The sequence below is a fragment of the Astatotilapia calliptera genome, chromosome 19, assembly GCF_964374335.1.
Source record: "Astatotilapia calliptera chromosome 19, fAstCal68.1, whole genome shotgun sequence".
Taxonomy (NCBI): Eukaryota; Metazoa; Chordata; class Actinopteri; order Cichliformes; family Cichlidae; genus Astatotilapia; species Astatotilapia calliptera.
This window is the reverse complement of record NC_137440.1, coordinates 25,313,458-25,371,591: the sequence shown is the minus strand read 5'-3', so window position 1 is coordinate 25,371,591 and position 58,134 is coordinate 25,313,458. Positions and strand designations below refer to the sequence as shown.

At 38.6% G+C, this 58,134-nt stretch overlaps 2 protein-coding genes and 3 pseudogenes across 4 annotated transcripts; all 5 read left to right on the top strand.

The window, feature by feature from the left end:
- Positions 1-20,842: 20,842 nt before the first annotated feature.
- Positions 20,843-25,609, top strand: LOC113012056 (B2 bradykinin receptor-like). The gene is made up of 2 exons (XM_026152000.2): positions 20,843-21,404; positions 22,720-25,609. Exons 1-2 carry the CDS (start codon positions 21,385-21,387, stop codon positions 23,753-23,755), a joined length of 1,056 nt encoding a protein of 351 aa, XP_026007785.2. The 5' UTR covers positions 20,843-21,384; the 3' UTR covers positions 23,756-25,609.
- A 2,625-nt stretch (positions 25,610-28,234) lies between these two features.
- LOC113012057 (B2 bradykinin receptor pseudogene) lies at positions 28,235-29,803 on the top strand (annotated as a pseudogene).
- A 3,138-nt stretch (positions 29,804-32,941) lies between these two features.
- Positions 32,942-36,582, top strand: bdkrb1 (bradykinin receptor B1). The gene is made up of 2 exons (XM_080293501.1): positions 32,942-33,078; positions 33,522-36,582. Exon 2 carries the CDS (start codon positions 33,530-33,532, stop codon positions 34,598-34,600), a length of 1,071 nt encoding a protein of 356 aa, XP_080149627.1. The 5' UTR covers positions 32,942-33,078; positions 33,522-33,529; the 3' UTR covers positions 34,601-36,582.
- Positions 36,583-37,490: 908 nt separating this feature from the next.
- On the top strand, positions 37,491-41,855 carry LOC113012348 (B2 bradykinin receptor pseudogene; annotated as a pseudogene). Its single transcript, XR_013903601.1, has 2 exons — positions 37,491-37,607; positions 38,708-41,855. The product of XR_013903601.1 is annotated as a B2 bradykinin receptor pseudogene (transcript).
- A 1,314-nt stretch (positions 41,856-43,169) lies between these two features.
- LOC113012244 (B2 bradykinin receptor pseudogene) lies at positions 43,170-47,184 on the top strand (annotated as a pseudogene). Its single transcript, XR_013903602.1, has 3 exons — positions 43,170-43,692; positions 44,210-44,271; positions 44,691-47,184. The product of XR_013903602.1 is annotated as a B2 bradykinin receptor pseudogene (transcript).
- The last annotated feature ends 10,950 nt before the right edge of the window (positions 47,185-58,134 follow it).

Below are 58,134 nucleotides of genomic sequence, written 5' to 3'. Positions count from 1 at the left end.
CTAACTGACCTGTGAATTCACAGCGAGTGAGTGGGCATGATTTATCTGCTTTTTGCATGCTCTATCCTGATAACTCTCCTTACCCAAAATAAACTGGGTATTTCCATTTGTGAGAATGCATCTGAACTTGACCATCTCATATTATCCTTTATGTGTGAGAAAGGCATCTGGTTAGTGCGCTGACCAGATTCTCATAATAGTGAGTTAGGAGTAATGACTTGTTGTCGTCATGCCCTTAATGTCAAATTCCTTCAGTAAAAGTGGCTATTACAAAATCTAATCATATTGTCATAGTCTGCTTCGATAGGACTAGATAGATGTGAACAAAATGTAATTAGAAGCACAAATCAAATTAAACACACACAGCTTTTTTCCCCTGCTCAACCTTTTCCATAGTTGCTTTTTCACCTGTAAGCGATGTATTTCATCACCCAGCAGCAGAAGGTGGAAGTTTCTGATATTATAGTTGTACTGTAAAAACAGTAAATGTATGTATCCCGAAATGATGTAACACTAAGCAGAACTGTGGTAAACCTTGTTATAAATATGTTCAGCTATGTATGAAATCTCATATATAGTTGTCCTTTAAAATTTTCACTACTGGAGGTCATTTGTTCTGTGTTAGTGTGGATGGTAGTGCCAGCTTTTCAGTGGCAAGTAGTTCTTGTCCTAAAGGGGTTACAGTAACTTTACCTTAAGACCCAAAGATACAAATTGGTTTTCACATGAAACATACCATACGATGCACTGCACTTACACTGAAAATGTAGCTAGTAGGCTTTGATCTGCTAATTGATGTTTGTGCTTTGGTTAAATGTCCCTTACAAGCTGCAATGGAAAATTATACAAATATGGGCCTACTAAAGTCGGCAAGTTGTTTTATCTGTCAACTGTTCTATTTTTTTAGTATGATAAACTGACTGTTTTCCATAAGCCTTGATTATACTCCTTTGTGGATATGAACACAGACAGCTGGAGACAGTACAGCCGAATAGTCATTCTTGTTATACTTATCTGAAGTTTGCCGCCTGGGGCGCGTGCGTAGTTGGTGTATTGTAATGTAAAGTCTCCAAATTAGTCTGTGTGGGTCACAAAACATGGCAGGCATGTGGATAGCCACATGAATCCTCAACCTCACTGTCTGCTGAAAAATTTGACATCATTTGGACCCAAGTGGACCCACGTTGAAAGTATAATCAAGGCCTTAGAGGGTTGATAGCTCTTTGCTCAGACAAGTAAGTCATGTTTTCCTGGGATTTAGACATTACCAGTATATAATCCAGTCTTGTAAACACCATAACTGTTCAAATGTTCATACACTAGAAAGAAAAAACTGGCTTACTGTATGTATTGTACTATGTAAAGTAAAATTTAGACACTCAATTACTATAAGAGGACTTTTCAAGCCTGTTATTTTTAATAAAGTGTTGATGTAGAAATATTTAGAAATGTTGTAAACCACATACACAATGCTCCTTTTGTAAAGACATATGCTACTATTAAAATTTATGTACTAATGCAAAATTGGCTTTCTGTATTGACTTAAGAAGCACACACTTATATTTACTGAAATGTCACAAAGATGGATTAAAATGCAAAATATGTGGCTTTGTACGCCGATTGCAGAAACAAGAATTTGTTTCAGTTTCATCTTCAGCTGAATCACCTGGTTTTGTTCTCAGTGAAGCCAGTTCTCTGGCAGACATCAGTGCTGTTTGCTGCTTAGCCATCAGGTGAGATTGATTCTAAGCTCAAATCACGCCATCTGTCATTTTGACACAAGCACCACTTGTTTAAAAATTACCTGGATTTTGTTCTCTGCAGCACTTAGCTACTCTGACTCTCTGATCTCATACTTGTTTTGCTGAACAAACAGGAAGGCTGCAAAAAGCAAGCACTTTAAAAAACATGAATGGGTGTAGAAAGTGCATCTGTATCCTGCTAAATAAGTAACAGAGATATCAGTGTATTTTCAGCAAATCAATGCAACAACAGATAGATGAGAAACCTTTGACCTAGATGTATTTTGAGATGTACAGACATGGTTGCTATCATGAATAGTCATCAAACAAATAGACAAAACTAAAACAATGTGATTTTTTTGTTTGGTTTTTTTTATAGAGAAGAGTCACTTTAGCTCGATTAATAGTTAAGTGACTTAACTAATGTACAGTCATGTGGAAAAAGTACCTTTTTAGTTTAAAGGTTTTATGTATCAGGAATAAGATAAAAAATAAAAACATCTGGTCATCTCACCCTTCTGAAATTAGTAAAATTTAACCTCAGATGAGTGAAACATTAGCAAACTAAGCCTAAACGCAGCAGCGTGAGGGGAAAAGTAAGCACATCCCATGACCCAGCTTGTAGAATCACCTTTAGCAGCAATAACTTGAAGTAATTGTTTTCTGATTTTATCAGTGTCTCTATTTGATGTGGAGGAATTGTGGCCCACTCTTCTTTGTAACGTTGCTTCACTTCAGTCAGGTTAACGGCTGGTTGTTGACTGGGCCATTCCAACGCTTTGATTCTTTTCTTTCTCAGCCATTCTGTTGTAGATCTGCTCCTTTGCTTTTTACCAAAGTCCTGTAGCATGATGGCTGATGGATTTAGCTGATACGTATCCTCGTCTCATAAGGAAGCAATAAGGTTGTTGGTTCAGTTTTTGTTAAATACTTAATAACATTGTGTAATAAGTTGAGGTTGTATTTTCCTTATTTTAAAGTAGAAGCAAGAACTTCTACAATTATGTTTGATATATAAAACTTTAGAACCGAAAGGTGTTTTTTAGAACATTTTTTAATCCCAGAATAATTTATTTGCAGAGGTTTGAGATTAAACAAACAAACAGCCATCCTGATGTCAAAAGCACTGAGGGATCACATTCATAATTTCATTTAAATGCAGTGATCTTTACCTCATCCTAAGAACTGAGTAAGTCCTTTCCCAGTTGAAATGCCAGCCAGACTTGGTAATATGTGGATCAGCTCCTTTCAGATTTGCCTTGAGCATTTCTGATCCCCCACCAGCAGATGAGATACAGATGGAAGCAAAACTGAATGCACATGATCTTCGAACAACCTTCACATTGCTTCCGCAGCGTTGCGCCTTCTATCCTCCAAATCCGATCAAACGACTCAGTTGGGGGAAAAAAATCCCTAGGGTCTCACAACAGCCGCTGACTCCTAGAGGGAAGTAAGGCCAGTTTTATTTATAAAGCCCCAAATCACAAATCACAAACATGCCTCAGAAGGCTTTTCACAGCAGCCGGCATCCTCTATTCTTAACTCCATCAAAGAAAATAAATAACTATTGACCTTGCCTGGGATAATTTATGCTAATGTGGGGTAATCATTACACTTTTAGGTGATGGCTTTGTGAAATGCACATTAGTTGAGACTTCAGCTCTCATACGGAGAAAGTGAAATGACACTGACTTTGCCTGTGAATAATAAATGTTTATTTCAACCTAGCTGGAAAAAAAAATGTTGTGAAGTAGTATGTGGGGAGAGGCTGTCTCACTCCTCCACTGTTGGCCCAGAGTCTCACAGGATGTAACGCTTCAGCTTGAATCGCATCCAGTTGAGAGTGAAAGGTTGGTGATGAGTTGCTGGATATGCTAATGTGTGCCAAGCTGCTTAGACACATCTTATCAAACTGTCACTTTAGAGACACATGGGGACACACAGTACACTGTAATAGTAATTAAATACCAAATATAAACAAAGACAATGTCTGCAGCTTTCTGCCACTATAGTACTTTTTTTCTTCTTAAATAAAAGTTACTGGGCATTTCCATAAATCACATTTAATGCATAGTTAGAGAAATGTAAAAACATCTGCAAATTTGGAAATTTTCCTTCATTTTAAAATGATACATTGTATCAGAACATTTTACCTGTCTCAACAAAAAGGAAACGTTATCATCTGTGGTCTTATAAAAACCTCATAACAGCAAATTGTTATGTGTGAGAAAGCATTGCAACTCCAAGAGCAGAGGCAAGGCAAGATACCTGGCAGAGCTTGCTAGTGTTTGTATGTATGTGGGCGTTTGAAGGAGATCAGGTTTGTTACAGGCAATCAAATACATCTGTGTTTTAAGAAGATGCACAATTGCATGACAGTTATAAGGATCCTATGCAACCAGATTAAGGTCTGACCATATTCATATTCATCTAGGTGAGATTGTGCCAGAACAACTAAATAATTATAGTCTACAGGGTGGGCCATTTATATGGATACACCGTAATAACATGGGAAAGTTACGTTGAAACCAAGGACACCATTGTTTTTCTTGTGACATTACCAATAAGTTTGATGTGTCACATGGCCCTCTTCCTATTGAAAAAACAAAAGTTGTATCCAAGATGGCCGACTTCTAAATGGCCACCATGGTCACCACCCATCTTGAGGAGTTTGCCCCCTCACATATACTAATGTGCCACAAACAGGACTTTAATATCACCAACCATTCCCATGTTATTACGGTGTATCCATATAAATGGCCCACCCTGTATTTATATACTGTGTAAAAAAACAACAAAAAACCCCAAAACGCTTTAATTATTTTATTGATCCACTGTTTTGATTTATTCCAGGTCTGCACTTGGGCGATCGTAGCTCAAGAGTTGGGAGTTCGCCTTGTAATCGGAAGGTTGCCGGTTCGAGCCCCGGCTTGGACAGTCTCGGTCATTGTGTCCTTGGGCAAGACACTTCACCCGTTGCCTACTGGTGGTGGTCAGAGGGCCCGGTGGCGCCAGCCGGCAGCCTCGCCTCTGTCAGTGTGCCCCAGGGTTGCTGTGGCTACAATGTAGCTTGCCATAACCAGTGTGTGAATGTGTGTGTGGATGACTGGATATGTAAAGCGCTTTGGGGTCCTTAGGGACTAGAAAAGTGCTATACAAATACAGGCCATTTGCACTGGTATATGCTGCCACTCGCTTTACTTCATTGTAAAAAAGTTGGCAGTGCCACTGACTGACTGAATCTTGTTTTTCCTTCAGGGCTTATGTAGTCCTGTGAGCAACATTTAGCACTACAAACCTGAATACTCCACTCACTGCCCCCAGTGTTCTCATACATGCATAACTGTAGCTCATACACCGAAGAATCCTGAAAAACACGGGAGCCCTAAGGCTCGAAACATTCATTCATTTACATTCTCAAATAGTAAGTAGACCATGCTTGTTAGTTGGTTAGCATCATGTGTCCTAATACTTTCCACTGTTGCTCATGTTTGGCAAGAAAACTGTTTGTGCATTACGTATTTTGTTTTGATTAGATTTGATTTATTTTCAGGGTATTATTTTATGATATAGCATACAATAGTATTTCTGTTCCACTCCATCACCTGACCACAGGCTTAATCATTTGGAAACATAATGATGTTTTACTCCCCAAGTTGAAAAAAAAAGTGTGTGTTGGTTACAGTTATATTGTCAGCACCATGTCTTGAGTCATGGGCTTGGCTGTGCAGTAGGGAGTTCAAATGAATGAATTTGTTGCGGCACACCACAATAGAAGGAGCCTAATGGAGATGCATTGGTTTGCCGGAGGTTCATGTTAATGGGTTTTCTGAATGGAGATTAGGTTGTTACTGGAATCGATACTGGGATTTTGCTCACACGTTTCAACTTGCAGTCACTTTCAAAACAGGAAAAAAAAGTGCCTCTTTCTATCAGATCACCAGCCTGCTTTCGCTCCATATCACACTGTATTTGTTTAGCTCTGATGAAAAGAGACACTAATATGGTGCAAGTATCAGAGCATGACATGAGTTATGCTGTTTTTGCATCATCTGTAATTGACTCTAGCATGAGAATGATTTATGTCTTGAATAGGATATTTAGGATAATATTTTATGCCCTATCCAATGACTATGCAAGTAAATGAATGACAGCCGTCATCGTTTTGAGATGTTACAGAGATCTAATGTACTGGCCTTGTGTGATTTCATGTTTCATATATTTCATAGCTTCCAAATAGCAAGCTCGGTTCCATATGTGATCTACTCTGTGGAAGTATGGTTCAACTTATGCAACACCAACACTACTCCACTGTATATGCTACACACTAAAGCTCTAAGAATTATAAATGGAATGGATTATTATAAACCAACAAAGTGAATATTCAATAAACTACACATCTTAAAATGTTACAATTTAGTTGAGCATGTTTGTTTTGATGACATCTAGTCAGAAAAATCTTTGCTATTTAAAATATGCAGTGTCTTAAGGTTCAGCCTACAGTTTTTCAGTCAATAATTTACGTTCTTCCCATTGAATTTAATTCTTTATTGTCAACATTTATTTATTTAACTTCTTTTTGTTATTTTGAGAAAGAAAATGTAAATATTGCCCAAAGTAAAATATCATTTCAAATTTGATTGGTAACACACAGACTGAATGGGCTATGGGCTTGTGCAGACAGATACTTCCTTATTGGTCCTTGTCAAGTTTCAGACAGAAAAGTCAAGTGTAAGGCATAGCAACAAAAAAGCCCAGAGTAGTAACACATTGACAGAATAAGGTAAATGTTTTGAGTAGGACTAATGACTGACTTTGGGTTTATGAAGTTATTATGTTCCAGTTTTTTGTATTCACTCTGCTGTTTGTATCCCCAGGTCTTAGTTTGATATCTAGCCTTCAGGTTTCTGTTATCATTCCTTGTCTGTGTTCCTCATCCTCTTGTGTCTAGTTTCCTGTGTTAGTTATATGTGTCCCCCTGTGAAGTCAGTCATGTCTCCATGTTTATTTTCCCCCATGTCTTTGTATGTCTACCTGGTGTCTCCCTCTCTCTGTGTGTTTAGTCAGTGTTACAGTGTGTTTCATGTACTTTCTGTTTTAATCTGATAGTCACTTGTTCTGTGTGCATCATGTTCAGTTTTGGTTCCCTTGTCTCGTCAGTTAGATTATGTCCATCTGTGTTCCCAAGGTGTTTCCTCTCTGCCCTGATTCCCTCTTGTGTATATTGTCTGAGCCTCTTTCTGGCAGTAGAGGACAGTAGTGATCTCCCTCATCCCTTGTGTGCCTGTGTCGTATTTCCCCAGTTTAGATTCCTAGTGCCTTACTAGCTTAGTTATGTAAATCTTTAAATTCTGCAATAAAGCTGTCTTTGGGTTTAGTCCTGCTTGAGAGTCGTGTATTTTGGGCCCTAAACCTGTCTGCCTCACACAGCCACATGACAACTATGGAAACACTAATTACAGAACAGGACACAGGTGAGGGCAGAGCACAGCAGGAAACAATTAAGAGCAAGTGAAAACAATCAGAGGAAAATAAAGTAAAAGCACAAGAGGCACATTAAGATAGGTATTTACCAAGATAAAGCAGGGAGATGAAAGCAAAAACATTTAGATAACAAATCATACAAATGAAACAAAAGAAAAAACTGGGACAACAAAAATATTAAAATCAAAATGAGAACCAAAACTAAAAAACAACCAATCAACAAATCGCCAAGTTTTAAACTATTTCTGTTGTAAAATTTGGTCTTAAACATGGAAACTGTGGGATTTGCCTTTGGACCCATCGTTAAGTGGCTTTTTGAGGAACTGCAGTTTTTAGTACTTGGCTTCATTTTTTCAGTTCTGAAGGTTGCCACTTGTTTCTCACACACAAACACCCCACAAACATGCACTCTAATGATGCTGTTCATTACAGATGGTTATCAATCCAGCTAATATCCTCTGATGAGGAGCGCACAGTGCAGCTTGATTAAACAAGATGATAAGCCCTGTAAGCAGAATCGCTCTTAATGGAATAGTGTTAACAACCCTGCAAAAATTGACACATTGTAGATAACTGATGATGTGCACCGTCAATAAAATTCCTTTTGGTAATTTAACATCAAGTCATAGTCATAATTGAAAGCTCTCTCACTGAGTCATTTAGTGTTCCTGCTGTTTGTTAAGACACAGAAGTAGAAAAAAATAATAATCCACTTCTGCATTAAGCTTTCCTTTTCCACCTCCAGTCACTTGGGATGGTAAATAGTGTTCCAAGTGTGACAGGGAACAGAGAGTCTTAATGCAATCCTGGGGGCTCCACCACCCCCTGATGCTGCCACAGCCTCAGTGAAAATGCTTCATTACTGCTACTCCATGATGGGAGCTCGGCATCACCAGTCACCCAAAAGGCAGAAGCCCTTTTCTTTTGATTTAACATTGCTATTGAGTGGATAGCTGGGTCTCTGCCTCTCTCACCCACTGTTCTATGACACAGGAGGACAGATAGAAAGAGAAATATCCGTCTCTGCCTGCCATTGGTCTCACAGAAAACATCATTCGAAAGAGATGAGGATTTATGAGGGAGTTGCCCTTTGAACAAGATTAATGCGGGCCTGCCCACCTGTGCCCTGAGTCAAATCTCTTTGACATATTAAGCTTATTACTGTTATTATGCTTTAGCACCACTTTCATTTTTATGAGGAAAGTTGGCAGAGAACAGACACATGCAGTATTAACACAGCCTACAATACCCCTTGTAGTTCTTGGTGGTAGAAAATGTAGTGAGGCTGTACTAAAACACAGTGTGTTGGCTAGTGTTATAAAATAAAGTTGCTTGCTTACAGTAAACCTCCTACCAGACATATCTGGAACTATCATAGTGTCTATATTAAATGTGTGTGTGTGTGTGTGTGATGTATTTGGTTCATTGTTGGTTCATTGTTTAACCACACCGGTCCCAAGTTCATATTTTGCATTTACGTGTCGCAGAAAGGTGCGAAAGCTCCTGCTTCATTATACCTTCCCAACTGTGGTAAATAATGGAAACACAGATGCAGACTATTTCCTTTTGTGTCTCACAAAAACTCAAGATGTCTGCCACTTAAATGCTTCGAGCTCTAATCTGAGGTACAATCGATTGCCAATGTCTGAGGCCAGGAACTCTAATGAACTTATCCATAACTCTAATGAAACTATCCTCTACAGCAGAGCTAATCCTTGGTCTTTTCTCCTCCCCATGAGGGCCAGTTTAATCACAGTTTTTGATAGTTTTAGCAGGTGCACTTGAAGACGCTTTGAATTTATCGACATTTTCAAAACCAGCTGACCTTTCATGTCTTAAAGTGATGATCGGCATGCATTTCAAGGCAAGCTTTTTACACATTATAGATTAGCACATTTGTAAGTCTGTTTTCTGTGTATCAGAATTACCTTAGTACATTGCAACTGATTCTCTCACTTTTCAATACATTTTAAATCATTCTAGGTGAGTAAAACGTCCAAGGTACATAAAAATAGACCCAATGCATGCCAGTGAAACCAAAAAACTGGATCCCCTTAGTGTATGAATGTATGAATTCAGGCTTCATGTGTCAACCACAGTAGTATATGCAATGAGATTTGCATTCACTCACATCTTTTACACATAGTCATGTTTATAGAAAGGGGGGTTGGACGCCCTTTTTGCTTTGTTGGTCCATATTGCCATTATAGCATCACAAAGTTGCAGCAAATGTGTTGTCCCATTACACCATTTCCCAAAGGTCCTCTATTGGACTGGGATCTTGTGACTGTGTACGCCATTTAAGTACAGTGAAATATTTTTGACACAAATCATCATTGTGCTGGAAGCAGCCATCATAAAATGGGTGCACTGGGGTCATAAAGAGATGGACAGGGTCAGCAACATTACTCAAGTAGATATGTCTGTGTAGGTTCTCAGTCATTCAGGTCATGGTACTCCGAGGAGCTTGGAATCGAAAGCAACTGGATTTCTTTGAGTTTCACGAAAAACTTCATAAAACTCAAAGTCCAGCTTTCTTTCCAAGCTGGTCAAAATGGTTTGCTCAGTTGATAAGAGATTCAAAGTCTGCCAAGAAAATATCCCCCACACCATCACAACATCACCTCTACCAGCCTTTACTGTTGATACAAGGCAGGATCGATGATGCGTTCGTGTTGCTCTACCTAAATTATGACTCTACCATCTAAATGTTGTAGCAGAAACTGAGACTCATGGGACCAGGCAATGTTTTTTGCAATTTTCTATTGTCAGAGGTGCAAACTGTATCCTCACTTTAACTGTATCATTGGTGTAGTCGCCAGCTGTTGCTTCAAGGTTTGATGTGTTTAGAGATACTCTTCTGCATACCTTGGTTGCAAGAAGTGGTTACTCAAGAAACTGTTGCTTTCCTTTCAGATCAAAGCAATATGTCCATTCCTTCTGACCTCTGACCTCAACAACAAACCATTTTCACCCAGAGAGCTGCCGCTTGCTCGATATTTTTTCGTTTGTAAACCCCAGAGATGACTGTGCATGAAAATCCCAGTATATCAGCAGTTTCTGAAATACTCAGACCAGTCTGTCTGGCATCAAAATGCCACATTCAAAGTTACTTAGATCGTGGCTCACGAGTAATCAGAAGGTTGCCGGTTCGAGCCCCGGCTTGGACAGTCTCGGTTGTTGTGTCCTTGGGCAAGACACTTCACACGTTGCCTACTGGTGGTGGTCAGAGGGCCCGGTGGCGCCAGTGTCCGGCAGCCTCGCCTCTGTCAGTGCGCCCCAGGGTGGCTGTGGCTACAATGTAGCTTGCCATCACCAGTGTGTGAATGTGCGTGTGAATGAGTGGATGACTGGATGTGTAAAGCGCTTTGGGGTCCTTAGGGACTAGAAAAGTGGTATACAAATACAGGCCATTTACCATTTATTTATATCACCTTTCTCAGTTTGAACTTCAGCAGTTTTTGTCCAAATCTACATGTCTAAATGCGTTAGATATTTGGCATAACAGGCATTTGAACAGGTATACATATAACAAAATCACTGCGGTGTGTGTGTGTGTGTGTGTGTGTGTGAGAGAGAGAGAGATTGCAAAACAAGACACAGGTGGTGGTGGATACAGTCAAACATAGGTGAGATTTATGATATACCTAAATTAATGGAAGGAAAGAGACACCGAAATGAATCCTGAAAACTAACAGCAAACAAAACAAGCCCAAGTGGAAGCAGAAAGCAAATGGATAAACTGGAAGCAAAGTGACACAATAAAACCAACAAAATACAGAATATAACTTAATTGAGATTAAATGTAAGTGTCAGATTTCTGTGCTCTGTCACTACACCAAACGTGAGCAGATATCAGCATGCAGACCATAAGGCCTGTCACCATGGAGACTGACATGTTTTACTCCCGTCGCCTGATGCATCCATTGGCAGACACAGTTGAGTCTCACTGACATGGTTGCTGGCCAAAATAAAAGTGGAAACCACTCCAGGGCTAATGCACGATCCATTAAAAGGAGAGTGAGACACATAGAGAGACAGATGGGCAGGCTGACCGAAAATGACAAGATGACTGAGATGAGAAAAAAAAAAAGGGCCAAAGTAAAGGAAGGAAAAGGATTAACACTGGATGTCCATTTCTCTGAGTTGTGATGAATTTCTGACGTGTGTTTGGAAATTGATCGATGCTGATATCTGTCATCTCAAGCTCACGCTGAAACTGACAAGTGACCCCGGGACACTGTTTTCTCTGTGTAGCAATTCCTACATGTGTCATCACAGTTATGATTCATGACACCTGTAAGGTCGTTTCAGTGACAGTGGTTTAATGACAAGATTTCTTAGAGTAAACTTCCAATCAGTGGAAAGTGCCATTACAAATAAAGCTTGTGTATTTGCAACAAATACTCAGTAATGCAATCATTAATTATTTATAATTGGTATCTAATATACAGTATTATGAAATAGCTTAGATATCATAGTGACCACTTTTATCTTCAACACTAAGTGTAAAAAAAAAAAAAACTAGTCTTTTTTTGTGTAAAATGTTTCATGCACAGCCTTTACTTACACAGTACTTTTATTTTGTTACTTTTTTCTTTTACATAATTATATTTTTAAAAAGCACCTCTTCTTTCTGTAACGGGTCAAGGAAGAGTTAATGTCACATCTGACAACAAGCACGCCGATATCATGTGAATTATTTTCATGCATGTGCTGTGCACCAAATTTGTTTAGTTTTAGGAATTCATTTGTTCATTCTGTCAAGGCACTGAACACTACATACTTTTCCCAGTAGATGGCTCCCTATTTATTTTTTTCAAACGCTGGTATCCAGGAAAATGAAGATTTGAAGTAGACACATTACATCCTGTATACAAAAGAGTCAGAGTAACAAGTGTTTCCAATAAATTCCCTTTGGTTTTCTGCAGTTCAAATATGAATATGACAAAGTGTAACAAACACAAGAATGATGTTTAAACTTTCAAAGAGGTAAGATAAGATAAGATAAGATAAGATAAGATAAGATAAGATAAGATAAGATAAGATAAGATAACCTTTATTAGTCCCACACGTGGGAAATTTGTTTTGTCACAGCAGGAGTGGACAGTGCAAAAGTTATGACGCAAAAATTAGAATACAATAAGAATAAATACAGTACACAGCTGTACAGAATAGAATAAAATAATATACTATATACAGTAAAATAAAATAGAATAAAAATATACAATAAGATAAAAATAGAATACGAATGCTATATACAACTGAGTAAAAATACAACGATGCCAGAAAAGATTATTGCACTTAGTCTTATTGCACATGTGTGGATGTGTGTGTTTGTTCAGTTAAAGTCTTTGTTGTGGAGTCTGACAGCAGTGGGGAGGAAAGACCTGCGAAATCTCTCCGTCCCACACCGTGGGTGCCGCAGTAGAATAGTAGAATATTATTATAATTATATTATTATTATTATTATTATTATTATTATTATTATTAGTAGTAGTAGTAGTAGTAGTAGTAGTAGTAGTAGTAATAGTAGTAGTAGTAGTAGTATACCCATATACTGAGACTTAAGTTTGACACTAAATTAAACATTTTTACATGAAAAGATCCAGGCTTCTCCTCAAAGTGCAGTCTGCAGTTAATGTTTGTGATTCTAAAATCTTTCTTTAGATTAATTATACATTAAGATTACTGTGTAAGTACAGCATAGCTATATAAAGTATATCTTATTTTCATCCCTGTTGCCTAAAGTGAGATTCCCCCTCTTCATTTCTCAAGAACCAGGCTTCTCCTCAAAGTGCAGTGTGTACTTTATGTTGTGAGGCCCACCCCTGCAGAAGCCAGGGCCACACCCTTCAAATCAAAGCAGCTTGGGGAGCAGCCAAGGAAGGATCATGTCACAAAGTCTTCTGATACTTGAAGAATCTTATCCTTTGGAATTATAATCACAAACAGACTGCCTTTTTCTCAAAACAATGTAGCTTTCCTAGTTTTATCACAGAACTTGCTTTCCAGTACTAAACTCTCGACAAACAAAGTAAACATAAACAAAAGGTGCTTTTCGCATTTTATAAATGCTCTCTGAAAGCTTTTTTTTTTTTTTTAAATGGAGGAACATTTTGACTAGTAAGAACACACAATAGCAATACCTAGTTGTGATTTATTTTCTAAGTATCACCACTATTTAGTTTTTCTAAAGCTAATATTGACCTTTAAGTCTTTCAGACTGTCAGCAAATAAGGAACACTCCCATATCCTGTGTTATGAGCACCTTATGATGACTCATGTTGCACCCGATGCGCCAAAAAAAACATGTTTATGTTTAAGTGACAGAGTCCTCTTGCAGATGTGCAAAGGAGAACGCCAGGTGACATTCAAGAGCCACAAAGCAAGTAAGTGTGGAGAGCCTGTAAGGAGCAGAATTCTAAAAAGTGACACCAGTGTTTGTTTGTTTTTATTTCAAAACAAGGCCAGATGATAGGCATGTCTGTTTTGAGGCTTGAACTATCAAAATAAGACGAGCATGTTTGAGTTATTGCATTTTAGTCTTCAGACATTCTTTTAAAGGAAATTGAAAAACATGAAAAAAAAATGAAACAGTGTGTTTGTATGCTGCAGAAGGCTGAGTATCAGAATAGAAAGCTAGCTTTTTCTCATAATTTGCACTGTGGTCTGTTCAAAGAAAGCTGTTAAAAATAACTGTTCAAAACTCAAACGTAAGTCTAAATAACTGGCTAAGGTGGTCTGGCAGCAACATAGCTAGTGTCGAGAATAGCACAGATGGGAACTTCAAAAGTCTGTTTGCTCAGAGTCTCTGTTGATAAAAGACTGCCCTTTTGAAATTATTTATGTCAAGTAAATCGTAACCATGAGTTATAGCTACGATTACGTACTTTGCAAGTCACTGGAAGATTAAATATTTTTCCCTAATAAGGTGATCTTCTACCACAGTTTACTTCTCATTCTCTTTTTCTGTAAACTATGAACATACACAACTTTCGCCATAGTCAGTTGACGCAAACACGTTTGAAGTACCATAAATGGTAGATTTCCTGGATCTTAAAATTTTAAATCTTCTTAAAATGTTTTTTTTTTCAAACAATCAAACCATGAGCTGAAAACAGAAGTAAATTTCAGACGACAGACATTCAGACTGTGGCTGCCCACTTACTGCTGACTCAATGTCTTGCAAAATAATTGTGATGGTTGGTTTGTGATTGTCTTTTTTTAAATTGATTTCAACATTTTTCAATGCCTTTATTAAATCAAAATATTAAATGTAACAGGGGCATCTGTGACCAACTTATTTCACAAGTTGTGGATTTCCAGCAGTATAAACAGCATTGTTCTGTGGTTTGTATATTATCTGCCAGGAACATTTGAGCAGCACTGGTTGAATTTTTGATGTTTGAAGAAATGGGTTTGTGTTCCAAGGTTTAGTGCTCATCAAAGTTGCATTAGTGGTTTCAGACAGGCCTGTGGCCACTCCTTCCACTTTTTGTAAGCGCTTACTCACTCTCCTTGCAAAAGCCCAGAGTGTACGAGGCAGCTGTGAAAACAATAAATACCCAGAGCTGCTCCCTGTTGTCTCAAATCTGTGTGGAGTTATGGAAGAGGAGATGGGGGTGGGACACTGAGTAATGGAGCTCACGGCCTGGAAAAAAATCTTTTGAGACAGGCAGAAGGAGACAGGAAATGAGCTGAGTATTTTCGAGGAGTAGCGTGAGCGTCGCCGCCCCCTCGTCCAGACATTCGTTATGTACTTCACTGCACACACTGAGACATAACTAACAACAGCAGACAGATATGTAGCCTGTTACTCAAGGACCTTTAAGTTTGCAAGTCTATAAAACTTCAGTTAATAAACTGGGGGAGACAATTCATTGGATTTATTTCTATACAGGTTTTTTTTTTTCTTAAAGGCTGTTAAAGTTAATAGACTTTATTTTATGTTGTGCTATTTAAAAGCATGGGATTTCTTAGGTCCTTAGGAGATTTCACGTTACTGGGAATAGTGGGTGCGTTAGTGGAAGATGCTTTGCATGAGGTACAAGGCCCCCGCTGTCTTGCTCAGTAGAGAAAGCTGATTCACCACAGCACTCCAAGGTCTATATGTGCAGTAAATGGTAAATGGCCTGTATTTATATAGCGCTTTACTAGTCCCTAAGGACCCCGAAGCGCTTTACATATCCAGTCATCCACCCATTCACACACTGGCAAGCTACATTGTAGCCACAGCCACCCTGGGGCGCACTGACAGAGGCAAGGCTGCCGGACACTGGCGCCACCGGGCCCTCTGACCACCACCAGTAGGCAACGGGTGAAGTGTCTTGCCCAAGGACACAACGACCGAGACTGTCCAAGCCGGGGCTCGAACCGGAAACCTTCAGATTACAAGGCGAACTCCCAACTCTTGAGCCACGATCGCCCCCATAAATGTACCATTTATGAGCTATAGTCCGAGGTTTTGTCACTTCCTGAGTGCTTTTACACTTGCTGTAGTCGGCGCAGGTGTTTTGTAGCAAAGCTAAACAGAAGTGTCTCTTCCATGCTCGATGAGTTACCATTGTTGATTAACTGATAACTTGGGGCTGGATGTTTCCACAGAAGTGCACCACGAAATTTAGCCGGCTGATTTATTGTTTAATTTTTCTTGTACAGGGAAAACTTTTTCAGGAATCATAAACCTGTAGCTGCCTGATCAGTGTTGACTAGAATATCTGAACTTAATAAGCACATATCATATGCATGTGTATAAGACAAAGCTCCTTTTTAATACTTGTTATATTTATACTATGTGCGACTGTAATTATTTTTATTTTATTTTTCTAATTACATTCAAGCACTGATCATTATCCACTAGTGTTTTACCTCCTTTGTACTTAATTATATGGCTTCCTGGTGGCAGCCAGTGTGCCCACTTGGGAGTATAGTATATGGTGGCACCTTTCTATGTAATAGAATTTTGTGTATTTGTAGAGAGCTGGACAAGTGGATGTTTTTATTTTTATTAACTGATTTGCATTGCCCTCATATTTATATAATTATTAAAATTGCTTGTAACAACACTTGTACAGGATGTGTTTGACTGCAGTGCTTATTTATTTCACAATATAGTAACCCCTTTTTTAACTAGTGGTAGAGAAATGGCTTAGAATCTCAAGAATCTTAGAGATATCAGAGCCAAACTTCACAGTGTTCCTTTAAGTTTATCCTTCCACCATCCCATAATATACTGTGGAAAGAAACCACAACAACATTCTCTACTTAAGATTTCGAGCATCAAAAGTCACAGTTACATCAGTGTTTTCATTGGCAGCGCTTTACTATTGTTACAGAGTCATTGAGATAACCATCGAAAGCATGGCATGAGCTATTTCTAGATGAAAATAGAAGCGGTGCAATTCATCTTCTAAAATACAACTCTATAAACAAAGTCTGTTTTGGAGATTTTTCAGGAAGCAAGACACAACTTTGCAATGTGTGCAATTACTTTCACCTCCACTAACAACAATGGGAAGTCTCTGTAACTTTAAATCTCACAAACAAAGTTGTGGCAATATTTCCATCACTAAATTTCCCTCTCTCTACAGCAGGAAACCTCACTTGCTTTTTTTTTTTTTAACTGCTCCTTTTATATTAAGCCCATACTTTAGAGGCAACAGAGCAGAATTTAGATTTACATCAAATGCTATTTACATTGCAGGGCTGTGAGTTTAAGACTTTAAAAAACCCCACTTTTATTCAAACATGGAAACTCTGTTCATAAGGGCCCAGATTCTATTCTTAAGTAAATATTACAACCCAAATTCGGCTAATTGGGGTATGCATTAATTGCAACAAATGTGTGAACTAAGCCCTTTTGTTCTTTTGTGTCAGTGGAGCCTTTGCCCTCTTTAGTAGACACAGAAATGTATCATGCAAGTGCATAAAAAGGCATCAAATAAGATATCTGAAATTTAATATTTTTTAGAAATGAGGAAATGGTGATTGAGGAAAGAAGGAAGCAACCTATTTACTGCAACACTGACACATCTTGGAGGAAAACCAAAGACAGCAGCTGGGAATCTGCCTACAAATGAATGTTAACTGTGTTACTCTGCCTGCAGGGATCCCACCTGCCAGGGATCAAACTGAGGTCACTCTTCACCAATCTAATTACATGCTTATATAACAATAACAGTTCTCTCAAAACAAAACAGAATAGTCCAACAGTTTGCCTGTATCAGCCCTATGACTGACATGATGTGGGGAAGTGAAACGTGATTATAAAATACCAGTCTATTCACTAACTTCCTTGTGATCATGCATCCGTTGCACATTAAGAGCATGACCAAGACACACGAGCTTTGTTTCCACACAGCTTTTAAGCCCTTTGTCTCTTCGAATCAGTGATAACTTGAAGATGGCCTTCAGTCTAGTATTCTGTGTTTAGCTAAAATCTTATTACATATCTCTAATTACCATGATGTGCACCCATATGTTATCTGCAGGTCATATGAAAATCTCAGTCCACAGATAAGTGCTTGCTTAATGGGAGAGCTGTTTATTCCATTTTGGTGCTTTTTAGTAATATGTCACATAGACACGAGCCTTTTTCGTTTACAGAAAATCTTATTAGTATGAAATATAAGAGAGACTGTTTTGAGATTAGACGATTAGTATGGACATCACCCTGAGGAAAAGCATCTGGTATCTGGTGGTAACACATCACGATGACCGCGTTGTTTAATTTGTTTATTTGGATTGTACAACAATTTAGGGCTTTACTGCCATTTGTTTAAAACACAACAAAGAGAAGATCAAAGAACCCTGCATAGTGCTTTTCGGTTGATAAAGAGACCAGTCCAGTGGTTTTGTGTCGGCAAATTTTAGGAATATGCTGAAACAGTGGACATTTAACATGCAGAAGGCTCTTCAGTAGGTAGGACAGAACTGAATATACAGTCCCGATCAGAAGTTTAAGACAACTTGAAAAATGGCAAAAAGTCATATTTTGCATGATTGGATCTTAACAAGGTTCCAAGTAGAGCTTCAACATGCAAAAAGAAGGAATCGGAGTGAGACAAAACTTTTTTTTGAGCATGCATTTTATGCAAACAATGCTTAAGGCCCAACAGCGGCTGCACTTCCTGAGGGTCCTCAGGAAGTACAAACTGAACTCCAACCTGCTGCTGATCTTCTACCACTCATCCATTGAGAGCCTGCTAACTTACTGCATCATGGTATGGTACGGCAGCTGCATTAAGGCGGATAGAGCGAGGCTTCAGAGTGTAGTCAAGACAGCACAAAAGATCATCGGCTGCCCTCTCCCCTCCCTGATGGATATTTATTTCTCCCGCTGTTTCAGCAGAGCAGCAAACATCATCAAGGACAGTTCCCACCCTGGTTTCAACATGTTCAGCCTGCTTCCCTCAGGGAAGCGCTACAGCAGAAAAACCCACAGACTCAAAAACAGTTTCTTCCCAAAGAATATAACCACCCTGAACTCACACATGCACCGGTAACCCCCTACCCCCCATTTTTCCCCCATTTCCTCTATGAACCACCACTGTGCAATACCAAATTCTATGTGCACTAACCCAATTGAATATACATAACACTATTTGTTACATATTATTTTTTAACACTGGCATGTATATTTGTACATTTTAAGTATTTTTTCTCTGTTAATAGTGCCAATATGTATATGGTGCTGCAGAACATCATCAGAGATTTAAGGCTTATTTTGTACCAAAATACCGTGAGTTGGGATAGAACAAATCTGCATTTTACAATACTCTCTGACTTGTTGGATTTTACCTGTTTTACCTGACTATTAAGTAACATAACATTTAATCTGACATCTTTGTGTAAAATTGCTTTTATCCACCAAATGGAAACCTACTATGCAAAGATAACCATCTGTTCAGGCGATGTTGATTACCCTAATGATATATTGCCATAATGCCCAGTGAAAATGCACTTCTAAAGAAATTGGCAGCTTTATTCACTGCAATAATTATCTTACGGGAAATATTACAAAGTGCCGTAAATGGATTCTTTTGTCTCTGCACTTCAGTGGTGTAAGGAACTCTCTTCCCAACAATACTAATGGGACGTGTATCCATATTATATTCCTCAGAGCTATTGCTCCATATTGACATGATAGCATCACACAGTTGTTGCAGATTTGTTGGCTGTAGTGCATCTATGATGCAAATCTCCTGTTCCACCACATCACAAAGATGCTTTATTGCAGGGGTGTCCAACTCCAGTCATCGAGAGCTACTGCCCTGCAGCTTTTAGATGCATCCATACTCCAACGCAGCTGAATCAAATGGTTGAATTACCTCTTCAGCATGCCATGAAGTTGGGCAAAGGGCTGGTAACAAGCCATTCATTTGATTTAGGTGTGTCGGAACAAGGACGCATCTAAAAGCTGTAGGACAGTAGCTCTCGAGGACTGGAGTTGGACACTCCTGCTCTGTTGGATTGACATCTGGTGACTATAGAGCTCATTTGAGCACACTGAACTCATTTTCATGTTCAAGAAACTAATTTGAGATGATTTTAATTTTATGACATGACAAGTTATTGTACTGGAAGCAGCAATCTTAAGCTGGGAAAATTGCAGTCATAAAGGCGTGGACATGGTCAACAATGAAATTCCGGTAGGCTGTGATGGATCGCAGCAGATGGCCGCCCCTCCCTGAGCCTGGTTTTGCCTTCCTATTGTCGCCAAAGTGTTTGCTCATAGGGGGTCATTTGATTGTTGGGTTTTTCTCTGTATGTATTATTGTAGGGTCTACCTTACAATATAAAGCGCCTTGAGGCGACTGTTGTTGTGATTTGGAGCTATATAAATAAAATTGAATTGAATTGAGTTGAACCGTGTAACTTTTTTCCAGTCTTCTGTGGTATAGTTTACAAAATGTAACTTCAGTTTGCCTGTTCGGAGAAGTCGCAGTCGGTGTGGTCTAGCCCATCTGCTTCAAGTTTTGATGCATTGTGCCTTCAGAGATGCTCTTCTGCATACACTATTTTGTATAAGAAGTGTTGACTTGAGTTAACTTTGCTTTTCTAACAGCTCAAAGCAGTCAATATGTTCTTATCCTTTCACATCTGGCATCAAAAAAGCATTTTTGCCTGGAAAACTGCAGTTCACTGGATATGTTTTTTCTTTTTCAGAGCATTCTCTGTAAACCCTAGACATGGTTGTGTGGGAAAATCCCAGCAGATCAGCAGTTTCTGAAATATATATGAACAGCGCATCTGGCACCAACAACCATGCCACATTTAAAGTTACTTGAAAGACCCTTTTTCCTCATTCTGATGCTTACTTTGAACTTCAGCAGATTGACTTGACCATTAAATTGCCGAGATGTCACTGGCTGCGTTAAGAACCAGAATTAGCTATCTAGTGAGTATATACATCAGGTCAGAAAATATTTAACATGTAAACATGAACTATGTCAAGCCACAACTGTTTAGTTTTGTAAGAACTTACTAAGAGGCGTACATGGGACAAAAAGTGCCTGGTTTTATTCAAATCCATATCACGGAAAACTGTGTAACAGATGCACCCGTCTGCCATGTCCATTTCACGGTTTGCCTCTCGAAAGCGTGAAATGGAAACACATGCAGAAGTTACAGTACATGCAGAAGCTGCAGTACCAGCATGAGGAGATAACATATTTAAAGCCTTTTGCGTCCTTTTTGTTTGTCCCCTGCAGCCCATTTTTTCTCTCTTTCTTTTGGTCCCTTTTCTTTTTCTGTTTCTCCACCACCTTCTCCTGTTTTTCACCAAAAACAGGCCTTCAACCCTGTGTACGCTCTGGTATAATACCCACTCTGACAATAATGTGAATAATGTAATAAACAAAAGAAACATGATTAACAAGATGAGCCTAGAGTCTACAGTCTACTTTGGATATTAGTATGGCTTGTTGCATGTTACTAGTGCATCTTTGAATAAGGTGCAACCCAGACCGACAGACAGGGAGCATTCAGACTGAATGTGAAATGAGAGAAGTGAGGGTTTTTTGCCATGCCTTCTTTTTTTTTTGGTGACATCACTTTAATTACAGTTTCCTTTAGGAGCGTGAGGCAGAGACAGGCAGACTAGAGTGGGGGAGTTAACTGTTAACAGTGCAGCAGGACATCTGAACATAGGAAAATGACTCTTAGACCTACAAGGTATGTATGAATCAAATATACTCTATATATTTTTAAATCTTTCATGTGAGATATAACCAAAAAAAATCCCCTAAGAATGGAGAACAATTTTCCAATTGTTTTATTTTTTAGAATCATTTTGTCAGTAACCATGTGCTCAAGCAGGTTAAATATACTCCAATGTGTGTAAAGCAGGTAATACAACTACTGATAGCTGACAGCTGCTGTTAAAATGAACTTCTTGCCTTTGTTGTTACAGCAAGTGAGACTTTAAAAAAAAAACATGTCTTTTTGGGTGTAATGTAGAGTATAGAAGTATAGAGTTACATATCGACGATGACCAGAAGAAGCATCTTTTTCTCTTTATTTTGTTTTTCATTTATTCTTTTTTGTTGTACATTAAAACATCAGTTGTACTACATGATATGAGAGCTCAGGTTTTGCCTAAGCATGTTCTTCTAAAGACGAGTTTAATCCATGTCAAACATTTGGTTATTTTAACCAACAGAAGCTTCTGCCCTCCATTGTGCCGTCTGCCACATTGCTGCCAAGTGCTCCTTACGCCAACAGAAACAAACTTTGGAGCAACTTTCAGTAATTTTAATTGCTCTTAAACATTCACACACGTGGATGTAAGCATAGGGTACATACAGTATGGTTTGAAAGAACAGATTGCCAATTAGGTAACATGATAGGGGAATTAAGCAGAAGCATAAACAACATTATGCTATGCCTGATGCTCACCGTACATTAGTGGAACAAGGTGGTTCAGTCTCAGACAAGCTTATATAATTTTTGAGTGCTGCAGATGTGCAAACACCCTTATTGTTCAACAATTTCTTTATGTTTTAAGCTTATCCTTTGGTTCAATACAAAGGTCATAGCTGCAAAGTAGCTTGCTCCACAACCAGAAATGTATTCATCACGTTTATTACAGGCTTTCATGTTCAGCTCTGTTCTTGTTGAAACAAGAGGCTAAGTCAGTGGGTGGAGATTTCTTCAGCAATCAACTAGTTGGAAAACTGAACCTGGTCGACAGAGAAAGAATGACAAACAGCACACAATGGATGTACAGTTAGGACATCTGTTCATTAACATGCTTATTTACTTCTTTTCTTAGAATAAGATAAGAAGAATGACATCAGTTTCATATCTGTATGGTAAATATTGTATGTAGCAGGGCAACTGTTGGGTTTGCAGAGACGATAGCCAGCTAAGTGCTGGCTAAAGCTCCATATTTATCGCATTGGTATTTTACATAAACTCAAGGTAAGAACCTAATGTACTGTTGATGTTTAACTGCCTATTTACTTCATGTCTCATTTTGTCTTTACAGCATCCCAGACTACAGCACCACTATATCATATGGAAACAATAACAACACCAATGAGACTCATTGTCCAGATCACGAACTATGGGAGTGGCTCACTGCACACCAACCAGTGTACATTCTGCTCATCACCGTGCTGGGAATTATGCTTAACATGTTCGTTCTGACTGTCTTCTGCTTCCACAAGAAGGCGTGCACCATAGCTGAAATCTATTTGAGCAACCTGGCTGCTGCTGACCTAGTCCTGGTGTCCTGTTTGCCCTTCTGGGCCGTTAACATGCTCAATGATTTTAAATGGCCTTTTGGTCATTTCATGTGCAAAGTTATCAATGTGGGAATTAAGATGAATGCCTACTGCAGCATATACTTTCTTGTTCTGGTTAGCATCGATCGCTATGTGGCGCTGGTACATGCGATGTCACATGGAAGAATGCGTAGTCCAAAATATGCTAAACTAGGGTGTCTGCTGACATGGGGTTTTGGCTTGCTTCTGAGTATACCCGTGTTCATCTTCAGGGAAGTGAGATATTTCCCTGAATATGGTACTGTGTGCTATCTAAACTATCCAAACCACAACGTACAAGTTATCTGTGATGGGATATTGATCATTTTTAGCTTTGTTATTCCCATTTCAATTATCTCCTTTTGCACTTTTAATATTATTCAGGCTTTGAAATTGCAAGCAATTGAGAGGTTCAATGCTGAAAACACAGAACGAAAGGCCACCATTTTGGTCCTGGCAGTCCTTGTAGCCTTCCTAATTTGCTGGGTGCCATTCCATGTAATCACCATAGTAGATGTGCTTTTACGAGGTGGGATACTGGAAGGCTGTCACCTTGAAAATGCTGTGGACATCAGCATCCAGATCTTCACCTACTTAGCCTTCTTGAACAGCATTCTTAACCCGATCCTATACGTTATTGTAGGAAAGAACTTCCGGAAAAAAGTCAGAGAACTCTTCCAGCAGTGGGGCCACCAGAGGAAAACCTTATCTGACTCCACACGTTCAAACCTGTCCTCCACATTGAAAACTTCTGTATAAAATGCTGTATGCAAATTGCTTTTTGCAAACAAAAGCACAGAAGGATAGTGGGCAGTCATTTAATGATATTGTCTTAAACTAAATGGTTCAAATGAAATCTAAAATCAAATGAAGTTCGTGAAATCGCAGTGGATGTAGCTTTGTAATAATCAGACTTAATCATACATTGTTAAGAAACCTTTTAACGAACTCTTTCTTTAGTATGTTAGCTGATGCACAACGTCTCACTGTTACGTTTAGAAAAGGTGGTTGTATTACAGATTACTACCAAATGCAAAACACTGTTGTTTAGCTTGAACTGGAAAAAAATGAAGACATATTTTATATATTGCAACAACTCACCAGTGTGTGATATTGTTGGATTCATATATTACAAACTGTAGTAGTCATCAGTATCTTGGCTGTACTGGTTCTGTGATGTAAATATGTGTACTGTAAAATAATTTATGTAAATACAACTTTTTTGTTATAAAGTTTATTGCTGAAGATGCAAATGATGCCACTATTTGTTTCACTCAGAGCATAACGATGAATAAAATCAACATGCGGTCTTTCGCTTTATGAATCTTTATGATGCATTTGAATGTTAAGTTGAACATCCAAAGGTTCATGTTGAAACAGCGTCTTGCTAAGTGTTTCTGGTGTTTCTGACTCAGAGTTTCCAGACTTAAACATGTGACTCTTTCAACAAGTTTCCAGTTGTGACGCACAAACATGCTTCTTTTTGTTGGCTGTATAGACATAACTTTTTCTTTTTTTTTTATTGTATATCTGTCCCCCAAACCACCTTTTAATTGCCAAGTGTTTACTCAAAATGGGTTGTGGGCAAGGGTACACCCATAGGTGTCCTCAAAATGAAGGCAAATCTTGCCAAGCAGGATATCAGGCTTCACCACAATTGCTAGTGCTGAAAATTGTTGTGGAACAAAAGGCATGCAGAAAAAGTTACCGCAAATTGTAGAATGTCTGCCAGAAAACACACAGTTCAACCTCGTTTTATGTGTTTTTGTCTGCTTTTTAAAATGGTTTTAATTTTGTGATTTTTAGCCTTGTCCTTCAAATCTGAAATGTATGTCACTCCCACATTCATGTTCAAAGTTCATGTTATTCTGGTTTATGTTGTGCTACTAAATGGGAATATTAATTAAAATTTTGACTATTCTGTAAACACCACAGTGGGGGATGACAGTCACTGAAGAGGTTTTAGTGCAGATGCCTCATTCATGTTTCCATAAGACTTCACAGACTGTTTAATAAACATGGACACAGTCAATATGACTTCACCCTGTTAGTGAAGTTCTGTTATGACACCTGAAAGTGAACACTTTCGACACCGTTTTCTTGGTGATTTGAAACCATGCGTCATAAACACTGGTTAAAGACTTGTGTCTGTCATGGTGCTAGGTCGTTGACCCAGCATTTTGTATTTTATGATTATTTTTCTATGTTCTAGTTATTCTGATTTTGGTATTTTGTGTCCTCCCCTTGTGCCCTGTTCTTGTTCTGGATTTCCTGTTTTATTTTGAAGGTCTGTGTGTGTTGTCATTGTGTTCAGCTTTTATCCTCCAGTCGTCTTTGTGTATTAGGATCAGCTGTTCTTCCCTCCTGTGTGTGATTACCTGATTACCTTGTGTGTGTATATATAGTGGGTGTCGGTCTGTGCTTGTTGTTGGTTCGTCTGCGTTCCATGGTGTTCTGTTCCTTAGTCTGCAGCGCTCTGCCCCTCACCCTGTTTTGTATGATCTCAGGTTTGCTATTTAGTTTTCCCAGTTTAGGTTTCTTCAGTTATTTGTCATCCCTCATTGCCTGTTTTGCCACTCCGCCACTTGTAAATAAACGTCACTCGTATCATCAGTCACTGCCTGCATTTTGGGTCCTTTTTCCTTCAACGCCACACGGCTTGCCTCGGCAGCCGTGTCAGTATCAGTGAGCAACTCTACTGACTCTACTAAGGACTCCCTTTTTTTTAATTCACTTTGACAGAAAACTGAGGGGAAAACATTTATTGAGGTCACACAGCAATGGTACTAACTGGAATTACAATGCAGCTAAGGGTGTTGCCCCCTGCTGTCCGATAAAAAGAATGCAATCATATTTGGCTCAACTTTCAAATCACAAAGCTCATTTTGGCTTTTAAGTGACAGTGTGTAAAATCTCATCAGTAGATGCCAGTAGATTGCAGATTGTAGTCAAATGAATTCAATTTCCTTAACCCTTCCAAGTAACATACATAATCCTAGAAGTGGTGGTCATTGTAGGACAAACATGTTTTAGTCAGGCAAGAGAAACATTAAATTTAGACTGTGCACCTGAGCAACCATGGCTGCTTGAAGTGTTTCTAACACTGTTTATGTAAAAAGCCTTGTTGTACCCACTATATTTTACCATATTTGAATAATATCAGCACGTAGCAATGAATCAGGAATAATACTGCATGACTCAATTAAATATTTTGTGGTATTTTGCATTTTTACCACAGAGTGATCACAGAGACTAGCTGCTGTTCATTCGTGGTAAGTGTAGTAAGATAGCAACATGACTCCCGCTTCTGCCCCAGTCTTTCGCTGTTTTGGTAGGCTGTCAGTCTACTCTTAACTTAGCTATCAATATGTAGCTTTAAGAAATGTAAAACTTTGAGACTGATATGAGTCACCGACTCAGAGAAATTAACCTCTCCCTCTGATGAGCGAATATTGAGGTGGGTTGTTTAGGACATTACTGTTACGGCTGGCTGCCGGCGAAGCTCATGGGCGCGTCACTGCAACTCCCCCTGGCTTCTGCTCCGCGGCTGCTGAGTGAGCCCTCATCTGGGACTCTCCTCAGCTCTTTCTGGGACAGTGGCGCGGCTGCCCCTCTGTTGGTCTTCCTTGGTCTCTTGTGTTCTGGGGGCCTCTGGATGTCTGGAGTTTTGATCTCCTCCATACCTGCTTCATGCCCTGGAGGATGGGGCTGTGGCCCCCCCACACCCTCTAGCAGATTATTACATGAAGGAACCTTTTAAAAAAAACAAAAAAAAAACAAGCGCGTCCATGCTCACAGGTGTACACACGGGTGATCACACCCACAAACTACACCCTTTTTGGCTCCTACCTCAAAGCACACTGTGTTCTGTTGATCTTATGTGCTGCACAATAATGTTTAATATTTAGTATTTACTGTCATATTCCCATATATCATTGTGATGTTGTTTATTCTATTACTCTTGTTCTCTTCTGCTTTTTTTCTTTTTTCTTTCTCAGCAGGTGATCCAGGTGATTGATATATGCATTTTTTTTCTCTGCCCGTTCTGTTGGTTTTTGTCTTTTGCCCTTCTCCCCCGTCCCTCTTCTCAGCTGTTTCTCTTTCCCTCTTTCTTTCTCCCCTTCTTTCCCCCAGTCAAGTCTGTCCCGTATTCAGTAAGTGAAAATAAAATAAACAATAAAAGGTGAATCAAATGGACCATTACGGCAAGGCTGGGATGGTCAATTTGGTAAAGTAAATCCGTTGGGCATCTTTGTTTGCCTTTAGACAACAATTCTGATGGCAAAAGAGCCAAACGGGACAGGCCAAAAAAAAAAAAAAAAAAAAAGGACATTACTGTTGGCTGCTGTTAGCCTCTGTTAGCCATGGCTAACTGCTTTTAGATGGCATAAGTGAAACTTTCATTAAACTGGATATAACATTGTTGGACTTTGATACTTAGTTAATAAACTCTCATATGATGTAAAATATAGTCAAGCTATTTAGCAGAAGTAAAGTATGATTTTTAGGACGCTCAAGCCTAACATTAACTGACATAATGTTAGCTTATAACCAGTGACTGCGCTGGTCAGCACGTTGTCACCTATATGGAGACATCTAATCTGCTGACAATAATTAACTGTGAAAATATTGGGAATAAATAAATATTATGTGTTTTTTTTAAGTGTTGTAGCTCTAACTTCAGTTCAGGAGATAAGGCTCAAGGTGAAGTGGATGACATTTCATTAAGATGCAAGTGGCTTTGGCTTTTATTCTTAATTGATGAATACTTAGTACAAGAGAATGTTTCAGTTTGGTGTTGGATGTAATTACACACTAATCATTGTATATTTATACAATATTCTTTTTATTTTACTAAATAATCCCACAAAAATGACTGACTGTACTTTTAACATGCAACATATTTTTGTGGCCTTCCTTTTGCAACACTAGAAATGCTCATTACTGAATTGGTTGCTAAGACGGTCTACTTTGAAGATGGCATGTGTGTAGTGTGTGTTTTGGCTGATAAAGCATCCATTAGCCACACTCCATTAAATCAATTATCCCCTCTCCCTAAGAACTGAAATCATGGGACAAAGGTAATGATACATGCATCAAACCGCCGCTGATACACTAAAAGGTTAGACTAGAGTATATATTTGTTGTGAACATGCTTTTTTTGTTTTCTACTTTTTGAATCACTGTCACCATCCAACAGCTTTACCAGTTGGCTCAGACCCTCCAGCTGAGTTACTTATGGAGAACAACACAACAGCTGAGTTTGTCTGCAACCACACGGATGCATGGGAGTGGGTTTACACCATGCAGCCTGCCTATATGTCGATCATCTGTCTTCTGGGACTAATCGGCAACTCCTTCGTGCTTTGCGTCCTCTGTCTTCAGAAGCGCAGAAGTTCTGTTGCTGACATTTACCTGAGCAATCTGGCAGCAGCTGATCTCCTCATGGTTTCCTGTCTGCCGTTCTGGGTATCAACTATAATCAACAAGTTCCACTGGAGATTTGGGGAGTTCATGTGCCAGCTTGTCAATATTGTCATTGGGATGAATTATTATTGTAGTGTGTTGTTCCTTACTGTTGTGAGTATGGACAGATATATGGCTCTCACTAAACCATTGTCCCAAGGAAGGCAGAGGCAGGCTTTCTGGGCACATGGAATTTGTGTAACCATTTGGATTGTTGGTATCTTCCTCAGTTTTCCTGCTGTTCTTTTCCGCTCTGTGCAGTTCTTCCCCCATCTGGGCATTGATGCATGCTACCTAGACTACCCCCATGAAGGGTGGCGATTGCGGTACAACATAACTGTGAACATAGTCTGCTTTCTCATTCCTGTCCCAATTGCATTGTTCTGTAGTTACCACATTATTAAAGTCATTCTAAAGAGACAGAAGATGAGAAGAAGCAACAGCAGGAGTGCGGAGAGGAAGGCAGCATACCTTGTGCTTATTGTTTTGGCTGTGTTCATTCTCTGCTGGCTGCCTTACCAGATTCTGATCTTCTTTGACACCTTGGATCACTATGAGGTCATCTCTGGATGCACGTGGGCATACGTGCTGGACATTGGCAACCAGCTAGCTACGTACCTTGGCTACAGCAACAGTGCATTGAATCCTTTCTTGTATGTGATTGTTGGGAAGAACTTTAGGGAGCGGGCAAGGGAAGTGTTTAAACCCCTTCAATGCAGGAGGAAAGACCAGTGTGAGGCATCTGGTCATGGTAATGCCAATCTCATCTCAAGTAAAAAAACAGAGAGCACAAAAATCTAAATGAATTTACATATAAAGAGTAAACTCTTTTTAAAAATATTTGTGTCTGAATTGAATTTCATGTATTAATATATTTTATGTTGTTGGATTAGGGTCTAATAAGAGGGCCTGCCCTGGCCTTTGAAGCTTAGCTTTACTTTTTAATTTTTGTTTTTAAATTAGTGTTTCATTTTCCAATCAATTAAAGCTTCTCTTGTGTGTCTTACACCCACACAAATGACGGTAAACTCAAAAGGTTAAAAGTTACTTGTGTTACGGTAATCCTTTGCATGCTAAAAGCAAAAAATAAATCTCTATGACAACATCTGTAAAACAAATTCAAGCATGTCGAAAACGGATCTTTTCACATTCTTGGCATGTTTGTCCACAACCACTTGTTTCTAGACAGTAGGAATTTCTCTTAGCAGCAAGCTAAAACAAGTCCTTCTGGCATGTACCCCTACTACAAGCTTAGTTTGGTTCTTATTCTTGGGAGGACCGATGTGCAACCTGTAATTTAGGAACCTTTTTTGAACTGTAACCAGCTTAGTAAAACTTTAATAAAGTTGTTCTTGAACTGCACTGAATCAGTCATCTTTACGTTTTTATTGGTCAAACCCTTGATTAAAGCAGAAGATAACTTTTGAGGTTATAAAGAGTGCTGACACCTTGTAAGAGAATGTGATATGGGGGCAACTGGCTGAACTTTTTCTCTCAGGAACTAAACAAACCAAAAGTTACCCCAGTGAGAAGCATGAATTACAGGAAAGGCTGTGACATGGTAATGGTTGCATCTATATTATTTCCAAAGTATACACCCTCCCTGTGACAACTCCAAACTACAATATTTTATATATGTTTTAACATTCTAAACTGAACAAGCAAGTAAAAACAACTTTAACAGAGGATGTTAGAGATGATGAGAAGTTTAATAATTGTTGTGCAGAGACAGACGAAATCTTTCCCACTATTTCTAAATAGTGGGAAACCAAATATCACTAATTTCTAAAATGTTGAAACTGAGGGAAACAGTTGACTAATGTTTGCCATAATTCTGTATTGTTTAAAGAGAGGCAGGGTGGCTAGATTAAAAAAAAAAAAAAATTCTGGAAGCAAACTGGTGTTTATCCATGTTGTCTATAAAAACACTGGGCTTTGCTTTTTTGAATGGTCCCATGTGTTAAATTTGGCATTTACAAGTAATCAAAGTCACAAATGTAGGACAGATATATAAAACTGACTAAGCAAGGAATGTTTGGCAAAGAGCTGATCTTCATCTTCATTTTGGTATGCTGCTGTCATTTTTACCATAAAAGGGATTACACAATCTCGGACATACTGATTATTAGATAACCCTTCATCTAAGTCTTCCAAGTACTGATTATAGTTTACATTAACTCCAGTGTGATTTGAAGTTGGTTTAATATTTGTTATTGTTGTCATTACCATAACTTTAAATTTAGAACATATCAGAACTGGATGATGTACAAGCTGAGGATAAAACTGATAAATCTGTTTTTATAGCATTTGGAAATCATTACCGGTCTAAAGATTTCACTGTTTATACAGTTAATACAATCACAAATGAAAAAAGATGAAAAAAACTAAAGGTTTTATTAATGATATCTCAACATCATAGCAAACAGAGAGGTCCAGACAGGGAGTAATGCTGTAATTTCCTGAATCAGTCATATCTTTACAGGACTGTTCATAAGCTTTGAGATACTCTGTCATTTCTTTATATTTTGCTTCCAAGGAGCAAGACTTTCTTGGAATTAAAAAAAAAAAATCTCTGACCTCCCCTGTATCATTTATGAAGAGATATGACACCTCAATATTTATCAATAAATATGTGGATTGGCACCTGTTTAGCTTAGTGGGTGAGCAGACGGCCATATGCCGTATGGCCGGCCCTTGGCTGCATGTCTTGCCCCCTCTCTTTCCTGTCTCTCCTATTTCTTGTTGAATAGTTTTCTTTATCCAATAGCAGCCTTGGGAAGCCATATAGACAGATAACCCTCACTAACTTCTGATGTACACCTGGTCATTTTGCTTTGAAATATGACAGGAACCACATAGTGCAGGGAATAGAGTAGACTAGGGTACCCAGTGAGGTACAGCTGATTACACAATAACTGAACTGAAGCAGTGTGGGATCATGCTGACAAACAACAGAAAAAATTAACATCCCAAGAAGAGCGTTGAGTGTCTTTCAACAAGACTAGAGAACTATTCCTGCAGACTAGTTAAAGAAATTACAAGTAAGCTCGTCTGAAAGATTTCAGGCTGTGTTAAAGATTATAAGTGGTCATACCAAATAAAAGACATTCAAGTTCATTACAATTGTACAACAAAGCTTTTTATTTAAATACTGTTATTTGATTAATGCTTGCACAGTGAATCAGTGCACTTCCAATTTTCCTAGAAGATGGAAAATTACAAGGAGTGGCTCGACCCTTTTCCACAAGTACATTTTTCCATAGACCATGACGAAAGATGTTAGGTAAACGTTGTGTATCTACTGAGTTTTTTGTGCTTTTTTGGGTTAGTCTGTTAGTGTTTATTACCTTCAGCCTGTTTTTGTTTTTTGTTTTTTTAGTTATAGTTTAGATTTTCACATTTGTATCTTTCTGCTTAGTTTGTTCTTAATTCTGGCCATTTTGAGCTTTATATGCTAGCTTATTTCTCTTCATGATTTTATTCTCAGTCCGTCTCCTTTTTGTCATTTACAACCAAAGCTAATTCCCTGAGTTTGTTTTTGCTGCCCTCCTGTGTTCTCTGTGTCAAATCTGCATTCCTGTTTCCTGTTTATAGCATAACTAAAGTTGGTTCGGTTGACTAAACAATTAAGTGTAAAAGTTGGTTGTGCTGTTACTGGTGAGAGCTGCTCTACATGATTTTAAAAGTGTCTCATTTTCCTTGATATCAAATGCAAAATGTGTCTCTATGTCTACTGTTGCCTTCCTCCCCAGTGTTGATAATTTGTAGTGTTTTCATGAGAAATAGAGAGCATGGGAGCTAACTAAACCCCACCTACCATAGTTCCAGGTGGCAGATCAAGCGTGTGCATCTAACCTTATTGCCCAAGGAGATTACTTCTGATTGGATCACTCACCATCTTGCCCCCCCTTTCCCCACTACTTAATTAGTTCTGATTGGATCTCGTCTCTCCAGAACATATTTATGACAGTTTTAATCCCCATGAATTATTTTTATTTAGTTATTGTCTTGTTTTCATCAGACAAAAAATGTTCTTTGGTAAAAACTGTGATGAAAATTATTGATAAATAACATTAAGACTGGTCCTGCACTGTTTCTCTAGGTGTGGGCCTCCTTTGTTTTGTATTATAGTGTGAGTGCAGGATTAAAGCAGTTTTTTCTTATTTATTTCTGTCTTTTGTGTTCAGCATTTTGGTCCAAATCCAACAGTATCATGACATAAATAATTGTTAAAGTTTAAATAAAACCCTGCTTTCTTTGGTTTATGTCATTAGTTTCTAACTATCTGTGATAATAATAGTAGTATTTTCACACACTATGAACTGGAATGTCCAAAGTCTGCATTTTCTCTCCAAGACATGCTACATTACGCCACCGTACTCCACTGCAGTTTTAGCTGCTGCTCATAAATGAGCACCGTCCAAATTTTGACTCTTTGATAAACAACTTGATATATTCAACTAGTGGTGTGGAAGAATGCAACTATATACAAAACGCCCATAGCAGCCTCGTTGTGTACTTTACCAGGAGCCCGTGAGCACAGTTAAGCCCATCTCAGACGTGTTATCTGTTATTACAACTTTGACCATCGGAGTAACATTTTGGTGAAACATACGGTAAGAACTTTTTAAATTCCTTTTCAGTATTTGATGCTTAAAAGAAAAACAAAATAAAATGTGGCAATCAGTCTTTTCAAAGTAGTCATCCACTGATTAAATTAGAAGAAAAGATGCAATACACAACACAGAAGATCTACCTGTGATTTTTTTTTCTTGGCTCTTGAGTGTTTTTTAACACAGAAAAATAATCATCTTCCTTTTCTGGGGCTGTTTGCTTCCTCCCCAGAGCTGAACTTTCTTAACTGGATAAAAGAAAGTCATAACATTAGCCACCCATTGATTGTTTATATAAGCTGTTTTATGTTCAGTTCCTTGTTTAGCTTCAAATTTGAATTCCTACGTAGCACATTTCTTTAATGATGGATTTTAAATGGTTAGCTTTAATCTTTAATGATAACATTGTACTGAAGGTTTATGAATATTTATTTTTTCCTACTCAGTGGAGCCAATGGAACTCACAACTGTGCCGACAGTGTTGGCTGAAAATAGCAGCTTGTCTCCAGTCACTGCAGAATGGGAGCTTATCCACACCATCATCCCCCCATACATCTTCACCATATCCCTGGCAGGTCTACTCTTTAACAGCTTTGTGCTGGTGGTGTTTTTTGCCCACAAAGATCGACTGACTGTAGCAGAGATCTATCTGAGCAACATGGCGCTGGCTGACTTTATTCTACTGTGTAGCCTTCCTTTCTGGGCAATGAATATCCTCAATGAGTTCAACTGGCCATATGGAGAGGCCTTGTGCAAAATCGTCAACGCCCTAATCATCATCAATTTCTACACCAGCATCTTCACTCTGGTCATGATTAGCATCGATCGCTATATAGCATTTGTGAAGCCCATGAAGGCCAGCTGGCTGAGACGGACGCTCTACGCCAAGGTGATCTGCTTCATCCTGTGGATATTAGGGGTCTTACTGAGCACACCGACAATAGCTCACAGAAAGGTGAAGTTCTTTGAGGACTATGAGACCACATCCTGCGTTCTGGATTACACCCATGACAGCTATTGGAAGCTGGCCCATCAGATTGTGATAAATGTGGTGGGCTTTGTTCTTCCTGTTTTGGTCATTGTTTTCAGCAGTGGAAATATAATCAAGGTTTTATCTGAGAGGAGGGAAAGTGTTGGTTTTCATCACACCAGTGATAAAAAGGCCACTGTGCTAGTGTATGCTGTTACACTGGTGTTTTTACTATGCTGGGGTCCCTTCCAGGTAATTACCTTTCTTGACATTCTCTGTGATGTCAATGTGCTGGATGAGAAGCTGTGGTCTGACTCTCTGGATATAGGAAGGCAGCTCTCAGCATATCTAGCCTTTCTCAACAGTGTCTTAAACCCTTTGTTGTATGTCTTCTCAGGGCAGTACTTTAGAAAGAAGGTTAGCGCCATCTACAGAAAGACTAGATATCAACGCAGAGGATCAGACATGACCACATATCAACTCTCTGCTGTGTCCACTTACATCAACAGAACAGAGCAAATTAAACCTGTGGTCATTGTTAATGCCAAAGAATAAAATGTGTCTCATACTGATGGCATCTACTTTTCTTTTGCTGCTTATGTATAAAATGACCAAAAAAAAAAGGATATGTTTCTAAAACTATTATGTCATTAGACTTAACACAATAATAATGCTGTTATGTGGCTAATCGGCACTATCAGATTATGTTTATTGCTGTGCATGAGGAAATAATATAAGTAATGGACAGACACTGCAGGAGAAATAGACTGAAATGCATTTACAGTCTGCATAATGACATTTTTGTCTTGCATTGTGGACAAACAGCATCTGTTTCTTTGACATGTTATATGGATTTATAGCAACAGACTTCTCAGTTTAACTTTGTTTGTCTTTTACGTCTTTAAATTTAAATATTTTGACATATTAGTCAGTATTTATTTATTAATTGTAAACCAAATATTTATATCTTATGGCTTTTGTCTTTCGGGTTATCAACATATGGTCATGTCCATTTTATCTAAATCAAATAACAATCCAAGCAATGTCAGACCCTTTTTATTTAGACCAATGTACTGCTTTATTCATGCCATTTCCTTTGCCTGCTACGCCTTCCTGGAAGATTCTTGGAAAAAACTGTTTACTGTTAGGAGGAAAACCTTTTTTTCCTCACTCATGTTGTTAAAGAAACTGTGGACAATGCTCAGATAGTTTATGTGTTTCCATATGTTGTTAACACATTATAAGTAACCGACTTTAGCAGACTCCCAAACAGCCTGCCTCACAATTTTCATTTCACCGGTACATGATGCTACTTGCTTCTGGGTGTTAATTCTGTCAACTCATTAAACTTTTAAGCTAAGAGGAAATACTGTGGGTGGGGCTAAATGTTGCTGTAGCTTTCTTGCCTTCACCTAACATTAGACCTTCCCAAAATAAAAAAAAATACTTAGCACCCACCACAGTGCACAACTGCCCCATGACTATTTTTCCAGTGCAGTTAAACGTTCTAATGAAATACTCAAGTGGCTTTATTTTTTAAATGGTGCTATCTAGCAAACAATGTATGGTATTGTATTTGTTATGTAATCTGATGTGCAGTGTGACAGTTTATCTGAAAGTGGCCTAGTCCATCTCTCTGTCCAGCTGAAGACAGGACTGTCACAGATGTTGCATTATGCATTTTGGGTGTTCAGTAATTTTCACTCTCAGAGCTGATGTTACACATGGCCTGTATTTTTATAGTGCTTTTACTAGTCCCACCTAGGGACCCCAAAGCGCTTTACACACCCAGTCATCCACCCATTCACACACTGGTGGAGGCAAGCTACAGTTGTAGCCACAGCTGCCCTGGGGCAGACATAAGTATTTAAAATCAGTTAATTATGTTTACTCAGTCAAACTATTTATTGGTGTTATTTGGTTATTTAGGCAACTGTATTCATTTAGATATAATGGTTTGTCTCATTATGTAATGCCTATCAGGTTATCACAATAATTATCAGAATATGTACATACCTGTTACTATTTTTGTTGCTTTTTACATTCTGTATATGACTGAAAATAAATATAATAGAACTATAACTCACCAAAAACCAGTACACTACTTTTTCTTAGCTATTTCTGTTTTGATTTGCTTTAGTCTCTCTGCTTTGAAGACAGTTGCACAATGCAGTGACAGTTATTTAGCATTGCAAGTTTTCAGCCATTCAGTAGGCATGTAGACATGTCAGAGCAGGAAAAGATCTGGCAAAGCAGAACATTGTTCTTCTCAGGTATTTCAGTCTGTGGAAAAACAGAAGACGTGTGCTCATTTTTTTTACCTACTACCAAAAGGGCCACGTGTTCCAGCGGACAACATAATGGCCTCCTGACTCCAACTTTACTGTGAAAAACATGTTAGTAAATCAGCATGCACAAAACCAGAACCCAGAAGCATCTAAATGGACTTCAATCAGGTTTTTGTTTTGTCTCTGTACTTGTGTGTTTTTCTCTTGTGATGTCAATGTGACATCTGTGAATAAATCCTAGTTTTCCTGGTTGTCTGGCTAAAGCATTCTTTAAGCATATGGTCATAGAAACAGTTGAGCTGCGATACAAAGTGTCACAAATTTTTGGGACATTTGTCAGATCTTCACATTTTATATTATTCAGAATTAATTTGGCAAAGCCTATGCTGGTATATTCACAATCCGAATTATGCTAGGGTATCCTGTAATTGAGTTTTAGGATATTTTAGAAATTAGAAGTTTGGCTGCTAAATACTCAAATATTGACTCTATCTCCACTTTTCTGCTGTTTGGTTTCGGGCTTGTGCAGCATGCACTGAGTCTATAGTGCTAAGAAAATGTTGCTTTGCGAGAAGCCGCTGTGGGACAGCCTTATAACAACTGTGAAATACAATTAAAAGATCCTTAAGATCCATCCTTTAAAAAAATAGAAAAAAAACAAAACAATACCTGGTGCTTCTCACTCATCATGTGCTCCTTCGTCTTCTGTTACTGTCAGCAGTGACTATCGTATCTATCGAGCTATGTTCTTCTGGTCTTTGTCAGGACCTGTTCTGAGTCTCCGCGCTCTTATTAAACTCCTCCACTTATAGAAAGAGAGAGAGAGAGCATGCATTTGAGAGAGACAGACAGAGAGAGAGAGTTAACAAACATTACCATTATTCTGGTCCCACATGATGCTTGTAAATGCACGAGACCACATTTAGTAAGTTGTCAGGAGCACCTGACCTAATGCTCTGATCTCTACAGACTTACAAACTGAATTTAAAAAGTACACACACACACACAGTTAAGTAAATTTAGTGCAATGATACACATAATGCTACTGAACGAGGAAAAGTAGAGGATTGGCTGAATGAATGGAGGAGGGGGTGGCAAAACATCGAGTCATCTCATATCATCAAAGACATCTGACATCAGTTTATTTTCTCCTTCAAGTGAGCAAGTGGGGCAGAGTCAGAAAACAACTGCAACTGGAGTTACTGGGAGGGTGTAGCTGGCTAGATTGATGTGTTCTTTTTTCCATCTAGAGAACAGACTCTTTTCCCTAAAAGGTATGCATGAGCCTTATTTGGCTTGGTTTATACTTGTCTGTGTTTTTCTCTGTGGTTAAAATATTTATCAACAGCACAGATTTAGAAACATGATGTCTGACAGTGTAAACATGTCACGATATAGACTGGAGATCATTAACTGGAATTGTCTCTGCATGTTTAGTGTTATAGTCATTATCTTAAGCCAAATGCACTAAGAAGATTTACGCTGAAACAAACTCCAAACATGTAAAAAGGAGGGTTTGTATTTTGTTATGTTTTTGTTTTAATCTTTATGCATTTAGAATTAATTTAGGAAGAATGTGGCTGCAACTGATGGTGAGGATATGCAGAAAATGAGGTTGCTATAAATATCAGTGACTCAGGTCAGTCCTGATAAACAGTAATCAGTTATTAGAAACGTAGATGTGCTTGTATTGTACTGTTGGAACTTTAAATGACTGATAATGGAAAGGGCTCTGCATGTAAAATAGAAAGGTATTCTCTTTTTTGTCATTACATGTTTATAAGCAAAGAAAAAGACACACAAATAAGTACTTAATAGAGGTAGACTGGTATTATCAGATCGAATAATAGCCAAAATTATAGCTATAATAGCTATAATAACATAATATAATAGCTGGTTATTTTTCTTAATAGAAAAACATTATTACAGATGTTTCTCTGGGAAGAAGGAAAAATTCAAAAATATCTTGTTGCAATGGTTGTGGCACCCATGGTTTGATGATAGATTAAGCAAAAGCGCCTCATCAAAATTCAACTAACACACAAGAACGCTTGTTATTCAAAACAATTATTAATCTCTTAATTTTGCAGATACACTTTCGGTTAATTGGTGACTTTAAATAGGCTGTGATTTTAAATGTGACTGTAAGTGTGAATTAATGGTCTCTCTCAGCCACAGTTTTTGTGTTTTTGAGTCAAATTCTTTGCAAAATAAATGAAAATGTAGCAGCAGTATTTTGCATTATATATCAGTGTTACTCGTAATTATGTGTATCTCTGTACTGTGCGCCATCAAAATAACATAATGTTCTCACATCAAACTGTTTTTAGAATAATATTTTATATTTTATTTGCTGTCCTCTGTTTTTCTGCAGCATCCATTCCAACTCTTACTCTGTCAAGATGTCTGGAAACCAAAGCAACACAAGTGAAAACCATTGTATTGTTGACAACAACAGCTTGATCTTCACTCTGGTTCCACCCTACATCCTGGTCATCAGTGTGCTTGGAATAATCTTTAATGTGTTTGTGCTGATGGTTTTCTGCCTCCACAAGAAGGCCTGCACTGTGGCTGAGATATACCTGAGCAACTTGGCTGGAGCTGACCTTGCTCTGGTGTGCTGTTTGCCCTTCTGGGCTGAATATACAAGAAAGAGATACGACTGGCCTTTCAGTGAAAGCCTGTGCAAAGTGTCATCAGCTGTTATCTACATGAATGCGTTCTGCAGTATTTACTTCCTTGTTATGGTTAGCATAGATCGTTATGTGGCACTGGTGCACCCGCTTTCCCATGAGAGGATACGCAGGCCGCTTTATGCCAAACTGGGATGTCTGTTTGTGTGGGGTCTTGGCTTGGTCTTTGCTCTCCCCATATTCATCTACAGGAAGTTAGATTTCAAACCTCAGTCAAATCTTACTAAATGTTCACTTGACTTGCCTTCAAAAAATCAATATCTGGCATATGAGGTGATAACCATAATTTTCAGCTTCATCATCCCTATTATCATTATTTCCTTCTGCACTGTCAGAATTTTTCAGTCACTGAATAACAGGCTAATGGAGGGTTTAAACTCTAAGAAAATGGAGCAGAAGGCTACCACTCTCATCCTGGCAGTTCTCCTGGCATTCCTGATCTGCTGGGTGCCATTCCATGTGACAAAGATACTAGATATGCTCCGAAACACTGGCATTCTGAAATGTCACATTGCACTGATCATCGTCCAACAGATCTCTGTGTACTTTGCCTTCTTCAACAGTGTCCTTAACCCCATTCTCTACGTCATTGCTGGAAATAACTTCAGAAGAAGAGCTAAGGAACTCTCCAAGCAGTGGAACAATAAGACTACAGAAACATTCAGCCTCATGTCAACTCGCATAACGACTCTGAGGCTGACAAAGTCTCAAGCTACTCTCTGATCTTTTGAGTTTTGATGTGTGCTTTGGTTATTTTAAATTAACTGGGTGATTATTCACCCAAGCATGAGAAAACATTTTTTTAGGCAATCTGAATATATAGGGTTTATTTAACACTGTTTATTACACTGTATCTCCAGAAAGTAGTAGTAAGGTTTGAGTGCCTTGAGGGGTGCTGCTATTTTTTTCCCTAATTCTATGCACATACAATACCAGGAATTTGGTGGATATCCATATTAAAGAAGCATATTTGAAAGTAACGCACAGTCTCTTGAGCATTTAGAGTCTTGGTTCTGCATAATGTCAGTGAGAGTGATATCCTTGATATTATCATCTCAGGTATACAGCTCTGGCTGTGAGCACAGCAGTCCCAACCACCTACTATTTAAGTCATGCTCAGAATAAAGTTGGCTTAGAGAGAAGAAGCTGCAACAGCAAGAATGAACTAAGAGGCTTCACTAAAAGCCAAGATAAATAAGGATTAACTAGGACTGTTAATCAGGCAAAGTTAGAAGACGCGCACACACACAGACGCACACACACACACACACACACACACACACACACACACACACACACACACACACACACACACACACACACAAATATAATCCACATCTCTTGTTTTACATCAAAAGTTCAAGCAACAAGGGTGGGGTTGCTTTCAAAGCCAAGGATCCGGTATAGCTTCGGTATAACAGGATCTGAGACGCGAATCTGAATCTGCCATTCTACTGCTTTATTTTTTTTATTCAGTTATATTTTATTAGATATGCTTTCAGATCTAATGCAATAATAACACTGCTACATAATTGAATAGCATTACCACATTTATTCTCTATTACATAAGTAATGGACACAAGCTAATATAATGGAACGACTATACAAAGGAGATGAAAGAAGGTTAACAGCGTTAAAAGCATTAACACAAGATTTTAATGGTTAGATGTTCCACACTGTACATGTGAGTGGTTGTGTATTAATATGTCTCTGTGCTGCAACATTATGCGGTTTTACTGCTACCGATTGGAATACTTTAGTGATGAACTGTAAACCACTAAACCTATTGTGCTGCGCAGTATTACTTACTGTTGTGTATTACATTGTAAAGAATTCCTTTCCTACTCCTGTGACTCCAAAAAGACATTTAACCTACCAATACTGAAGAACTACCTGCACACTGTATTAATCTTTGCATGTATGTAACAGTATATGAAAAACAGCGAATTGTATGCCTCGTACTCAAACTCCGCTTTTAGTGGCAGCTTCTGTGTATGTATTGTGAAACATTTATACAGTGAACTTGCGATATATCACCTTGCTAGATCAGTGTAAATACAAAAACTCAATAATCCTCATTTACTGGCATCTTCTGTAGTCCGCTGTGGTAAATAAATGTCTACACACCAGGGAACTTTAAGTTCTAAATCAAAAATAATGTTTTAAATTAAACGCACATCCCCTTTTAAGTTACACTATGTGAGTTATTAGATATTTTATACTTTGGATTAGTTGGTGATTTCAGCTTGGCAGTTGTGGGGAATGTGGGTCTTAATGTAAATCTGTGTTGGCTCAGTCCAGTGTGGATTCCCCGTATGACAGCTGGGATAGACTCCAGTCCTCATATGTCCCAGAACTAGATGAATGGTTAAAAGAATAGATGGATGGCTATGGTTCTCAGCACCTCTGATAAGCCTTTATTTGGTAAGCTGTGATTGATTAAACTACAAAGGATTAACAAACTCCAGGCGTACCTGTCCACTCAGTGGCAGGCTTTGAACTGTCAACAGGCAGCTGTTACAATGTAAACAGCAGGCATATCTCTGTCAGTATCGGATTTATCTCATGGACATATTGGCACATCCCAGTAAACTTAACAGAATACACTGAACCACACGGGGACTATTGAAATAACATGATATAAATATAAATTTTCTTAAAAGTCCTGTCCATGTAAATGTTACTTTTTTGGGGATTAAACATGAACATAAAATAATGGTTTCATTTGAGAGAAAATTGCATGTGTCAAAGTGGAGTATTTTCTGTTTGTTTAGTGTAAATGTCTTCATATCGCTATGATACAGAATAAAGGAAGTGATTTCGGGTTGAGCTCTAGTACTCTATTAATCTATTAATCTCTATTAATCTAATACTATTTTCCTTCTGTCACTGGAGTCTCCCTTTCCAGCCAGCTTCCCCTGCTGCAACTGTGTCCTACAAAAACCCATTCATTCCCGTTTTCTCTCCCCCTTTATATAGATGGGCTCAAATCATCACCAATCAACCACTCCGTGCAGTAATCTCCAAATGGCTGACTGCTTGACTAGAGGGGAATCTCCACTCCCACATAGGTATGGCCTATAGCTCACCCGAAAACACAAAATTATGCAATAATTGAAATGGAAAATAATGCCAACCCAATGTTTAGTGAGAGATTCTCTCAATTATTCCACCAACTGATAACAATAGTATTTGCATTCTGAGCTTAATCAAACAGTTCAAATGCCTTTTCAGATGTTATGTTCACAGAAGGCCCGAGTCTATAAAGGTCCATAAAACAATACCTGAACCAACACCATAAAAATGAACCATGCAAAGAGACAAAGTGCTACTTGAAGTGGAAAAAACAAAGACTGCATTGACTGAAAAGCAGAAGAGCTGGCTAAAGAGTGAGTCATTATATATTAGTTTAAATTCAGTTTACTTTCTCTTTTAAGTAAGAAAAACACAGCTATTTAGTAGGAATTCGTTTGGCCTTTTTTTCCACCTGGAGAACAGATTATTTTGCCTGCAAGCCAAACTTAATTTTGGTTGTTTTTTAATCCTTCATGTTTCTGCCTTTCTGCTCTGCAAAGGGGATTAACAAGTCAACAGTAACAGGGTTTTCAGCTTTTTGCCATTACTTGTTCAAAACTTTAAAAACACCCTTCAATTAACTTACACGCTGTGCAAATTAAGAAACTTGCACAGCGCGATGGGTGTGGCCCTGCCAGCTGCTGATCACGCCTAGGTTCTCACACACCTACTTCTGATCAAGCTCGTCGGGGGCAGCTACTTAACAGAGCGATGGAGCTTTCTCCAGCGCAGGATTTGTTAGTCCAGGAAGTACAGATCGTGTTTGCCCGCAGGGGTCAGTGTCTAACGGCCGCTTCCATTGTTTTCCCTGCAGGAGGAGCGTGGAGAAGAAGGACAGCACAGCACGCACAGGGTGTGCAGAGTCACCGGGGAGCACGAACACGGACGCCACTGGAAGACGCACACGGGAGTCTTGGGGAGCGCGGGGATTAGTTTGGCATCAGTATTTACCACACTGTAAATAAACGCACTGTACACACAGAGCTCTGCCCCTGGGTCCTCCTTTCCCTCACAACCCCAGACCATGACAATAATGTGCATAAAAGCACTCATCTGAGGTTTGTTTTTAAATGCTTGATATCTATTGAAGCCAGTATTACATATTGAATCAGAATCTGGCATTAATCTAAGACACTAAGACATTTCGGTGTTCGGACCGGTCTGAGGAAAGACGAGAAACGCTTTTAAAGCTGAATCGCTACGGTCGGGATTTAATGAGGTGCAGTGCCAGTTTTACGATGGAAGGTGTGGTCACAGCAGGTATTCTGGTGGCTTACCTTATTGGTGAAGTATTTGTAGGAGTGTTTTCTTTACGGGTTAAAAAAAAAAAAACTTTCGGAGGAGAATATTTAAAAGAAGCATGCAAACCTGATTTGCTAGATTTCCTGGACACTAAATGTAACTTTGAAAAAAAAACACCTCTTACTGTTGATTATGGAGCTGAAGTGTTCATTTATTTGGAATAAGATCAGGAAATATTATCAGCGTACGTAACTGTGACGGATGGATCCCTCTAAGCTGTGAGCGCGGGGACAAAACTTTTGCTCTGTTCTGTAAGTCTCGACGGAATCCCAACCTTGCGTTTTTAGAGGTGGGTACTTCCTGCTCTTAAGTAGTAATACTAGAATTTTATTAAAAACCGGCTCTGTTTTTTTTTTCTCAGCACCACACAGGGATTTTTATGTCGTTGTTTTTTGTTTGTTTTTTTCTGGCTATGAGAGACAAGCATATCATATTTATAACTGTAGCTGTGATGTCATTATGTTAGCGCGTCGGGTTACTGTCTGAATAATATGGGTAATTTAGGCTATAATAGGTTTCTGCAACCTCACAGCTCGTAGAATAAGCAGTGGAATAATATGGACTACAATACACTACAATAATATGCTCATGTTCAGATGATGGAGTAGTTTGGAATAAACTCACCGCTGGATAAATCTGTGCTGCACCTGAGTCTCAGTCCTCAGAATCTCACAAGTTTCTAAGAAGAGTTCATCCTTAGACAAAACCATATTTCTTCTTCTTGCTCTCATTTACCTTAACTGCTAGACTGTTTTCATAGAGAAACAGGTTTAAAACCTGCACTTACACTGTAATATTTCTTTCAGGACTTCATTGACACCTCTACTTTAACTCATCGGGCGTGCTTGTTTTTGAGTCTCTGCTCTTGGTAGGTAATTACTGAAATTAACTGACAACATCTTTGTATATAAATTAAGGCACTGTTATGGGAGATCACCCCAACAACCTTTCACTCACATGGGTACATTTTTGCAACTGTACCATCATCATGTCACTTGCCCCTGCGGATTTTAGTCTTAAAGTCGACACTGTTCCTTTTTTAGTAAACCCCCACAGTAGCTTTTAATGCCAAAAGACAGTTTTATACCGGTGTAGATTAAATCTACCCCTAAATATAACGATGACAGCTTTGACCACTCACTTTGTCTTTATTAACTTCCATGCATGGAATACTTTAAGTGTGGATATTTTTTTTCCTCTTTTGAAAGAAAAAAGGAAAAGAAAAATAATTGTGAAAGTTAGCCTACAATAATGTTTTATCTGTACTCTGTTCTCTATTTTCTGCAGTATCCCTGTCAACCTCATCCCTGTAACGATGTCTGGAAACCAAAACAATACAAATTGTACTAATCTTGAGCCAAATAGTTTGATCTTCACTCTGGGTTCATACTACATCCTGGCCATCAGTGTGCTTGGAATCATCTTTAATGCGTTTGTGCTGATGGTTTTCTGCTTCCACAAGAAAGCCTGCACAGTAGCTGAGATCTACTTGAGCAACTTGGCTGGAGCTGACTTTGTTCTGGTGTGCTGTTTGCCCTTCTGGGCTGACTATGTAGGAAAGGGCTTTAATTGGGCTTTCAGTGAGAGCCTGTGCAAAGTGATACCTGCCATAATAAAAATGAATGCACTCTGCAGCATTTACTTCCTTGTTCTGGTTAGCATAGATCGCTATGTGGGGCTGGTGCACCCACTGTCCCATCACAGCATGTGTAGGACATTTTATGCCAAGCTGGCATGTGTAGTTGTGTGGATTCTTGGCGTTATCTTTGCACTCCCCGTATTAATCTACAGGAAGTTAATCCCCAGTACATCAAATATTACTGCATGTGGCATTCTCTTCACTGAAGACCACCATCTAGTATATGAGACAATAACCATAATCTTCAGCTTCGTAATCCCTGTTTCCATTATTTCCCTCTGCGCTGTCAAGATTATTCAAGCACTGAGAAACAGGCTAAAGGGGCATGGGAAGGAGCAGAAAGCCACCACTCTCATCCTGGTAGTTCTTCTGGCATTCCAAATTTGTTGGGGTCCATTCCAGTTGAGCAGGATACTAGATGTGCTTGAACGTGTTGGTATTGTGAGGTGTCACACCATACTTGACATCTACAAACAAATTACTGTGTACTTAGCTTTTTTCAACAGTGTCCTTAACCCCATTCTCTATGTTGCCATTGGGAGAAACTTCCAGAAAAGAGCAAAGGAATTCTTAATGCCGCAGAAATACAAGAAAACAAGAAGATCAAGCACACGCTCCTCATGAGCACACCCCACAAGTGTTAAATCTGACAATGGCTTAAGATAAGCAGGATTGTGACCTTTTGAGTTTTGAGGTGTGCTGCTGTGATTGGTGATTTTATACAATGACAATTATTTATCCAGGCATAAGAACTTTTTTTCTTTTTTCTCTTTTTTTAGCATTTATGTAATGTGAATATATGGGGTTTAATTGTCTATGAAACATTGCTTCTTCAAAAAGTGATATACAGGCATAACATATTTGTTACTTAAATGTGATATATATTTCTGTTTTATAGTGATTTTTGTTCCAATACAATATGAATAACATTTACACTGGCGGATGCTCATATTAAATAAGAACAAAAATATAATATAACAACACAAAATCATATGAAGGACTTGAACAAGGCCAAGTATAAGAGCAGAGAGATGGTAGTGAACTGGTTTTGAATAGGGCAAAAGTTACACATGTTAATGCAGTTTTTCTTGCAGGTACCACATTATGTGTTTTTCTTATTTTCTGTCATGTATTTATATTCTTACAGTGGTGGATGCTCATGTTAAACTTAATGTTATCAGTTATCACAGATTACATTGTTTACATTAAACATGATTCATATCTTGAAGTCAGAATATATGCAAGTCTTTTCTTATGTTTATCCATTTTTTCAAATTTCAGTTCAGGATTATTATGTTAAAGCTATTCATTGACATCCTCCAAATATTCAGTTCGGAGTACCGCTGCTGTACAAGGTGAATGACCTGGTGTATCTCTCTCTATATATATATATTTAAATAAGCCCACTAACAGTCCAGAGACATGCTGTTGGTGGGCTTGAATTTGAGTGCGAATGGTTGTCTGTCTCTATGTGTTAGCCCTGCGACAGACTGGCGACCTGTGCAGGGTGTACACTGCTTCTCGCCTTAAGACAACTGGGATAGGCTCCAGCCCCCTGCGACCCTGAAAAGGGTAAGAGGAAGAGAATGGATGGATGTTTATTTGTCACGGTTCAGGGTCATTTGACCCAGCATTTTCAGTTTCGCATATTTTTCTGTATTATGGTTTGTATTCTGATTCTCTTGTTATGCTTTGTTGATTATTATTATAATTCTATGTTTCAGTTTATTCTGGTTTAGAGTTTTGTTCTTAGGTTTTGTGTCTTGTGCCCTCATGTTTAGTGGAGGTTTAGTTCAATGTCAAGTCTGTGTCTTTGTGAATTGTTTCTTGTTTCCTGTTTTACTTTGAAGGTCCATGTCTTATGTAAGTGTATTCAGTGCTTCCTCCCGTCTCGTCAGGCTCATCAGGTCCAGCTGTGTTCCCCACCTGTATGTAATCTCCCTGTTTTCTTCAGTGTGTATTTAAGTTGTGTCAACTCATGTACTCACTGGTCGGCCTGTGTATAAACCGTGTGTTCTCCCTGCTGTCCTTCTTTCATGTTCAGGTTTGCTGTTTAGATTTCCCCATTATAGATTATCTTTAGTTCCGTTTCACCATTTTCACCTTGTGTTTTCTTTTCCAATAAACCTCTTTCGCGTCTCAGCGAGTGCCTGCTCTTGTGTCCTCATTTATTCCCCCACACGACTCACCCTGGTTAGCCGTGACAGTATTATTATTATTGTTATCAACAGTAGTTAGTTGTACTAATAAAAATACAAACCGGATTCCAAAAAAGTTGGGACACTAAACAAATTGTGAATAAAAACTGAATGCAATGATGTGGAGATGGCAAATGTCAATATTTTATTCAGAATAGAACGTAGATGACAGATCAAAAGTTTAATCTGAGATCATTTCAAAGGAAAAATATGTTGATTCAAAATTACACGGTGTCAACAAATCCCAAAAAAGTTGGGACAAGTAGCAATAAGAGGCTGGAAAAAGTACATTTGAGCATAACGAAGAGCTGGAAGAACAATTAACACTAATTAGGTTAATTGGCAACATGATTGGGTATAAAAAGAGCTTCTGAGAGTGGCAGTGTCTCTCAGAAGCCAAGATGGGTAGAGGATCACCAATTCCCACAATGTTGTGCAGAAAGATAGTGGAGCAATAAAGGTGTTACCCAGCGAAAGATTGCACAGACTTTGCAGTTATCATCATCAACTGTGCATAACATCATCCGAAGATTCAGAGAATCTGGAACAATCTCTGTGCGTTAGGCTCAAGGGCATAAACCCATACTGGATGCCCGTGATCTCCGGGCCCTTAAATGACACTGCACCACAAACAGGAATGCTACTGTAAAGGAAGTCACAGAATGGGCTCAGGAATACTTCCAGAAACCATTGTCAGTGAACACAATCCACCGTGCCATCCACCGTTGCCAGCTGAAACTCTACAGTGCAAAGAAGAAGCCATTTCTAAGCAAGATCCACAAGCTCAGGCGTTTTCACTGGGCCAGGGATCATTTAAAATGGAGTGTGGCAAAATGGAAGACTGTTCTGTGGTCAGACGAGTCACGATTCAAAGTTCTTTTTGGAAATGTGGGACGCCATGTCATCCGGACCAAAGAGGACAAGAACAACCCAAGTTGTTATCAACGCTCAGTTCAGAAGCCTGCATCTCTGATGGTATGGGGTTGCATGAGTGCGTGTGGCATGGGCAGCTTGCATGTCTGGAAAGGCACCAGCAATGCAGAAAAATATATTCAGGTTCTAGAACAACATATGCTCAAATCCAGACGTCATCTCTTTCAGGGAAGACCCTGCATTTTTCAACAAGATAATGCCAGACCACATTCTGCATCAATCACAACATCATGGCTGCGTAGGAGAAGGATCTGGGTACTGAAATGGCCAGTCTGCAGTCCAGATCTTTCACCTATAGAGAACATTTGGCGCATCATAAAGAGGAAGGTGCGACAAAGAAGGCCCAAGACGATTGAACAGTTAAAGGCCTGTATTAGACAAGAATGGGAGAGCATTCCTATTTCTAAACTTGAGGTCTCCTCTGTCCCCAGATGTCTATTGAGTGTTGTAAGAAGAAGGGGAGATGCCACACAGTGGTGAAAATGGCCTTGTCCCAACTTTTTTGGGATTTGTTGACACCATGACATTTTGAATCACCATATTTTTCCCTTAAAATTATAAATTTTCTCAGTTTCAACTTTTGTTCCATGATTTATGTTCTATTCTGAATAAAATATTGACATTTGCCATCTCCACATCGTTGCATTCAGTTTTTATTCACAATTTGTTTAGTGTCCCAACTTTTTTGGAATCCGGTTTGTAGTAGTGTTGTAGTTACTATTTATCATTTTATCAATGTATCTATTTTTCTTCATCATTCACAATTCTTGACCCCGGAGGGATCTAAATTAAATGCACTCATACAGCAAATCCCCTCAAGTATGACACATCTCACATTTCCTATTGTTTTTCATCAAATAAGGCAAAGGCAGATGATGTAAGCATTACAGAAAATATAAACACTTACCACATTATTTTTTCATTCTTTATCATAAATCAGCTAAATTATATTGCGTCTCTCTCTCTCTCTCACGCCCTTGTGGTCTCTTCCAAAGAAAAACTTGCCAAAATGTTGGATTCTTGCTTAGTGTATTTACAAGCATCCTCGGCAAATAGGATGTTGTTTTAGTTTTTGGAACGTAGGACTGACAACAGCTGTCAGTCGTATATATAGTAGAAGGATACAGATCCAAATAAAAACATTATGGAGACAGGTTCTGGCCTCTCGAGTGGCTGGTGATAACAAGGCAGGGCAGAACATCCACATCTGGATTGGCACCTTTCAGGTGATTGAGGAGTGAGCTGGTAACAAAGGTTGCAGGATCTCTCTGGGGGCTGGACAGGTGGCCAGAGACAGTATCTTGACAGATGGCTGCTCAGGTCCATGTGGATACACTTGAGTCTGATAGCTGGGACTGCACGAGTTTGAGTTCAGAATTTACACATGATTAACAAGACTGTGATACTCTGGTTCAGCTGTTGTCGATCCTACGTCCAAAAAGTAACAACAACCTCCTATGTGCTGAGGTTGCTTGTAAATACATTAAGCAAGAATACAACATTTTGGTTTGATGACAGACAGTTTTCTTTGGAAGAGCCCACAAGGGCATGACAAATATTTACGTATTTCTGAAGACATTTCTTTAGAAAAATAGAGGAATTAACTACACAGAGGAAGCGATGACGCAGAGAAGATGCATATTTTGTCTAAAATTATTTTGATATCAGTTTTTTCTTTTAAGTTAAGCAAACAAAGACATTAGTAAGAGGTACTAGAAAAGTGTACCTGATGGTTTTATGTTGTCTTTTTCTAGAGACAGAATCTTTTGCCAGCAAAGTATGCACATGTTTAATTTGGCTTGGTTTTCTTTTTTTTTACTTTTCTGTTTTAACTTTGTTCTGCTCCTTTTGTTTCTGTTTTTCCACATTATTTGTGACTGAATTGCTGAATAATTCTAAAAACATAAAGGGAAAATTCTTCAGTTAACCTGCCAGCTTTACAAGTTTTGAAAACCAGCATCTAAACTGGAGATTATTAATTAAACTATTTATGTTTTGATAAACAGTTTTAGAATATTTATGCTAAAGCAAACACATATAATTAAAACAAAATTAAAAAAAGTTGCATTAGAATACAAGGAGCTGTGAAAATGATGATATGCAGTGTTTGTGCTGTGAACATCAGTGACTCAAGAGACTTTTTTGGTGAATGTAATACTCAAGGAAAACCTTTATTTGATAAACATTTTCACAAAATTACTAAATAACAATATAAACCTATATGCACCAAAACAAATTACTATCCTATTAAGAACACAAATACAGTCTCTTTGTTTTTTGAGTTGACAACACAAGGCAAAGATGAAAACCAACCCGAAGAGACTAAAACAATCGCCACGGTGATTCTATTTTAGAAACATGCACAAGTAGAAATGGAGTCTTCAAATCTGACCACTAAAAACTGCTTTTGTTGCCTGATGAAGATCAGGCTTTGCCTGCTGGGATTGCGTCTGCATACATTCAGCTATAAAACCCCTCTGGGTGCATGCTGTCTCTGCAGATGCTTAAAGTTCTGTCAGCTGTGTAATCAGAATCAGAATACTTCACTAAGGAAATTATGTGTTTACAGTGAGACAATAGACAATAAGAACAGTAACAGACTAAACTAGATTAAATAATGCAATATATTACAAAGTTTACAAAATATATGAATTAGCTCTAATATATACAAAGAGCTCAATCATAAATATAAAATATATGACAGAGATGAAATATATATGACTGACATTTTACTCCAAACTTTGTTATTTTCACTGTAGGATGTGAAAAAGGGTGTCATGACCCAAGCAGCCAGGAACACACAGGGACAAATGTAATCTTCAAAAAAATGGGTTTTATTATACCCCCAAAAAGGACAAGATGATTACAAAAATTCAAAATAACAAACAAAGTTTTTAAGAACCAAGTGGGCCCATAAAAGAGGTTACCTTAACAGAACGCTACTCAAAAGTCACTTAAAAACATAACTCAACAAACTGACCTGCCCAAATGAGAAACAGCTCCAGTTATATAGCAAATGAATAAACCATTATATACACCAAAAGTGAAAACTAAAGAGATAACAGCTAACCATCATTCACGAAGAACCCCATTCCCCCTGCATGATCACAATAGATGGTCCAGTCCACTTTATTGGCTTCTGCATTTAAACCAGCTCCACCCTCAGCCTCCTCTTTCAGCCAAACCAGGAAGGACTGGAGCAGAGGTCAGGTAACTCAGAAAGAGCAGAAATATAATCAATATAACATACCTATATAAAATAACAAACAATGCAAAGCAAAGTCTATGCCACCATTTGGGCTATAGCTTAGTGCTGTCATGCATTACAGGTAAACTCAAAATATCAAATTAGTTAACTTATGATCACAGAAGCTTTAGAGTATAACGTAAACATAAGACAAAAGACCAAATGAATATTACCTAAGTATCTCAATTGTGTGGTTGCATGCAGCCATCACAAAGGGTGTAACTATTGCATTGTGTACTGTGCATTAGATGGATCAGTTGTACAGGCAGGAGTGATTTCCTGTGTTGTTCAGTGATGCATTTGGGTAATCTCAATCTCTCAGTGTACGTGCTCCTGTGACAGGCCAGCAGGTCATTGAGTGGGTGGGAGGTATTGTCGCTATTGTCCTTATCTTGTACAACATCCACCTTTCCGACACGACCTTAATGGACGATTGAAACCGGGGTAACAGTTTTCCACAGGTTTCCACAACAATGAGACTGTTTCTGTCTCGGTGCAGCATCTACTTTACCATCGAGCTCTTGTGCTTTTGTGCAATAAAAATAAAACTGATGCACGTATCTCCACTCCTCAAACCCATGGCGAGTGAAAAGACTGAAAAAGAGTGAATTCTCTGGTGTAGGGAAGCTGCAAAAGGTTTTAGGTCTTGAGATTTCAATAGCAAGAATACAAATATGTAGTTGGAAAGACACCATAATTGTTCTCTTTTACTGCGCTGGGCACTCTACTACTGTAAGTTTCTAGAGAACCTCATGTAGAAGGAATCTATGACTCATATTGACTGATAATTGATTTCTAACAAATGGTTTTAGATTTGATCAAACAATAACAGTGCTACAAAACTGATTATTATTGACAGAATATCAATCATTCAAACAACCTTTATTTATATTACACAGTTGAAAAATTTTGCAGTCAAAGTGCTTTACAGATAACAACATATGCCAAAAAAAATCCCATATTAAAGGCTGTGGTTAAATGAATAAAATTAATAAAACTGAGGGCTTGTAATGAACAATTTAAACCCTCAGTTCAAACTCTGTCCCCTACCATCTTGTTATATCAATATATGCTATATCTCTGAGTGTTCGCATGTGCTTTTGCTGTGAAAATTATCACTGAGTGGACTTTATATTTTGTGGAGATGTTTTACCTCATCTCAGAGGCTTCTTCAGTATTAGTGGTCTCATGCTAATATTGAGCATCTCATATGCATCCACAAAACAATTTGCCTGCTACTCTGTTGTTCTTCTAATAACAGTTATTAATTTAATAATCATTCATGTTATTGTTAATCTTATTTCCAATCTCTTATTTAGACTTAAATGTTTCATGTTATGATTTTTCATGATAGGTATGGGTATGACACAGAGTAACAATCCATATAATCATCACTAAGGTCTGAAACTTTATAAATAAACACTTCCCCTGCAGATGATGACTTAGTTGCTTTATAGCTACTCTTTCAAGAATTTGAGATATAGAGAGCTGGGTCAAGTGAGGACTTTTAAGTAATGGCTCATTTACTGCCACATTAAATATGTTTATATTAAAGATTAAAGGATTAATTTCAGGACTTTTTTTATTTATTAAACTTTTATAAATAACAATCACTTTGTGTGAGATAAATGGTGCCAAGTAAATCATCATATGAAGGAAAGGACAAAGAGATAATATATATAAATATTTACATCAAATATTTTCTGTTTTTTTTTACATCAGTCAACTCAGTTATGTTTATTTCTAGACCACCTCAGTGTCACACACACTGTAAAATAATATCTGAATCAATAAAAACAGAATCGATGAGAGAGGATATGAACCCATTTGGGTTCATTTGAGTTCAAGTAAACTGAGAAAACTAAGAGCAAAACACAAAAGACAAATAGCTACCAAAATAAATCAGGAAACAATAAATTATAACCACACAAGTGGAACACTAAGGGAAGAAATAAACACAGACTACTAACAGAGAATACCATACAGAAACCATACAGGAACCATACAGGAACCATACCAGACCATATGAGGAACAGAATAAATGAATAAGCATGAAACCAGATTTATACAATAAAAAGATAAGACCAGTGGTCCAAAACCCAAGACTATGACAAAATAAAACCACATTCCATTTTTTTTTTCTTGCCTGTCCCGTTTGGCTCTTTTGCCATCAGAATTGTTGTCTAAAGGCAAACAAAGATGCCCAACGGATTTACTTTACCAAATTGACCATCCCAGCCTTGCCATAATGGTCCATTTGATTCACCTTTTATTGTTTATTTTATTTTCACTTACTGAATATGGGAAAGACTTGACTGGGGGAAAGAAGGGGAGAAAGAAAGAGGGAAAGAGAAACAGACCCAGGTGGTGTTACCCTTTTCCCTGCGGTGGGGGGAGGCAGACCGCCCCGACTCCGCAGCAGCAGGGAGGCCCCACACTCCAGACCGCAGCCGGACGGCCAACTCCTCCTCCTAGCCCCCCCGCTCCAGCAGGTCGCAGAGAATGGGGGTGAGAGAAGACTCCAAACCTCCCTCCACCCGCTCATTGTAGTGTTGATGCATGTGTGTTCTAAGGTGCATTTAAAACCCAGGAGGGCATGGAGCTACCTGCCAGAGAGCAGCAGGTAAGCGCATGGTCCCTCCTGCTGGCCCTCAATGTCTACGTGTATTTAACATTGAGAGGTGGGCAACGACGCCAGGGGTGGGGTGTACACCCTGATGGTACTTTGGATTCCGTGTATCGTGCCCACCCCCAAGATCCTATATGTATGTGTAATGAGAGTGTGAGTAATGTGAATGTCTAAGTTGTGGGATAAAATTGAGGCAGAGGCAGCCAGAAGGGGACAGGGGGGGTGGCCTCCTCTGCACCCTGGTGACATACCCCTACTCCAAGGTCCTGCATGTGTGGGTGGTTGTGGTGGAGCGGGAAGAGGGAGGCAGCTGGAGATGGGGAGGGAAGGAAGGGAGGGGCAAGTGACCCCTCCCTGGGGCCAGCTCCCCCGCTGAAAACCACATTCCAGATCCCACAGGATGTTTGTAAATGCACTAAACAATATTTCTGTGAATTATCATGAGATTCTGACATTTTGGCTCGATGTTTAAAAACAGACAAATTCTCTGTAAGTGTCCCAAAGGGGGTGTACTATATTGATAAACTGAACGCTGAGATCTTTGGAAGTAGATATAGCAAACAGACAGAAGACTATTCGACAATGGGAAAGTGACATGGGGCTGACAGCCACAGAGTTGGAACACAGAAAAATCAGAAGGCGTGGGGACACAACGATCCCAAAGGGGAACATAAATCAAGGAACAAAGCTAGAAAGAACTATAACAAAATTCTGAAGTAATGGGAAATAATATTAATATAATATACAAAACTAGAACATAACCCCCAAACAAATCATGAACCAACAAACTCAAAGCACTGTGTTACTGGAACCATGACAACTGTTATCTTTTTTCTGTGGTATTAGCATTAAAACCCATGATGAATAAAAAGATATAGGTGAAGAAATGCGCAGTGAACTGTAGCAACGCCCTTAACTGTATAAGCCTAGAGCAGCATAAATAAGGGATGGTTAAGGTTCACATGATTTAGGCCCAACTCTAAGCTTTATGAAAAGAAAGGATTTAAGTTTAATCTAAAGTTTAGAAATGGTCACGAGCATTAACGTTTTGAGGAGCAAAATGCAAGAGTCAAACAGGAACTAAACTCAAATCAGCATTTAATACTAAAGAATTCAGTGAATTAAAAAAGTCCACTACAGTTTACAGAACAAAGCCAGTAAAACTAAATTCCAGATCTCTCAGTACACCAAGCAAGGAAAGAGGACTGCGAGTGATGCAACAAAGAACAAAGAGGAGACTCAGACAAAATATACACAAGATAATGAGGGGAGGGGTAGTGTATGGGGAACACAGCTGAAAGTGATTTGGGAGGTAAAATTTTATACAAAGCACCAGAGACACATGACCATCAAAGTAAAACAGGAAGCAACTACGCAGGTTAAGGAGACTTAATATACAATGAAACACTAGGGGAGGAGGATTAAAATGAAAGGCACAAGGAAGTAAAAGCAAATACTCAAAATGTAAATGGAACCTATAGTATAAAAGTAATCAGAACAAAAGACTAAAAGTGAAACAAAGATACAAAAGTCACAAAGTCAAAGACTCAGGACGATCTCTCACAGTTGGATTTTTGCAGGATCTAAAGAGCAGACTCAATATACTGTATATTTGTCATTTTATCTCGTCTAGTGATCACCTGACCCAGTGGCACTGAGCAGCAACATGCAGGCTGCAGTGCGTGAGAAAGTATGGTGTAGAGGTACTTCATAGCCTTTTTTGTATATGGAAAAACTGCAAACAGTGATGCATGTTGGAAGGAAATTTTCCTCTGTGGCAACACCATCAACTTACATAGGGATATGAAAGAACGCAACTACATAGCTCATATACACTACAAAAACAGCTCTACTCCATCCATCCATCCATCCTCCCAGTCTCTTCTGCTTATTCTTTTCAGGGTCGTTGGGAATCCGAAAAACTAGCAAATGAATCTGCTGTATGCCTGAGATTTTCACACAAACAAAACAAAAGCTTTCTATAGGACAAACTTTAGTGTCATTAATTTTTCCCCCCTATATTTTAGGCCTTTATTGATTGTGACAGTGAAGAATTGACAGGAAAGCTGAGGGAGAGAGGGGAAGACATGCTGCACAGGGCTCTTTTCTCAAACTGAAAAGTTGTTTATGTGGCCTTACGCTTGAAATAAGAAAAATGATGTTATTCTTATTGTGGAATTTCAAACAAACCATTGCCATACCCTGTAACCAGTTAATAAAGCTCAAGATGAGCTGAAATATCTTATTAAGAAAAAGTCAGACATATTTTCCTAAAATGTGCAAAACTTGCTTGTTAAGAATATTTTTTCTTAGATAGAAAAATAAGAAAAAATATGCATAAACAAGGTTTTTGTTTTTTTTTACTTCCTTGAAAATCGTTTTATGCAGTGCAGGTGTGTAAATAATGTCTCAGTCATGTCTGATGCTGCATTAGGTCAAGTATTATTGTTCATCATAGTTACTTCAGCAGACTGATTAGCTACATAAATATATGGAGTGGACCCAAAAGGTTTATTTAACTCAAGAGTCTTAACCATGAAAGCATGGTAGGAGCAAGCGTCTCAGGAGTGGAGTCACTGTAATCACAGGGAGAGGAGGGTTATTTCTGTAATACCGGCAGTAATTTAATCTTGACACAATGCTTACTTGAAAAGCAGGAAAACAAAGACCTCTGGGGGAAGCAACCTAGCAAGTGCCTTGGTGGGGCGTGAGATGAGTGAAACAAGATGTTTGACCTTTTCACTCGTGACCAGTGATCCAGGAGGGGAGGCAGGCAAGATGTCCGAGCTTTAGTTATTTCCAGAGCAATAAAAGGAATCATCAAGCTGAAAAAGCAGAGGGGTGAGTTTGCAGCAGTTATGCGATGGCGAAGTAGACGGGTCAAACCAGAAGAGCGACAAGTATGCTGGTCCTGAGCAAAGGAAAACTGGAGATGCAAAGCTAATACAAGGAGTAACACGATATGCTGAAAATACTGGCTGGTCTTAAATGCAAATCCAGTGATTGCTCACAGGTGGGAAGAGGCAGGCACAGTATTCAGAATCTGGACATAGGAGCCGTAGTCATCATGACAGGCTGCCCATTTTAGCTACATAGCACACTTAAACAACACAAGCTGACACAGAGATGAACATTTATATTTCAGGTCTCCATTTTTATATGCTCATGCACTGTCATCCTTTTGCAGATCACAAACAGCCATAGCAATGTTTTAAACTTTTGGGGTTTTTTTTTTTTATATCTTCAAGACTCTGCTGTTCTTTTAAGAGTGACTAAAACAGTCCGTGCATCTGACTGTCCCCATATGACCCAGCGGTTTGTGTTTTCTTGTATTTTGATATTCATTGTTTATAGTTAGTCCTTTTGCCATTAGATCCTAGGTTCCTTAGTTGTAGTTATTGTTCATTGTTTAGTAGGTCTCCTTTGGGTCATCTTCCCATGTGTTAAAGTTCCCCTTGTTGATTACTGTGTCTTATCTGTCATGTTTCTGGTCTGCCTGGTTAATGCTGTCATGGCTGTGTCTTGTCATGTTTTCCTGTTTATTTTGAAAGTCCAGTTTCTATGTGTTTGTGTTTTAGTTTACATTTCCTGTGCATCATTATGTTCATCCTGGTCAGCTCTTTATCTCACTTCCCCTGATCACCTCATGTGTGTATTTAAGTCATTTGTCTCTTACTGTTCATTGTCAGGACATCTGCCAATTTCCTTCATGTCATCTAGTCACAGTTCCAGTCACAGTCTGAGTCATAGTCATAGTCTTTTGTTATCATAGTCGGTCATAGTTTTTCATCGTTTTTCTTGGGGTTTCATAGTTTCATGTTTTCAGCCGAAATAAAGGCTCACCTTCTGTTTGCAACCAGCTCCTTCCTTCAGTGTCTGCTTTCGGGTCCGCTCTAACAAACACACTGGTGCACCCCACCGTGACATTATGTAGTTACTATGGACTTAAAATTTAGGATATAGTGGTTGTATTGATGTATAGCAATTTGAAATGCTCAAAAAATGTACACTACAGCATGTAAAAATGTAAAGATAAGTTCTGGCAGACTTGGTTCTATGGTGAGCTTGAAAGGGTTAATCCTCAA

Bases quoted from the DNA above. Each gene is read 5' to 3' on its own strand.
- LOC113012056 (XM_026152000.2), top strand. From the start codon at position 21,385: ATGACTCTTAGACCTACAAG. The intron at 21,405-22,719 runs GTATGTATGAAT...TTGTCTTTACAG, and splicing joins ATGACTCTTAGACCTACAAG to CATCCCAGACTACAGCACCA.
- bdkrb1 (XM_080293501.1), top strand. From the start codon at position 33,530: ATGGAACTCACAACTGTGCCGACAGTGTTGGCTGAAAATAGCAGCTTG.